The sequence below is a fragment of the Protomyctophum bolini genome, assembly GCF_963924005.1.
Source record: "Protomyctophum bolini genome assembly, chromosome: 15".
Classification (NCBI taxonomy): domain Eukaryota; kingdom Metazoa; phylum Chordata; class Actinopteri; order Myctophiformes; family Myctophidae; genus Protomyctophum; species Protomyctophum bolini.
This window is the reverse complement of record NC_137876.1, coordinates 29,924,783-29,996,871: the sequence shown is the minus strand read 5'-3', so window position 1 is coordinate 29,996,871 and position 72,089 is coordinate 29,924,783. Positions and strand designations below refer to the sequence as shown.

Sequence of the window (72,089 nt, the reverse complement as noted above, 5' to 3'; positions counted from 1 at the left end):
CCATATCGTACGGCATACTATGGCACGCCGTTTTTCATCGTTTTTGAGTATTTGAAAAAAATGAAAAAATGAAAAAAACGATGGGTTATAGCCCATGTTTTTTGAAATGTTGAAAAAAAAAGTTAGCCTCGTTTCTCATAATTTTGGACCGTGGGCTATAGCCCATATCGTACGGCATACTATGGCACGCCGTTTTTCATCGTTTTTGAGGATTTGAAAAAAATGAAAAAATCGATGGGTTATAGCCCATGTTTTTTGAAATTTTGAAAAAAAAAGTTAGCCTCGTTTCTCATCATTTTGAACTGTGGGCTATAGCCCATATCGTACGGCATACTATGGCACGCCGTTTTTCATCGTTTTTGATGGGTTATAGCCCATGTTTTTTTAAATTTTGGAAAAAAAAGTTAGCCTCGTTTCTCATCATTTTGGACCGTGGGCTATAGCCCATATCGTACGGCATACTATAGCGCGCAGTTTTTCATCATTTTTGAAGATTTGGAAAAAATTGGGAAAAAAATCCGCAATTTCCGCAATTTCCATTTCAGCAATTACCATTTCCGCAATTACCGCAATTCCACAATTTGACAAAAACGATGGGTTATAGCCCATGTTTTTTGAAATTTTGAAAAAAAAAGTTATCCTCGTTTCTCATCATTTTGGACCATGGGCTATAGCCCATATCGTACGGCATACTATAGCGCGCCGTTTTTCATCATTTTTGAGGATTTGAAAAAAATGACGAAATGACAAAAACGATGGGTTATAGCCCATGTTTTTTGAAATTTTGAAAAAAAAAGTTAGCCTCGTTTCTCATCATTTTGGACCGTGGGCTATAGCCCATATCGTACGGCATACTATGGCACGCCGTTTTTCATCGTTTTTGAGTATTTGAAAAAAATGAAAAAATGAAAAAAACGATGGGTTATAGCCCATGTTTTTTGAAATGTTGAAAAAAAAAGTTAGCCTCGTTTCTCATCATTTTGGACCGTGGGCTATAGCCCATATCGTACGGCATACTATAGCGCGCAGTTTTTCATCATTTTTGAAGATTTGGAAAAAATTGGGAAAAAAATCCGCAATTTCCGCAATTTCCATTTCAGCAATTACCATTTCCGCAATTACCGCAATTCCACAATTTGACAAAAACGATGGGTTATAGCCCATGTTTTTTGAAATTTTGAAAAAAAAAGTTATCCTCGTTTCTCATCATTTTGGACCATGGGCTATAGCCCATATCGTACGGCATACTATAGCGCGCCGTTTTTCATCATTTTTGAGGATTTGAAAAAAATGACGAAATGACAAAAACGATGGGTTATAGCCCATGTTTTTTGAAATTTTGAAAAAAAAAGTTAGCCTCGTTTCTCATCATTTTGGACCGTGGGCTATAGCCCATATCGTACGGCATACTATGGCACGCCGTTTTTCATCGTTTTTGAGTATTTGAAAAAAATGAAAAAATGAAAAAAACGATGGGTTATAGCCCATGTTTTTTGAAATGTTGAAAAAAAAAGTTAGCCTCGTTTCTCATAATTTTGGACCGTGGGCTATAGCCCATATCGTACGGCATACTATGGCACGCCGTTTTTCATCGTTTTTGATGGGTTATAGCCCATGTTTTTTTAAATTTTGGAAAAAAAAGTTAGCCTCGTTTCTCATCATTTTGGACCGTGGGCTATAGCCCATATCGTACGGCATACTATAGCGCGCAGTTTTTCATCATTTTTGAAGATTTGGAAAAAATGGGGGAAAAAATCCGCAATTTCCGCAATTTCCATTTCAGCAATTACCATTTCCGCAATTACCGCAATTCCACAATTTGACAAAAATGATGGGTTATAGCCCATGTTTTTTGAAATTTTGAAAAAAAAAGTTATCCTCGTTTCTCATCATTTTGGACCATGGGCTATAGCCCATATCGTACGGCATACTATAGCGCGCAGTTTTTCATCATTTTTGAGGATTTGAAATAAATTTTCTGTGCTAGTTGATGTTAGTGTGGAATGCAAAGTGTCAGTAAAGATTTGAGTCTTTACTGACACTTTGCATTCCACACTAACATCAACTAGCACAGAAATTCCCCATGATTGTGTGCCTCAGTGGGCCAACGGATAAGTCAAATGATATCCGTAGTATACCTAGTAGAAGTGTGCCGGTTCGAACCCCGACATACTCAAATCTTTACTGACACTTTGCATTCCACACTAACATCAACTAGCACAGAAAATCTGTGTTGTAGTAACCAGCAGTTAGCTCAGTGTGATGAGTGGCTGTACTTGTCATCCACAGGTCCACGGTTCAAATCCCACATTATTCATGTGTCTCTGTGATGCTTTGCTTTGCACACTGACTTTCAGAAGGACAACTTTAAAGCAGCACAGAAATTCCCCATGATTGTGTGCCTCAGTGGGCCAACGGATAAGTCAAATGTTATCTGTAGTATACCTAGTAGAAGTGTGCCGGTTCGAACCCCGACATACTCAAATCTTTCCTGACACTTTGCATTCCACACTAACATCAACTAGCACAGAAAATCTGTGTTGTAGTAACCAGCAGTTAGCTCAGTGTGATGAGTGGCTGTACTTGTCATCCACAGGTCCACGGTTCAAATCCCACATTATTCATGTGTCTCTGTGATGCTTTGCTTTGCACACTGACTTTCTTGAATAAAAAATAAAAACTCAAAAGCACCAGGAGACATCTGCTGAATGCCCCAAGGTGCCTTGGCTCAATGGTGTGGAGCGCTTGACCCGTTGCCTCTGCTACAGACAGTTGGCCGGTTCAAGTCCCATGTCATGACATCAAGGTGCTGGGAAGGACCATCGGGAGACGGTGCTCTCTCTGAGGCACACAATCATGGGGAATTTCTGTGCTGCTTTAAAGTTGTCCTTCTGAAAGTCAGTGTGCAAAGCAAAGCATCACAGAGACACATGAATAATGTGGGATTTGAACCGTGGACCTGTGGATGACAAGTACAGCCACTCATCACACTGAGCTAACTGCTGGTTACTACAACACAGATTTTCTGTGCTAGTTGATGTTAGTGTGGAATGCAAAGTGTCAGTAAAGATTTTAGTATGTCAGGGTTCGAACCGGCACACTTCTACTAGGTATACTACGGATATCATTTGACTTATCCGTTGGCCCACTGAGGCACACAATCATGGGGAATTTCTGTGCTGCTTTAAAGTTGTCCTTCTGAAAGTCAGTGTGCAAAGCAAAGCATCACAGAGACACATGAATAATGTGGGATTTGAACCGTGGACCTGTGGATAGTAGAAGTACAGCCACTCATCACACTGATTCCGCAATTTCCATTTCCGCAATTTCCGCAATTTCCATTTCCACCATTTCCGCAATTTCCGCAATTACAATTTCCGCAATTTCCGCAATTTCCATTTCCAACTATTAATGGCAGCTGGGTTTCATCATTCAAATAAAATAGAATTCTGTCCGTTTAGCTATAAAATTATGTCAGGGAATAGGGATACACAGTATATGTCTTTCATTTGCATTGCATCTCCCCCCCCCCCCCCAAGCTTTTATTTTCGTTCGAGTAATAGTACAACTCTAATAGTATTACTTATAATAATGTAATTAAAGATAACTTCATTCAGATTTATTTATTTTTATTTCATTTTCCAGATTTTTTTTTTTCTTCTTTTTTTTAGATTTTCATTGGTGGGCCAGTCATAATGGTCCCGCGGGCCTGATGTGGCCCGCGGGCCTGAGGTTGAGTATCACTGCTGTAGGCCTACATTATTTCCCCTCTGTACCTGTTGAAGTTCTCTTAATAGATGTATGCACTAGAAAGCAATTGATGTTTGTATTTTATGGCTAGTTTTGTTTTGATCTGCTACTTTTAATGCTTTTAGAATACGGATAGGAGATTTCTGACCCAGGCAACAATACTGTCACTGAATATGCTAAGGCCCTGCCCAGACTGGCATCCCAAATCTGATTTGTGGGCTATCCAGATTAGAGTCGCATTGTTTTTATGCAGTCTGAACAGCAAAAACAGATTTTAATCACATTCCTCAGCCACTCCATTTCAATCCACTAAGTAGTAATTAACCAATCATTACGCCATATTTCAAATATAGTGGAAATAAGATCTACAGTACAAGCTCACAATGTGTTGCGATGCATTTGTGAGCTTGTAGATCAGAAATATTTTAAGTCAAAATTGTAAAACAGCAATGTATTGATAATAAACTAAAATTTTACTTTGTAATTTGTGCTGTTAAATTCTTACTGTTTAAGCAAGTGCTTAAACAGCACTTCCAGATGCTCCATGTCCAGCTCCAACCCAGGTCTGCTGACTGCACAGCTCTCACCTCCTAGTTCTGGAAGGAACATGTCAGCTAAAAACAAAGGACTCCACAATTGTACTTTGAAGTGCAATACTTATCGACCTACTGTAATCTTTCTATTAATTTACCAATCTGTGTGTGTGTGTGTGTGTGTGTGTGTGTGTGTGTGTGTGTGTGTGTGTGTGTGTGTGTGTGTGTGTGTGTGTGTGAATGAGTGCGTGCGTGCGCGCACAGGCTCTAAGCCAGGGGTCTTCTAGGCAATGATACAGAAAGTAGGCAAAAGCCATACAATGGAAGAATGAGACATGGTACATGTCCTTTAATGCCAGGAACACAGGAAGACGATGGCTGCTCTAACAGAATGACACAATGTAACTTAAGTACTATTACTTGCCCTGCTCTGGAACGCTCTGGGGGCATTGTTCCTCTGGAGTGCTCTGGGGGCGTCCATGGGCGCTTCAATCAGGATGGCAAAATGTGGTTTCCTCATGGGCTCTGGAACCTTCTGTGGGAGAAAATGGAATAGTTTGTAACTTGAACTTGGAACAAATTTTCAGAAACTGAACTGCTAGAAAATCCTTGTTCTGTTCTACAGGTGCATTTTTTATGTCTTTGCTTACAGTTTTGTTGAAAGTGAAGTATGGCCAGCAAGGTGCTAAACAAGGTCTCCGGACTGACTGACTCTCGAACAGCAAGATACATGGATAGGGAGACAAAATTAGTGGTGGCCAACTCCCTTATCCTGTGCCACTTTGATTTTGCGTGTACATCGTGGTTTGAGGGCTTGATTAAGTCTTTTAAAACAAAGCTACAGTCAGCTCAAAATAGACTGATCAGGGTTATACTAGGGATGGAACCCAGAACCCATATAGGAAGGAACCAGTTCAGAGAGCTGAACTGGCTCCCAGTAGAATCAAAGGTTACAATGGCTAGACTAAACATGGTCCATAAAATTAAATACGGAGAGGTCCCAGAAGTTTTAAGAACATGTTTCAGGCAGGTAAACGAGGCACACAACCATTTCACCAGAGCCAGTATTGCAGATGTGGTGCTCCCTGCTTTTAAAAGTAAAGTGGGCAAAGGCTCATTCATTTATATAGGAGCCACACAGTGGAATAGCCTGGAATCCAGTGTTAAACTGACCTCCAATTTGAGGACATAAAACTAAGACTAAAAAATGGCTACTGGAAAAGGTTCCCCTATAAGGGGTCATCTTAGAGGGATGGATAGGGATGTACTTGTTGTGTTGTGTATGTAATGTATATGTACTGTTATGTATTTGTGATGTATTTTAAAGTATTGTTCAGTGTGAGAGGACCCCAGTGGAAATAAGTCTTTGGACTTTACTGTGTAATCCTTGAATCGCTGATTATAATGTTGTATTATGATTGCTTTTCTAAATAAATCAAATCAAATCAAATCAAAGGCCGAATGTTTAACAAAAATGAGCATGAACGAGAGGCTGTGTCAGCGTAACTAAAACTAACATTGTTCAGCCCCCTAGGCTATGCATCACAAGAAAGGTGTCAGGACAAAATCACTTAAACAAATGACTAAATTGATTGATATATATGGAAACAGATTATATTAAAAGCTTTGGACAAGAGTCAAATGTTTGGTGGAGGTATAGTGATCATTGTAAAGGCACTTTTCATTGAAAGGATGCCAGTGAGGGATATGGTGTGTGAAGCTCTTTCCAACGCGTGGTGATTGATGATGGCAGTAAATCAGGTCGTATCGTTGAGTGCAGTTAGAAATGTTTTATTTTGTTTGCAGGGGTGGATAAGGCATAACATAAACAATACCTAGTAAAGCAAAAATAAACAAAAGATAACTAAAAAATAACCCAAAATCCCTGCTGCTGTGCACCCGTGACACATACAAATAGACTGCCTGATTGGCTGAAACCCGCCTACGCCCAGGTTGTCAGTCAGTGTCAAATTCTCAGTGCATATTCATCAAATTGGCTACAACACTCCGGCCCCTAATTGTTACTGTATGAAAACATAACAATTCAACAAATACAAAACATTGTAGCCAAATAAATAGTCAGTGTTCAATCATAATGTTCATTGTTCATGTAGTTCATAATGTTCGTGTATGTATGCATGCGTGTATCCAATAGGGTTGGTAACCCCGGTAGTAGAAAATGGATTTCAGTCTTTAGTCTTCATGTGATCAGTCGCTCCAGGATGTTGTACTTGGTCCAGACTTTCACCGACCGCACAAGTCCATGTCTGTCAGGAAAGGTCTGCAGGACCTTGCCCAACAGCCAGGATCCACGAGGCGCATTTGAGTCAGCTACCATGACGACGTCTCCTGTGACGAAGTTCCCTTGTTTCAGCACTGGATCAAGTTGGTGAGTGTGACTGCTTTTCCTCGCTCCAGATGTTCCTCTTTTTAAAGCAGTGATTTCATCACAAACCTTGCCCATTAGACAGTACTGAATGATGGCACTTTCAGCGGTGTCGATATCTTCAGGACATAAGGTGTGACCACCCATTGTGGCCCTGAATCTCTTCATGTCCTCTTCCACTTTGTTCTTTTGTTGAGTTGTCTCAAATCCAATGCTGGACAGAGAAGCTTGCATTTCTTTTCGTTTTTGACTCAACTGCAATGGCTTCCTCAGCTGGATAAAACACACAAGTGAGGTCTTAAGCCTTTTCCACAAAGAATATAGAATATAGAAAATATAGAAATATAGAAAAATAGAAAATAGGCCATTCCTCTTCACTTTTGGAAAGAAACTCCGGGCCATGGATCAATCTACTGCAAGTGAGATGGTGTTCAAGTTTCACCCCGTGAGAGGCCTCGTCAGCTGGGTTCCCTTTTGTGTCAACATACCTCCCTTGTGAGATGTCTCTAGCTTCTCCTATAGCAAGGACCCTTTGCTCAGCAGGGTGGTGGTAGTTGGGCATGACAACATTGTCCTCTCTAAAAGGCAACTTCAAGCAGGAATGTTCGTTCTTGAGTTCAGCTGAAGTGTCAGCAATCTGCATGGGCTTGCAATACTGTATGGGCATTTGTTGCTTGTCCTTCATCTGCAATTCCTCTATCTGAGCCATGGATATGTGGTTGGCTGTGACTGTGGGGCAGCTAACCCCACTCTCATTGCCTCCTCTCAATGGTCCGTTGACAACCCATTCCAATAGAGTTCTAACAGCGTAAGGTCCTTTACCCCTGCTGTTTATCACTTCCCATGGCTCCATTGCTTCTGGAGAGTTAGTTCCAATTAACAGCTCCACCTCAGCATCAATAGCAGCAATTTCCACAGAGTTCAGATATGGCCAAGCATACAAGTCTTCTTGACGTGGGATGTTATTACGAGTCACAGGCATCTTTTCTTGGGTGTATACATCAGGCAGCTCAACGTAGGTGTCACCATTGAGTGCAGCGACCTCTAGTCCTGAGATGACGTGACTGTTGACAAAGCTTTCTTGATTCATCGTTTTCATTAGGAATCTAGTGTTCCTTCCTCTCACCTGTAGCTTCCTCATCAGTTGCTCCGAACAGAAGGTGGATGAACTGCCGGGATCTAGGAATGCATAAGTCTTTAAAGTTGTGCCGCCTTTCTTTGCATTGATCTTTACAGGCACAATAGACAAGACGCAATCCTGTGCTCCGGCCCCTATATGGCCACAAGTCTTGGGAGTGATGGCTTGACTTATTCCGTTTTCATCTTGTGTGTCTTGTTGTGATCTTATTTCCTTCCATTCCCTTTCATGGATATGAAGAATGGTGGGGTGTTTCAGGTTACATACCTTGCACGATAGCCTACTGTGGCACTGTGAACTTATGTGCCCGACAGACAGACACCCAAAACATGCACCGTTCCTTTTTAGAAAGTCAATTTTGTCGCAATGCTGCTTCTTCTCCATCTGGGGGCACACTTCCAATCTGTGGCCCTCTTCACACATCAGACAGGATCCTCTTGTAGGTTTATCAGGCAAGTCTCTCTCATTTTCATTTTCAGAAATCACAGATGTAGCAAAACTGCTTCCTTTCTCCTGTATGCGTCCCTGTGATGCTTTACTTCCAAAGTTGAGTTTTGACAATGAGACTGATGTGTCTTGAATGTCTCCATAAAGTGGGTCAGAAGCAATAGACACTTGTCTCTCCATAAAGTTCACAAAGTCACTGAAAACTGCTTGCCGGTGACATTTCTTCTGATGCTCAAAGGCAATGTTTCTCCATTTTTCTCTAAGTTTGTATGGTAATTTCATGATTATTGCACGTATGTTAGATGGCATATTCATTTCTGACATGTAGCTGATGTCCTCCATAGCATTACAGCAGATGCGTAGGAATAATGAAAATGCTTGTAGAGCCTCGACGTCCTCTGATTTTACAGGTTCCCATCCAAGTGCTCTCTCCATATATGCAGTGGCTATTTTCTGCTCATTTCCAAAGCGTTCATGTAAAAGCATCCTGGCCTTCGGATACCCCCTGTCAGATGGCATGTGTTGACAGCTCTTCACCAGCTCTCTAGGTTGCCCACGAGTGTACTGCTCCAGGTAGTACAAGCAGTCCACACTGCTAGCAGCTTTTCTTTCCACTCCATGTTCAAAGGCTCTAACAAAAGTGTTGTACTCGAGAGGGTTTCCATCAAAGATCGGTATATCCCTGGGGGGTAGTGATAGTGAAGATTGCTGTTGCACTAGTAATGCTGTGATGTCATTTTGCTTTTGCATGATTGTGAAAATATTGTCTTGGTTCTCACTGTGTCGGTTGGATTGCTGTGGTGGAGATACAGTGTGATGTAGATGTTGAGATATTTGTGGCATGCTGTCTTTGTCCTCCTCATTGACTTGGTTCTGTTGTTGTGGTGGATATGACTGCTGAAACCGTTGAGGCATGCTTGGTTTGTGATTTGGAGCATATAGTTTTGTTCTGGTTCCTTGTGAAGTGGTTTCCTTGGGCTGTGCTCCTGTTACAATTGGCATTGTGGCTGCAGTATTGAACAGACTGTATGGCACCTGCAGCTGCTGAGACTGTAATGGAATGGCTTGGGCAGCTCCTGTGGCTGGATTGGACTGGTTGTATGGGTTCTGATGTGATAGAGTTGGGTTTGCAGCTTTGCTGCCACCTGTTGGTGGAAGACTGTATTGACGGCTTGAGGTTTGTGGAACAAATTGCACAGCAGAGGGGTTGAGAACAGACTTTGATTTTGACAGATATGAATTCATTCCATCTGTGACTCTACTTTCAATGTCAGACCCTCTGTTCCTGAGGACAGTCACCTTGGCTGTCTGAGCAGCAATTTGACTTTGCACCTCAAGCAATTCCTTTCTTTTCCTTATTTGTTCCTCCATGGCTTCCAGCTCATGCTTTTCCTTTAAGGCAGCCTCCATAATCAGGAGTGCAGCCCTTTCAGCCTCTGCCATGATGCATGCAGAGGCAGTTGAAGACCCAGAGTGTCTAGAGCTCCCACGTGACACATTTGATTTCCCAGTATTAGAAACACTGTCATTTGGCCCAACATTATCCACATCCTCATTTCCATTTGACACAGCATTGTTATTTGAACCATTGTTAATATTCAGAACCTCATTTGCATGTGACACAGTATTGTGATTAGAACCATGGTTGAACACAACCTCATTTGCATGATTTGACACCTGATTGTCATTTGAACCAATGTTTCCCACAACCTCATTTGCATGATTTGACCCATCAGTGTTATTTGGACCATCCACAGCCTTATTTGCATTGATTGACACATCATTGATTTCATCATAGTCATGTGTGGGCGTGCATTGCTCCCTGTTCGCAAGCATCCATTTTTCCACTTTGTCCATTATTTCAGTTACATTGTGCATGTGACTCTGCAACCATTCAGTTTGTTTATACATTTCATTATCAGGCAATAAAGACTTTAATGATTCATGCAACCTTGCAGTTGTCCCCCACAATTTCCACACCATTTCGTGGTTGATTTGTATGATAGAAACATTTTCGTTTGCAGCCAACATTTGGTCCAACTCCTTGGCGGTTTTGCACAAGTGCTTCAATCCAGCATTTCTTTCCTTTTGCAATGACATGATTTTTGCCTCCAGTGCTTTATGCGTGAGTTTAGAAGTCCTTTTACCAAGCTCATTCTCCGTTTCAGTTTGACTGACAGCTGCATTCATTTCCTGATTGCCAACGTTACTCATCTTTGTTTATCAATCGGCGGAGGCTTTGTTTAGAATACTCGGGATTTGCCTGTATCCCGTTGCGCGAAGGCCACTCCTTCCGCAACTTTTATTAATTCATTTTGTTTGGAAGCTAGTTTTTCAACTTTATGTAAAGGCACTTTTCATTGAAAGGATGCCAGTGAGGGATATGGTGTGTGAAGCTCTTTCCAACGCGTGGTGATTGATGATGGCAGTAAATCAGGTCGTGAGTGCAGTTAGAAATGTTTTATTTTGTTTGCAGGGGTGGATAAGGCATAACATAAACAATACCTAGTAAAGCAAAAATAAACAAAAGATAACTCAAAATAACTGAAAACAAACAAAACACGCATGGTTGAAAAACTGTGTGGCTTCCCTGTGACGTTTCCCAAAATCCCTGCTGCTGTGTACCCGTGACACATACAAATAGACTGCCTGATTGGCTGAAACCGCCTACGCCCAGGTTGTCAGTCAGTGTCAAATTCTCAGTGCATATTCATCAAATTGGCTACAACAATCATTATACATTCATATAAAAAGGTAAAGCTTAACATAAACCAGGCTAATGCTAAATATACAAGAGGAAAATCGCTAGCATTATTAGCATTCGTTAGCTTCCATTTCCAACTAACGTAGACATTTTCATAACAGTAAAATGCAAAAGACCGATAACATTAGCAAGACAGGATCATCGCAAAGCCATAAATACCATTACCTTATAATGTACCGGTCGAAATTAAATATTGTAGCCGTAGATCAGAAGAGGTCCATAGAAACTCAATGGAGAATTAAATATTATCCCCTACAAAGTCTAAACCGGAAGAGTAACTGACGTCACGTGAATAGGGTCTATATTGTCATAGAGCAGTGGATTTCAACCAGCTAGGGGTCCTTGAGGGGGTTCCAGCCAGGTGGTCCCCATGTGGTCCGGGGACCCCCAGTGGTCCTTGAGGGGGTTCCAGGTGGTCCAGATGCAGCTACATGATGGATAGTTGGTAACCAAATGGAGCCTTATAGATTTTAACTCTTGAGAGCGTACAATGAAACCATGTTACGCTCTCAAGAGTCACATTACGGTTAAACATCTAATCTGCATTACTTCATTTTTCAGTCTACACAATTAGAGAATGTGGAAGGATTGTTAGTTTTGGGTCTGAGAGGCTAAATGTCATCAAATGGTGGTCCGTGGCTCAAAAGCCAAATAAATGATTGATTGATTGAAATATGTATTAACAGTTTGCAAAATTACAGTACATTTCAAGCACAAACTCAATACAAAGACTGTTAACTGTGAGTGGACGACACCATAAAGCATTACACTTGTTTACAAGAGGGTCCACCTTGTTCAATTCATCATAAAGGAGGTAAAAAGGGAAAATAATAGGTGCCCTTTGAGAGCGGTTTTGAAGGAGTCAAGGGATTCACATGTCTTAATGACTGTTGGTAGGGCGTTCCACATTTTGGTGGCATAGGAGTGAAAATAATTTAGTCCCTTGTTTGTGCCGAATCTGGGTTGTAGGCCTAGAAGCCCTAGATGGTTTGTGTTCGGGGGGTGAGGCCAAGTAGGAGTTTGTTTTGGGAGGCCTGGAGCCTTGTTTTAAGGGCCTTTGAGGTGCTGTGGTACCAAGAGGTGGATGCATAGTCAAAGGAACCTTGTACGAGGGCTCCTGTTAAGGTCTTCAAGGTGTTTTTGTTGACCAGTGAGGAGATCCTGTAAACGTAAAGGCTATAGCCCATATCGTACGGCATACGTTTTTCATCATTTTTGAGGATTTGAAAAAAAAACAAAAAAAAAAAAAACGATGGGTTATAGCCAGGGGGGCAGTCAGACGGATATTTTGTGAAGCCACTAAGGAAATGAAAGTTCATATAATGGCCTGTTGTGGCGCTCTCATTGGGCTCAAAAAAACCCATAGCCCCATAGAAGTCCATGTATTTGGGCCCAACTTCACCTAGACTGTATTACCTTAATAAACATGGTCATGAATACTTTTTGCTTCCAGTCACTAGTTTAAAGTCTCATTTCTAATGTCATAATATTCTTTTTGGAAAATTATGGTCCCATTTATTAAAAAAATGACCATAAAGTCGCGCATGTTCTGAGGGGCGTGGCTACCGTTACAGTCTATGAACGGGATCCCCCACCCACTCGAGTCAAAATAAAAACCAACGAAGAAGAAGGGGGAAGTCCCGCCTCGTTGTCTGGGCCAGCCAATGGGCCAGCTGGCCTGAACTGGGCCAAAACGGATCTAGAAAGATGGCGACTTCCATTGCAAGGACTGACAGGCTTCATTTTACGTTCACGTTAGACACGCGGAACGCTTTGTCCATATTTTTTACAGTCTATGGTTATAGCCCATGTTTTTAGAAATTTTGAAAAAAAAAGTTATCCTCGTTTCTCATCATTTTGGACCATGGGCTATAGCCCATATCGTACGGCATACTATAGCACACCGTTTTTCATCATTTTTGAGGATTTGAAAAAAATGAAAAAATGAAAAAAAAAACAGTATAAAGGACCTTGACCAGTAGAAATTACCTTGACCAGAATAGATGGCCTTATAAGACTAGTAAATGACCTTTCAGTGGATTTTTATGAAACAAATACTTTGCAGATAGTAAAATGATAATTCAAGCTTTTCGTACAGCTGCAATGTTGGTGAATTAAATAGGACTTCTGTTTGGATGAATGGGCTGTCTATGGGAAGTTGCACCTAGGTAGCAACCTAGGTAGAGTTGCATCTACAGTAGGTAGAGTACAAACACAGTAAAGAACGTGGGGGTTATCATCTATGAAAAGGCAACACAATGAGCAGGAAATAAAAATGAACCATGTAAATATAACAAATTGAGCAGAGCACTGCAGGGAGTTGAACCCCATTCCGGTAAAGTGCCTTAGTTTTTTTGTTGTACAGGTCCATTCATTGAAATGTAAATTTTACATTTCAACAGTAAAGTAATTTCACAATTTACATTGTAGGCAATAATTAATAACGGTATATAAAGAAGAAAAACACAGAAGCACAAAACTTGGATTATTGTCTCCACCAGAGCTAGGCGGGAAATAGCTGTTTTCAATGCATGATAGTTCAGTTGGTGATACAAGCATGAAATTTGGCACAGATGTCCTTCATATGTCCCTAATCGATAATCAACCTCGGGCCACGCAGAATTCCAATTTTTTCAAGGTGGCCCGCCAGTTTAAAAAATGGCTGCAACTGTAAATACGTTTTGGACTATTAGCTAGGCGGGAATAGAGGTGATAGTTCAGTTGGTGATACAAGCATGAAATTTGGTACAGATGACCTTTATATGACCATAATCGATAATAAACCTCGGGCCACGCAAAATTCCTCCTTTTTCCAAGATGGCCGCCAGAAATTGCATAAATGTACATCTGCTCATGGTTAATCCACAGTTGGCGATACAAGCATGACATTTGGCACAGATGACCTTTATATGACCATAATCGATAATCAACCACGGGCCACGCAAAGTTCCTCCATTTTCCAAGATGGCCGCCAGTTTGCAATTGGACAGCTAGGCCGGAATAGAGGTGATAGTTCAGTTGGTGATACAAAAATGAAATTTGGTACAGATGACCTTTATATGACCATAATCGATAATCAACCTCGGGCCACGCAAAATTCCTCCATTTTCCAAGATGGCCGCCAGAAATTGCATAAATGTACATCTGCTCATGGTTAATCCACAGTTGGCGATACAAGCATGAAATTTGGCACAGATGACCTTTATATGACCATAATCGATAATCAACCTCGGGCCACGCAAAATTCCTCCATTTTCCAAGATGGCCGCCAGTTTGCAATTGGACAGCTAGGCGGGAATAGAGGTGATAGTTCAGTTGGTGATACAAGCATGAAATTTGGTACAGATGACCTTTATACGTATGACCATAATCGATAATCAACCTCGGGCCCCGCAAAATTCCTCCATTTTCCAAGATGGCTGTTTGCAATTGGACATACGTTTTGGACTACACCAATTTGCGGGGTCTATAAAACTTAGAATTTCCCCTAATTTTGGTATAAGATATGTCCTGGAGGTATTTCTACCAAGTGAGATAAAACAATAACATTAGGTTCCAATATGGCGGCATATTTTTCAATATGGCTGCTGAGAAATTGCATAAATGTACATCTGCTCATTGTTAATCCACAGTTGGTGATACAAGCATGACATTTGGCACAGATTTCCTTCATATGTCCCTAATCGATAATCAACCTCGGGCCACGCAGAATTCCAATTTTTTCAAGGTGGCCTGCCAGTTTTAAAAATGGCTGCAACTGTAAATACGTTTTGGACTATAAGACCTTGCTGGGGCTGTAAATATTTTATTTCCCCACAATTTGATATAAGAGAATATGTTCTGGAGGTATTTCTACCAAGTACAATTAGAAATATATATATTGGGTTCCAATATGGCGGCATTTTTTCAAATATGGCTGCCTATTGCATAAATGTACTGTTCATGGTTAATGCACAGTTGGTGATAATTGATAAAATATCCCCAGTCTTTACCAAATTAGGTTCAACACCTGTTGCAGTAACCGATGAAGACATGCAAGTCCTTGAGGAGTTCGTAGTACTCATGTACGATAAAAGTAGTTCCTACAAGGAAGTGAATGAGGCACGACTGGACTTGTTTGCTAGAAAGCAGCGATTATATGATTGCATTCCACCAACAAGTGCCGCTCTAAAGGAACATGGCAAGAGAGCTGCATACCAAGCAGGACATATATGGGGCCAGTCACTCTTGTGCAGTCCTGTTTTGCCAAGTCCAATCCACTGGGGATGGCACCAGACGGACAGAACCTAGCTTCCACACTGGACAGATCTTCCAGCAGTGGCCAAATCATGCCAGGAGCTGACGCGATGTGGTTGTAAAAAGGAATGTTGTGGCCGCTGCAAATGTTTTAAGTCTGGGCTTATTTGCACACACCTCTGTGGTTGCAGTTGCTAGTACACTGGCCTGTCACTTGTCCAGCCATTGTCATTGTGTTTATAATGACTTGCCTGATTACGAAAAAAAAAAAAAAAAAAGAAGAAGAAAAAAAGCACTAAGCTTTATGGGACGCAAGTTTGTGTATGGTGATATAATATTTAACATATGTCACCCTATTTGAACTTAGGTCATTCAAAATCATTCAAATCACTTTAAAATGTAAAAAAAAAATGAATATACAGAAACCTCCCCGTGGTGCAGCCTGGGAAACACTGGTTGAATATACATTCAAGAGGACAGAATATGATACTGCCAGTAGGCCAATCTCTGTATACTTATTACTTATCTACTTACCTACTTTAAAATGTGCCATAAATGGATTCTGTGTATGGTAATTTACAAATGCATGTGGAATAACCATATAGGCCTATATTTCTGCAATTTCTCGGCAGCCATATTGAAAAACGTATAGATCCAATTGCAAACTGGCGGCCATCTTGAAAAATGCGTTGCCTAATGTTGATTATCAATTAGGGTGGTATAATGGTAATCTGTGCCAAATTTTATGCTTGTATCACCAACTGTGGATTAACCATGAGCAGATGTACATTTATGCAATTTATCAGCAGACATATTGAAAAATATGCCGCCATATTGGAACCTAATGTTATTGTTTTATCTCACTTGGTAGAAATACCTCCAGGACATATCTTATACCAAAATTAGGGGAAATTCTAAGTTTTATAGACCCCGCAAATTGGTGTAGTCCAAAACGTATGTCCAATTGCAAACTGGCGGCCATCTTGGGAAATGGATGAATTTTGCGTGGCCCGAGGTTGATTATCGATTATGGTCATATAAAGGTCATCTGTACCAAATGTCATGCTTGTATCACCAACTGCACTATCACCTCTATTCCGGCCTAGCTGTCCAATTGCAAACTGGCGGCCATCTTGGAAAATGGAGGAATTTTGCGTGGCCCGTGGTTGATTATCGATTATGGTCATATAAAGGTCATCTGTGCCAAATTTCATGCTTGTATCGCCAACTGTGGATTAACCATGAGCAGATGTACATTTATGCAATTTCTCAGCAGCCATATTGAAAAATATGCCGCCATATTGGAACCTAATGTTATTGTTTTATCTCACTTGGTAGAAATACCTCCAGGACATATCTTATACCAAAATTAGGGGAAATTGTAAGTTTTATAGGCCCCGCGAATTGGTGTAGTCCAAAACGTATAGGTCCAATTGCAAACTGGCGGCCATCTTGGAAAATGGAGGAATTTTGCGTGGCCCGAGGTTGATTATCGATTATGGTCATGTAAAGGTCATCTGTACCAAATTTCATGCTTGTATCACAAACTGAACTATCACCTCTATTTCCCGCCTAGCTGGGGAGAGAGTATGTTTTGCACCAGTAAAAGTGACCTTCACCAGTATAAATGACCTTGACCAGTATAGATGACCTGCACACCTGGTTGGTTATAAACACTTATATTAATAAAAGTGTTTGTCTGTGGCTGTGGCACAATCATTGGCTGTAAAAGATGTATGCTCAAAATATCAATAATATCTGTCTCCAGAAGAAGACCGAACTGATGGTGCTCAACATCCCAAACCCCCCACATTGAAGGAGTGGACTAAGGGCCGATTCATATACTCCTATTTTAGAGCCGAATAAAAGTCGGTTCGGCGGGGGGGTTGCTTACAGACCAGAACGAACGTGCATTGCGTCTAAACACGATGCAAACTAATGAAGAACATAAGCATGCAGACATCCATGTGGATTTTTACTCACCAACATCAAAGAAAAACATTGTAGCCCACAGATACTCCAGGTGTAAAATGTTACGCCTTTTGAGAAAAGCCAGTTTTTCACCAATAATTACCAGTAGGATGAAGGTAAACACTTGAAACTTTCTGGGCATGTAGAGTAGGTATGCTGTACACATACTGACGTGATGACGTCATGATGGCGTTGACCAATCAAGAGATAACGTGCATGTTACAACCATGACTCGTTACAACCATGGCGGCTCTCCCTACAATAAACAACCCCATGGGGAACATAAATAACAGAGCCCACCGGTGGTGCTGGGGTGGTGGTGGGAGCAAACATCACATAACAGGAACCATAAGCAGAAGGAAGGCAGGAAGAGCATGCAGTCTAGTGAGCTTAAGTAGCCCACCCAATTGGTCAGCTGACTGCCACATCAGCGAATGACATGTGGGTCTTGCACACACTGAATACATTAGTAATGCAGCATATTAACCCCTTGAGTATAAGAAAGCTACCTTGAGCACGGCATGAACCCACTCGAGTATATCTGACTGAACAAACTCTGCAAGCTATACGTATCATTTCAGCTTACTGTGGACACACATGCTGGAACTTTTTACTTTGAAATGTTTTGTAGTTTCTGAGTTATTTAACTTAAACTCCCAATGCATTCTAATAGCCACAGCATCTGAAACAATGTCCAAGATTAAAATCTCCTGAGATCACAGTTCTAATATATAGTTAGTGGAACAGATAGATAAAAGTTCTGATATTTCTATTAGAAATACAGCTTTGCTGCATTTTGGAGAGCGATGAATAGTAATCATTAGGCGGCAGTGGCTCAGAGACTGTGTTTAATTAACTACAATAAGCAATTTGGTTACATTAGTCTGGAGCTGTCAAATCTGACAGCAGACTTCCTGACGTCACTGTCAGGAGAGGAGTAGATGAAAAGGAAGGAAGGTACTGTACTGTATAGGTACAGAGGAAGGGAAGGAGTGGAGTAGATGAAACTGGAGCCAAGATGCAGCTGCGGTACATCTGTCTTGTACTGACACATGTGGCATTTGACTTCCAGTGTGAAGTTCAAAAGAGTTTTATAATGACGCAGCTGCTTAGGGATGTGTGTCTGTGTGCAGTGCACGTGTGGGCATGCTTGTGATGAAGGGTTGGATGGGAAGGTGGAAAGGCTGCTAGAGTGGGTTTCATAGGTGGATAGGTGAGGACTGGAATTTTCTGGGCTTTGTGAGTGACGTGTGTGTAGTGCAGGTGCTACATGCAGTCATATCAGAATGTTTCTGGCCTCCTTTATTCTTTCAACAGTGGCTACAATCTTAGAATGCATTAAGTTTTAACAGTATTAGGGCCGATTCATACTCCTATTTTACCGCTGTTTCGGCGCTGTAGTGCCGAAATGATTTCGGCTCGTCAGAAATTTTCAGTAGCACCGAAGAGAAGACTTTAGGACAGTAAAGTCCCCGAACCTCAAATTGTAGGCTCTACAGAGCCGAACCGACTTTTATTCGGCTCTAAAATAGGAGTATGAATCGGCCCTTAGTTGTGTTTGTGTTGTGTTGTTTTTGAGTGGTGCAACCACACCGAGGAACAGCAATGTCCGTGTTCACCTATCCCCGTAGGCACACTGGACGCGTCAGGAGCGTCAGAAGAAGCTGAAGCCCTTCTTCTTCGTGGGGTTTTTAGACAGCTGGTGGATGGAAAAGAAGCTCCACCTCCGCGCCCGACTGACGCGACGGACAGCTTCACGGACGCGCTCTCCTCCGCGTCCGTCGGGCGCGGAGGTGGATCTTCTTTTCCATCCACCAGCTGTCTAAAAACCCCACGAAGAAGAAGGGCTTCAGCTTCTTCTGACGCTCCTGACGCGTCCAGTGTGCCTACAGTATGTGTTCACCTATGTATGTATGAGCACCAGTATAATGAGTACCAGTAGGGGCGCTGTTTGCCAGAAAGAGAGAGAGTGAGAGATAGTATTAGTGCTGCACTGTTGCCTGCTAATGAGAGAGAGAGGAGAGGAGGGGGGGGGGGGAGAGAGGGGAGTTGCACCACTCAGTTCACACGGGTGTGATTTCTTTCTTAACACAAGAATGTTCATTGTCAACTTTTTGTTCAAACTCAGACCAAAGGTGTCTAACTGAGTACATGCATTTTGGTCATTGCCTGTTCCTTTTCTGATACACCAGAAATATTAAGCCTTTGGTCTGAATATGGTTATACTAGAGCGGTGTCCGTGGGGCCTCTACAGCGGTGCACTGGCCTACTTGGAACGACACAAGTTGGAAATGCATGGCCCATCCAGATATTATATGTTGGAGCCTCTACAGCGGTGCCCGTTGGGCACTGGCCTACTTGGAACGACGCAAGTTGGAAAATGCATCTACAACCATATAGCGCTGCGAGTTACCTGCACTGGAATTTCCTTTGATCCATCCAGGCATCCATCCATCTTCCCTGCACTACTCAAGTCTTCACCATGGCTCCCCCCAATTCAACATAAAACAGGACACACAAACAATTTCATTATTTTGTGAAATATGAATGACCATGTATCTTTTTTGTAATATTTAAAATATTTAAATACCACTCAATATCACTACCACTGTGCTTTTAAATGTAAGCAAAGTGAGTCTTTATGTTTGCTGCCACAATCTCTGTCCTTTTAGCTTTTTGTATTGGAAGGTGTCAGTATTTCAATTTGGGAAAAGGTCTTCTGTCTACAGATTGGGCACTGGATGGGAAAGTATGGCATGTTGGCATGTATGGCATGTTAGTGTCCCACAAATTACAAAACAGTCTCATTTTACAGATGTGTGACATCATTTGTGAGTGTGTGTTTGGAGAAGGGGGTACAATTATAGTTTAGTTTGTTCCCATGTGCGCATTGAAACACTTAAAACACAGATCAAACACCATTACAGGTAATTAGAGTTGGCCATTATGGCGTATGATATGGCTAAATGTTAACAGTGGGGTCTGTGTGTGTGTGTGTGTGTGTGTGTGTGTGTGTGTGTGTGTGCGTGCGTGCGTGCGTGCGTGCGTGCGTGCGTGCGTGCGTGCGTGCGCGCGCGCGCGTGCGTGCGTGGCTGCGTGCGTGCGTGCGTGCGTGTGTGGAGGGGGGGGGGGGGGGGGGTGTACAGAGGCATGCACCATTCACAGTTGTGCCTGATGCCTTCTCTGCCTAAAGCACTGGTTCTCAATGTGGGGGCCTCGATGGACCATTATCTGTAACTCTCATTAAAAAAAATTGCCATTTGTACACTCTTGGTGGGCCCCAAACCAGCCGCTGAGAAACAGTGGCCAACACCTGCCGGGCAGCCTAGCTCAGGGTCACAGGGTTGCCTGGCAGGAGGCCAGGGCTGTAGTGTCAAAGGTCATGTTCTAGACAGGCATATCTACACACTGATTGAAAACTCAGCTGGAGGAACACATGCACAATTGCACATAATGTGCAGGTGGACAATGTGTTCTTACCCACTCTTTCTCTCTGCTTTTATGGCCATGGAGTGTACTGTAAAGTGTACACTGAGTGTTCATGACAAGTAAAGGTCTATTTGGGTCCATTATAGTCCTGGTCCAGAGCGTTGGCGAGTTCTCACTCGCTAAAGTTCTCGACGGCTAGGTCCATTACACTCTTTTAGTTACAAAGGGATAAATTAACACACTGAAGCGCTGGAGGGCCGCTCCACTCCGCTTCGTCGCCGAGTGGAGGCCGCTGTCCATATCGGAGCGGACTGCTTGCGCCATCATCCCCGCTGAAGAGAAGATCACTTGGTCCCGCTGTAGACTGAATGCCGGTCACACCAAAGGCACAGGTTTCGACGACCAATCAGAATCAAGCATTCATCCAAGCCATGTAATAAATCCCTATATAGCACGAAATGTCTCTGAAAACGTATCTATAGATCTTATTAATTCAGCCTTCTCACAACCCAAGCCACCATTGAGTTTGATACAGACTTTGCCAAATAGCTTGCTCATTGTATCATTCCTAATTATCCCTCTGGTTGTACACAAACATATTCATTTGCTTTGGCATTTCAAAATAGATAAGCGATGGTCATGGCATTGGCTTGTCATGGCCTGCTGGCCCTCACGGTTCTGACACTCATCTTATAGTCTTGCGACAGCATTCTCCAGTTGTGATGCTCCATTCAACATCTCTGAAGCAGGCATGCTCTTAGGCCTACTAAAACACTTTGGTTAGGGGGAAGGTTCAGGTTCCTAATATTGTCTTGGGTTCTATTTATGATATTGAAATGTATCTTTTTGCCACTCGAATTGTAATAAGTCTATAATATAACAGACCCTCAGGTGCCCTACCAATTCGGCCTTCTCTCTTTCATGAGTGTGACCTAAGAACTGCCCTGTTCCATTTGTTGTATTTACCTTTCATAGCGTTTTGAGTGTTTTCTCTGTATAACTGATATATTCTGTCTCCCCAGCTTTTTCTAGATGAATTCTAATATTTATTAAATGTATTTAAATCTCTTAAATTAATATAAAAATGCGTTTGCAAATATTTAACCAATGACTTGGGGGAGAAGTGAGGGAGAAGAGTCTACTATGTATGTATTCCATACATAGTAGACTCTTCTCCCTCACGGCTCCCAAACTGTGGAATAAACTCCCCATTGCAGTCAGAACTGCTGTCCCGAAGGCTTGGACAGCATTCCTGTATGTGTTACAGTAGCTAATTTACTTAATACTCAGTAAGCGGGAAAGGTTGTAGGGTGGCTCATGTCTTGAAGGTATGGGGGTGCCATGCCTTTGGTTTGTAGGCCAGCATCAGTGTTTAGTACTGATACTTGTACTTTGAATACTGACTGGTGGTTGGGATCCGAAGTTATTCTGTGAGAGATTGAGATAAAGCTGGTTAGAAACAACACATTCTTGATTTTTTTTAAAGAAAGGAAAGGAGTGATACTGGTCTTATCTGTTGTGTTGGTTTGTTGAGGAGCAGCATGACTCGATCTGGCTGACTTGGAGGCAGATGGGATGCAGCCTGAGGTTACAGATGTGTTGATGATAGTGCTGCTATACTATGAAACGAAAGGAATTAGAATTATTAGATCCAGGGCCATGATCTGGGGTATTACACATTTTACATACTTCTCATCTCATATGGACGTGAGATGAGATGACAACCATGAGGCCAGTGCGCAATCTGTGGATGAGTTTGGTAGCAAAGTTGGGGATTGGGGTATATCTGTACATGCAAAACCCAATTTGGTAATGAACAATGTCGAGTTGAGTAGTGGTTTGCTCTTGTCCTATAGTTGGAGAGGTCGTGCATGGCTATAGACTTTTGGTCTTGGTGTTGGGTGGTGGGAAGTCATGTGGTGTGGCGGTTAGAATCCCTGTGACACCAGCCATTCACATGCACACATACGCATGAACTTGCGCAAGCGCTTGCATGCAAAGAAAAACGTACACACAGAACACACGCATGCTACAGCAGACCACACAGGACAATTTGCCTACAGCAGTTCACGCTTCTCTGCTGAGATATTTGCACGTTTCTCCACTTTGATCACAGCCTGGATTGGGTTAGTCTCTCCGGGGCAGTGTTGGGAGTGTGCTCCTCCTGGTCTCCACATGGAGCACTGTCAGAGGAAGACATCTTTAGGATGTATGTTTAGGATCAACACTCAAAATATACACAAACAGATAGGATGACGGATGGATGGGATGCTGGGAACATTACAGACCAATTAAAGGAGGGGAGAGGACATGAGAAGAAAGACAAAAAATTACAGAATTGAATTAACTAATATTAATGTACCACATTTCATGTGTCATGACTCCAGTCACACCACTGTGCGATGGGTGTTAATTGCCTTTAGAGACACGTACACCTTCTAATATAGACACAGTTTCCCCTTGATCAGCAAAGCAGCATTAGATCAGCTCATTATGACATTGATAGTAATGATTGTCTCCACCAGGCTGAAGGCTTGGGGAGAGAGTATGTTTTGCACTTCGTCCGTGTCCGTCCGTGTGTGACCAGCTAATCTCTGGCACCGTTGGCTTGATCCGCAGCACACACACTCTCTGAATGCCAGAGCTGAACCTCTGCCCCAAAGTTTTCACATTGGCCTGTGATAGCGCCACCAGGAGGCCGCATTGTGCAAAACAAATTCTTTGACAGTACACCTACATATTTTGTACACAGTCTCTAGTCTAGAGCCATTCAACTCTGAGTGTTCTGTTTCAAACAAAATGACACGAATCATGAACACATTGAGTGATTTCTGTGAAATTTTACACGCACATTCCCACTATGCCGAGAAAGACATGCCACCTATAACTGCACCGATCTGTGTAAAACCTTGTATGCACACTTTTTAACATCTGCTCTTTATAGTGCTACCAGGAGGCCGAAATACAGTATACAACACATTTTCTAATATTACCCCTTCAGATTTTATCCAAATTTCACATAAATCTCCATAGTCATGTGATCACGAAGGGTTTGTTTGATTTCTCATAATCCATCCTGATTGGCTACGATTGGCTTCTAAAGTTTTCAGGAGTAGCCTCCTAAACATTTTGCCAAACATCACACACACTCCTATCCACCTGTGCCCAGAAGGGCACTTTTTCTAGTTTCATGAGAATTCTTCAAAAACAATTACATATTACTTAGAAGTCTTGGAAGGTATCATTTCATTCCAAGACTTCACCTGCAGTACTTTTCTTCTTCATGACCATATAGGCATGACCATAATGCATCCGATGGCATATTGTGATCATAGCGGTTTCCATGCTGTGCATGTCAAACCTATTTCAGGGGTTCCTCAAGTCTGATGGTTGCACAGGGTTCAACCATATATGTTCACATACCGAACCGGTATGTGATACTGAACCGGTATGTTCACATACCGAACAGAGCAGATCTACAAGCTCACAATGCGTCACTGCAACATGTTGTGGTAGGCCACACCAGCACTCAACAAAGTATAAATCACCCTTCAGCTTTGTGTTTTGCGCACATGCCGGGGGCCATTCCATTATGGCTTTCACTGACAGAAAATGTATACCAACTTTGTAAAAAGAACACGCACACACGCACACACACACACAAGCACACACAAGCTCTCTCTCACACACACACACACACACACACACACACACACACACACACACACACACACACACACACACACACACACACACACACACACACACACACAGTAAACAACAGTGCTATTTGCCAAGACATACTCCAAGTTCCAGGAATTGAGTATAGACTGCATTGCCATTAAGCACTGATCTGGAAACAGTTTTCCTGTTTTCACAGTTACTGATGTTAGGACCTGGGAACAATGGGAGCTGATTCCAAATCAGAACTAAAAGGGTAGTTTCATCCCGGAGGCCTCTCTGCCTGTCCAGGGAGCCTGAGTGCTGTAGTCTCATTCTGTCAGGCCTACCACAAATTCACCAGATGGGTGCGACTTCAGCACTAGACCTGTGGGCCACAAGGAAACAGAGTGGTACAGTACAAGCATGTGCACGTGTGTGCACGTGTGTGTACGTGTGTGTGTGTGTGTGTGTGTGTGTGTGTGTGTGTGTGTGTGTGTGTGTGTGTGTGTGTGTGTGTGTGTGTGTGTGTGTGTGTGTGTGTGTGTGTGTGTGTGTGTAAGCATGGTCACTCAGAAAGACCCAGATCTGTATCTGCTTGCGACAAAACAGACATAATGTAAACTCATGGATGAAGACAGGACCAACACACCTCAGGAAGAGAGCGTGAGGCTTAAAACTAAATAAGACCAACTTCAATCAATAGACATTATGATTAACCAGACCGAATCCACCTATTCAAAGTATATTTTTAGTTTATAGATCTTAAGCTAATTGAAGTGTGGCGTTAACATTTTGGTTAATCTTTTTCACACAACCCTGGACAGAATTCATGCATTCGACAGCACTGTGTTGTGCAGGTAAGCTGGACGTTCTACCAAAAGAGTCTTTTGTGATTGATGGACATTTTACATGGCTTATCTATCGTCAAAACTGATTGTGTAAATGTGTATTGCATATCTCTGCTGTCAGGGAGAAACCACCTAATGTTCATTTATCAGGAAATGATTAAAGTTGGTATTGTGACATTATATATTATCAATTACTTGCATGAGAGGTGGTGGAGTTAGCTTTAGCAGACAGTCTGAGGGTCCAATGGAATTAAGAGGTTTTTCATTGGTTCAATATTCTTTTTAACCAACACACAGATGTAAAAAGTGTTCAATAGCATTGATTTATGAAACAAACAAAAAATTAAAAACAAAAAAAAGGAAGTTAGGTGGTGTCCTCCTGAGAGCAACGATATATTCTTTATGCCATTATTTAATTGCTGTCACCATTTGTGATATTTTGATACTAATACATTAAGTAAACTTTTATTTTATTTTAGAAATTAATATAAATGAAAATTGACATTCAAAAATTGCATGATTTCCTTGTGATGAACTTTGAACACTTACAAAAACATTTAGAGAGATTAAGGATAGGGTTAGAGAAGTAGGGATAATGATTTTCTTTTTATAGTCAACTCAATCTTTTAATCTCTCTCTCCAGCTGGAGTATAATTGCTTATAACCACACATACAGTAAGACATGTCTACTCAACAGTATTTGTACTGTACTGTATTGTACTACAATGCCACTCTACACATTTGTTAACAGTACTTTTAGTTTTTTATGGTCAACAATTCAATCATTTATCTCTCCAACAATAAATAACACAAAAGTGTGTAATCGATTATAGCCTACAGTACATAACATAAGTCTAGTCTAGTCTAGTATAGTTGTATACTATAACGCTACTCTACAACCTATAGTTTACAATACATTATTAAGTGAAACTGAATGTGACATGATTCACATAATGTCACATTAGTTACCATTATCTTACCTAACATATACTATCTATGTATCAATATAAACTGTATCTATAACCTGTACAAGTTTTAGTGAATTCTCTAATCATGGGCTTTGACAGCAGATGAAAGCAGACAGTAAATCCACAGTATCTTCAGGGAGTGATACCTCTTCTTACTCAACTAGATGGCTTTCAAGGAGGTTAGTTTCCTTTTTTCCTTTTCCTTTTTTCCTTTAATATCATATTGTCTATGTCCCTCAAACGTATTTCTAATGGTTTGAGCCTCAATCACCACTCTGATATAACCAGTCCATGGCATTTCTTTTTTGCTTCTGAAGCTCTCTAGCTGCAGTACGACAATGTCCTGAGGTGGTGGGGGTGCTGATATGCAACTTGTTTAATAGTTGAGTCATTATAATACTGATGCTAGATAAACATAGGCTTGTTTCCAATCCATGCCAGCTTGGAAAATCAACAATGGCGGACATTGTAAACAAAGTAGAAATGCAAATTTGGAACTGAAGACTGAAGAGAGGGAGGAATTATACAAAGTAGGGTGACATCGATGATCACAAATACGACCAAATCAGTTGAGCTGTTCCTGAGAGCAATTTCCATAAAAGCCCCTATATGATGAGAAATCCTCATTGTTCAAAATTGCATATTTGTGGGAATAGAAAATACACAGGGGAGCTCAAAAAAGAAAGAAAGAAAAAGTTGAATTTTATGTTATAGGTCCTTTAATTGAATGACCACTGTGTTGATGTGGGCCAACACCTCCATCTGCTTATGTTACTTCAAATGCAAGCATCTTGTGGTAAAGGTGGGAGTGCAGTTCAGCCATCATGCCTTTCCTAGCCCTGTGCCGAGCGGTCATGAGGGTTTCTCAGGAGGAGCGAGTCACAAAAGTTCAAGGGTCAAATGATCTGCCTGACCTTAAGATCACAAAATATGTTGTGTGATGCAACCCCTTGTTTTACCTCCCTCCCTGCATGGTTCGCTATAGAGCCGTTTGACAGCCACACTCCTGACCTCCATACTGGCAGCAGTGTTAGGCTCTCTGCAGATTGGCTACCACACAGGCAATGTCAACGCCCCAGCTAAGGTGAGAAGGAGAGAGAACGTACATGCATTGTATCAAGATTGCATTGCTGAATGCATGCATGTTTTCATTGCAACCAACCACTAAACCCAGTGACTGATAATGAGGTGCCCCATATATCATTGAAATATTATACTATGTACAGTATATACCACAGTAGCTACTGTACTGTATATTATGATTCTCATATTTGATGTCCAAAAACAGTTGAAAGTTATGTACAATGCTGACGCCACACACACACACACACACACACACACACACACACAATGCTGATGACACACACACACACACACACACACACACACACACACACACACACACACACACACACACACACACACACACACACACACACACACACACACACACACACACACACACACACACACTCTCTCTTGTCTTGTTGTAGATCATTGAGCAGTTCTTCAACAACACCTGGAGATCCAGGCATAACCAATCCATGCCAGACCACAGCCTGACTTTCCTGTGGTCACTCTCTGTCAGCATCAAGGACTTTGGAGCCCTGCTGGGGTCCCTGGGGGTCAAATACCTGGCAGACTCATGCGGACGGTACTGACACAATTATGGGTGTGACAGATAACCGATTAGGCCTACAAATAAAGTGTGTCAGCTGCTACAGTATATGTATAAATTGTAAATATACAATAGTAGGCTACAGTAAAGTATATGTCTATGTTCCCATTTCTCCTGACAGACGGAACTCCATACTCATTGTGAACGCTATATCTGTGGTGGGAGCCAGTCTGATGTTTGCCTCCAAGTCCAGCGAGTCCTTTGAGGTTCTAATCATGGGGCGCCTGGTGTTCGGCCTTTTCTGTGGCCTTGTGATGAGTCTCAACCCCCTCTATATACAGGAGGTGTCCCCCACTAACCTGAGAGGGGCCTTCGCCACCCTCAACCAAGTCTCCTTTGCTACTGGCATCCTCATCGGAATGGTGAAGATGTGTTAAACTTGCTTTTGTTACTGATGAGGTATTGATGAGATTGTTTTTTTATAAAGGGGGAATATACTTTTTTACTGAAGTCTGAATACTGTAAGACTACACTACACGTCTTGCTACTTTACAAGTGAGTGAGCACTGAGCAATACAGAATATCATTAAACCTTCTAAATTATTTTTTTGTGAAAATCGTTATGATTTTGTAATAGAAAAATACATCTCTAAGATCACACAAGTAAAGATAAAAGCACTAATAGTATTATATTAGAAAGATTTTGAGGTATAATGAATGAATGAATCTAGTTGTGTCGTTTATAATGCTTTTCCTTTGGGAAATGTAATAAAACTCTACAGCATAACCGTGGTTCCTCAAATTACAATTACAAAGGCATTTAGCAGAACGGTCTTAATCCAGAGCGATTTACAGTAAGCAAGGGCAACACACAGTAATACATGAATGAATAGATTTCTCTGTGTCTTTGCTGTATAGGTGGTGGGCCTGGAGACTGTGTTGGGTACAGAGCATTACTGGGCCATGATGCTGTTTCTATCGGTCGTCCCAGCTCTCCTGCAATACCTCACCCTGCCTCTCTGCCCTGAGAGTCCCCGCTATCTGCTCATCAACCGGGGCAAAGAGACAGAGGCAGAGGCTGGTGGGTTCTACTGCTAGTGGCATAGATCTTTAAATGTGAAAACGGTATGGATCTACAATGCCGTCATTTACATTTTAGCCACTTATCTGTTTTTTCAGTGCATTAAACATCAAGTTACATATTAGCATTACAAGTAGACAATAACACAAAACATGGAGGAATAATTGAATGTGGAGGAATAATCAATAACAGCTAGGTCCAGCATTAATCATTTCATCATATATTTATTTGTTACTGCATTGGTAACACTCAAAATATAATGACACTTATAGATGTCATGCTACTTCTTACAGTTGGGTTAACAAAATAAGTAGAGGCCATCCTCTTGGGAGCGAGATGGTGCACAGAAAATGCTATTGCAATCCAGCCGGGGATTGCCCATACTGTAAATCCGTTAGTTCGACCTACGTGGCCAGTTAAGACTGAGGTTAGGGTTAGCGCCCTACGTGGCCGGTTAAGACTGAGGCGTGACCAGTTAAGACTGAGGTTAGGGTTAGCGACCTACGTGGCCAGTTAAGACTGAGGTTAGGGTTAGCGACCTACGTGGCCGGTTAAGACTGAGGCGTGACCAGTTAAGACTGAGGTTAGGGTTAGCGACCTACGTGGCCAGTTAAGACTGAGGTTAGGGTTAGCGACCTACGTGGCCGGTTAAGACTGAGGCGTGACCAGTTAAGACTGAGGTTAGGGTTAGCGACCTACGTGGCCGTTTAAGACTGAGGTTAGGGTTAGGGATAGTATTAGTAATCGGTCGGACTAACGGATTTTGTACCAAAGACACATCACCTTCCTTAGAGCCCCAGCTAGTGTTGCTCAAAAAGTGTATTTGAACATATTAAAATTCTCTGTCTAATGGTTACACACTATATAACCTGTTGTTATCCCTCAGCACTACGGAGACTGCGAGGCAGCACAGACAAGATGTTTGCAGAGTTGGAGGAGATGAAAGATGAGGCGGCCCATACCCAAACTGGGGTTACTATTCATGAGTTCTTCAAAAAGCACAGCTACAGGCAGCCAATCATCATTGTTCTTGTTGTCAATCTGGGAAGTCAGCTATCTGGATTTAATGCGGTGAGTCAGTAGGTTTTTTGTGGTTCCATTAGGTTCCAAAACAGGTGTCAATAAAGAGATTAGTTGTGTAGATATACTATTTTTGGGAGAAAAAACTAACCTGAAGTTCACCTTAAATTCAGTCATCTTTTCAAATAATTGTTTGCCATCAAGAGTAGACAGCTTTTTATCAAAAAGTCTCTTTCACACCTGAATGTGAACTTTGTGTGTGAAATCTTTGTGTGTGAATACATACAGAACTCATTGAAGAACCATGCCCGAAGGTGGTCCTTGACCAAAATATTTGGACTAATGGCCATTTCCACTTCCACAGAAAAAATATCGTATAAAACATAGATGTGGTTAAAAACAATTATTGCATGGCGCTGCTCTTGGTTTGATGAATATTCACTTGCAGGGTTGTGGTATTTATCTAATGAATTATTCAGACTCTTTCTCCAGAAGCTCAGCACTTCTTCGCGGCTCCCTGTACTCCTTGTGGGCCAGATTTCTGGGATTTCTGCAACATGTCAGCACGGTTAACTCGGGTCCTAAAATCACAGTGGGAAGGCCTAGTGACCCACTGTGCTCAAAGTAACCTCTCTTCTTTCTCCTTCTAGATTATCAATTATTCCACCACAATGTTCCAGGCAAGATTTGACGAGGCCAAATACTTGACTCTGGGTGTAGGAGCTGTCAATGTGACCTTCACTTTGGTGGCAGTGAGTACAGATTCTACAAGTGAACTTTGATATTAAAAGCCTATTAATTCTGTAATTGTGGTTTCATTATGTAGTAAAAACATGCAATAATATGTGCCGTATTATGATATGTTAAACAGACTATAGGGAATAGAGGCTGAGAAACTTGGGTTTAGGGACCAGCAACAGTTTACTCTATTCAAGATGTTGCCAAATTCAACAATTTGACTGGTAAATATTAAGTCAGGGCACAGGTAGGTGAAAACTAGACTCTCTGGTAAAAGTAACAGATCCAACTATAGTATTGTCAGTTTCTTCTTCAAGTTATGTAAATACATTGTAAGGATTGGATCATTGGAATAAGGACAATAATACAGCCAATATTTCCTTGTGGGTGATATGTAACAGTTTGATAGTTTCAGAAATAACACATCTCTTATTCCCCCATCCAGTTCTTCCTCATGGAAAGGGCAGGAAGGAGGAGATTGTTACTGACTGGCTTCATTTCTATAGCAGTATGCAACCTTTTGATGACCATAGTAGATTCTGTCCTGGTAAGATCATTTTACATCCGTAATCAATGTTGGATGGGGGTCACGTTTTTGCCCAGTTTGTCTGTTTATTTATCTGTTTGTTAGCATGGTAGATTATCTCCAAAAGGTTATTAGGCCCGCCTATTGTATTGTATTGTATTGTATTGTATTGTATTGTATTGTATTGTATTGTATTGTATTGTGTAGCATTGCATTGCATGAACCTTTGTGGAAAGTTGGTCATGGAGCAAGGAAGAACTGATTAACTTTAAATTCACACCAATTGCCCAAAAGGGAGAGTGGTGGTGAGTGTGGCTCACCACAAACATCCATATACTGATTATATGCAACACCATGACATGTGTGGCCTTTCAGTAGACATAAGAGTTTACATTTCCAGCCCAACCAATCAAAATGCATACAAGAGAGCACATTTGCAGCCACTGAACAAATAGAGTGCTGAACAATCTGACATATCTTGACAATTTCATACCATGCATTTGACTGACAATCCCTCTTATTAGTATTATTTATTTTCTGTTGCATATTTAAATCCAATTAGCATTCTAAAAGTGGGATGACCACTATTTCACAAAACACATTCACATCTACTCTTAAAATATCAACAGGGCAACATTTGAATGGATTATGGTACTTTGTACAACATGCAAAAGGATGGAATTCACTGTCCAATCTTCCTTCCTCCACCAATCAGAGAAATCACACGCAAGACACCTCCATAACCATAACCTCTTCCGTGTCCAATTAATCTGAAATCTGCTATACCAAAAACCTAAGCCAACTCACAATGACTAACCAATCACCAGTTACAACTGGTATATTACTGTCTTTCCCCATACCACCTACAGCACCTGGTACCAGAACTACGCAGTGTCCAGGTCCTTGTGGTTTTCTGCCTGATTTCAGCGTACGAGCTGGGCCCAGGGCCCATTTCCTGGTTCATTGCTGCAGAGCTATTCGATCAGCCCAGCAGACCCATTGCCATGGCCTTCACCAGCATGCTCAATTGGGGAGGGAAGTTTGTATTGGCCCTGCTTTTTCCTCCATTGCTGGTAAGTTTGTGCTGCTGGTCTGTTTCCTATTCAGTTACTGTTGTTTGAGTGAAAATCAGTGCGTCAATATGGGGAAACTCTGATTCAATGTTCTATTTGCTCATATTCTTGTATACTTTGACCCTGTTATTATATATATATACCGTATATATAGTGTACATTCCTCATAGGCTACTGTATATATATCTACTATAAGTTACACTTTATCAATAAACAAAAAATATCATGTAACATACTGTAAGCCCTTGTTGGTAATTTCTTGTAATCCCTCCTATACGCCTCTCACTGTCCATTACAGAAAGTATGCGGTGCCTATGTGTACCTCCTCTTCATGTTTGTGGCTCTGTTTGCATTCACCTTCACCTGGAGACGCTTCCCGGAGACCAAGGGACGCACCTTTGATGACATTGCAGCAGAATTCAGAGGAGCCGAGGGCATCCCCTTGCACAATAAGCCAGGCTTCAACACCTTTACCTGAATGACCCTTCATCTTTTGAGACTGAACCCCCCCCTCCCCCAAGGATATAATCTGGAATAATATGCTGTATATAGTGTACTGTACGTACAAAACACTGGGGTAGGTATTTATCATGAGTGATATTATGTCTTAAATGGGGCCAAAGTGGCCTCACTTCATTTTGTCAGCATTGATGTTATGAAGATAAGAAATGTTTGACACCGATAATGTATGTTTTGACAAGGCATTGTTAGTTTTATGTGTTTGTTTTTTAAATATTATATTGAAGCAGGCATATAGTGGATGGAACAAATGACACTTGCATAACTCAAGGGAAAACATATTAACTTGTTTAAAGATGTTGAACTATCTACAATTGAACATCCAATGTGTGTCTGGGGGGGGACATTATCTGCAGCCTGGCTGCTGAAGTAGACTCACCCACCCTCTGGATTTTGGATTCCAACCAAATACTGTTTCTTTCCAAAGTATTACTTGTCTGTAAAAACTGGCATGTGTTTGATAAGACCCTTGTGAAAACCAGGAAATATGTCCAGTATGATTACATCATACTAGATGATATATGAGCTCTGTTATGAGAACCAGGAGCAGGATGGGAGTGCAACAAAGCACTAGGGGGTGTACATCAACCATAACCGTGACTACCACTAGGGGGTGTACATCAACCATAACCGTTACTAGGGGTTATAGTTTAGACTAGAGTGATGCTTTGGGTTCAAAGCACTAGGGGGTGTACATCAACCATAACCGTTACTAGGGGTTATAGTTTAGACTAGACTCAGTGATGCTTTGGGTTCAAAGCACTAGGGGGTGTACATCAACCATAACCGTTACTAGGGGTTATAGTTTAGACTAGACTCAGTGATGCTTTGGGTTCAAAGCACTAGGGGGTGTACATCAACCATAACTGTTACTAGGGGTTATAGTTTAGACTAGACTCAGTGATGCTTTGGGTTCAAAGCACTAGGGGTGTACATCATCCATAACTGTTACTAGGGGTTATAGTTTAGACTAGACTCAGTGATGCTTTGGGTTCAAAGCACTAGGGGGGTGTACATCAACCATAACAGTTACTGGAGAACCTCTATTTTTGAGAGCTAGTAGTCACTTACTGTAATAGATTAATTTTTAATCATTATCATGGGGTGTCATTGTTCGTGGTGAATATAGGCCTATTGTTGATATATTCTTAATTGTTGTTTTGATTTTCACTAAACACATTTAATTGTAGAAGGGAATTTTTTTCTGAGGGAAGTCAGGGGATAGCTAATAAGTCATTGAGCTGTGACCTCTTGAGAGAGAATTGCTTGTGTGTACAACCAAGCATTGGCAGAGTTATGAGAAAAAGTGGAAGATTTATCAGTGAAATCTCAAATGAGCAAACTGAACAAAACGCACAAAAGAGTGATTTTACGGATAGTAGAAATATCTGAATTTCAAAAAATCTTTTAACACTGTCACTGATAAAAGCTTGTACCTGTTAAATATAATTTGTGATGAGATTCCTCACAGGCTCATGACAACTGCATGCAGATACTATGTATGCTCTTGGCACGCTCTGGTAAATTGGGACAGAGGAGCACGTTCTCATGAATTATATCTGCCTCACAGGCATTGAGGCTGCAATGTAGACATACCTCACACAAACTGAACAATTAGAGACCATCTGTGAGTGCATGCACACACGTGATACAGCATGTACCCACACATAACTCAACCCCCCCCCCCCCCCCCCCCCCCCCCCCCCCACACACACACACACACACACACACACACACACAGTGCATGCACTGGATATGTACATGCACAGTAACATCCACATTCCCCTCCAAAAGCTTTAAAACACTGCCATCTACTGTACTGCGGGGAGCTTTGAGCACATCCACACAGTGAGCAGATCAATCAAGTTATACTGTATCATTAGTGGTTTGAGACACACTTATCTTGTACAATAAAAGTCACCGATTTAATCTCTGACAACAATGTCTATTAATTTGTGTTGATGTCCATGCGTACCGTCATGAATTTATGACCCCCCCCCCCAGAGTCAGCCAATCTAGCGCATTGTTGCTGCTTTACACACAATTGAGCTGCCTTCTCACCAACAATAAAACACTAATCTTTTTAGACACCATTTATTTCATTTGGATTAGCAGGGAAATTTTCTGTGGAGCTTTTTAAAAAAAATAGATAGATCCGGCCCTGTTGATACGTGATACAAATCAATGACCATCTATTATACATTGGAGAAGTTGTACCCAACATACATTGGAGAAGTTGTACCCAACAAGTTGTACCCAACACAGGAACCCAAAGCCACAAACAGCTACGTCACTACTGCAACGCCCACAACACCATCTTACACACTACACCCACACACACTCACACGGGCAGTGACGTCACACACTTACCCTTCGCAGTGTTGCAACGCTATCTCCTCCTAACGCGCCCCTCGGCAACACTGACCACCACCCGCCAAACAATGGTCGTTGCACTGCCACCCTTCACTGCCACCCGTTGCACTGCCTCCCTTCCACACTCACGCCGGCAATGCATTTGTTTACTACAAACATTATCGCCCCAATCACCCACACCCCCGAGGCTTCCCTACACGGAACACTAACCACTGCTGCCTATGCTGTTGCCCCAACAGGGCCAGAAACAAGGCCTTTAACCACGCTACTTACACAGACTACAACTCGCTTACAATTCGCAAACCTGGCAACACTGCCCTGTCTTCTAATAGGCTCACACTAGCTCTCAGAAATTCAGAATCTGTTCTCTCGGCTCTCGCAGGAGAAGACAAACAAGGAAGGGGAGGAATTGTAGCCTCACGATTTTGCTTATTCCTTCTAAATCTCTGTATTTAAAATATAATTCACTCAGCAAAAATCTTAGTTACATCAACATTGTTCTTTGTCAGTACTTGGATTGTGCCTAAATATTTCCATTACACAGATCGCTTTGGCTATTCGCCTGCCAGCCGCCTGCCGAGTACACACGCCTGCACACACACGCACACCTGTGCCGCGAAGCGGCCGCAAAATTCTAGTCAACTACATATCAGAGACTGACGTCTGTGCACAATGATACGAGATGCATGTTCTGTTCCTGTCCATTCTGTTCTTGTCCTTGTTTTCTTTTCTTTCTTTCTTTTTAAAATATTTTTGGGGCTTTTTGCCTTTTATTTATAGATTTACAGTAGTTTGACAGGAAATGGGGTTTGAGAGATGGGGGGGAAGACACGCAGCAAAGGTCGTCGGGACCAGGACTCGAACCCGCGACACGCTGTACCAGCCTAGGTACCTGAACCACTCGGTCGGCCCAGGCCCTTGTCCTTGTTTTCATATATTCTGGTCCACTGTCACAATTTCGGTGCCGTCGGGAGGAAACCACCTAACTCCACTTTTGGGTTGGATTTGGTTTTAGTTTGTTTTTTTTCATAAATCAATGCTATTGAATACCCTTTGCGTCTCAAAGAAAAGTATTAAAAAGCGCTTTGGACAAAACCTATTAATTCCATTGGGCCCTCAAACTGTCTGCGAAAGCAGCTAACTCCACCACCTCTCCCCCTCATGAAAATAATTGACAATATATAAAGTTACAAGTTAGGTGGTTTCTCCCCGACAGCAGAGATATTCTCTATGTGTACTGTGTATTAAACTTGAGAATGTGTCTTGTGATACTGCCTGGTGTCAACCTGTTCTCCTAGCACGCGACTCAACTGAACCATCACTCACCAGTCACCACACTTAGTTAGATGGAGACTCTTAAAGAACCACTCGAATGGTCAACCAAAATCACAGTACAGAAAAGAAAGGACCACCCCCACTGCATACGGACTAAACATATATAACAAATTTAACAATACATTATGCATAATTCATGTGTTGTATATTAATACAATTGTGACTTCAAAATGTAATTAATGTACCTAATTTAAAACCTTGACATTTATATTGTTATAAGTGACCACATGAATGAACAGGTGCAACACTGTTGAAACTGATTATTCTGACCATAATGGGTTAGGGACTGGGTTAAGGTACACATCTCTGATTATTTGAGCACAAATGTTTTCCTTCATCGTTATGCTTCACAACCTTATAAGAGCTCCAGAGGTGGGTAGAGTTGCCAAAAACTACTCAAATAAAAATGATTGAAGTAGTTATCCAAATAATTACTTGACTAAGACTAGTCAAGTATTGAGATACTTCATAGGATCTGATTTATTGCTTATAAATAAGAGCATTATTATACATTATAATTATGATATTGTATATAATTATATAATAATAATATTAGCCTACAATTATAAATGCTTGTCGAACAGAAATAAGCAAATTAATAGTTATAGGTCAAAGTAAAAAGTATGTTGTACCTACAGGCATATCCAGTAACCCACCCACCCACCCGCTACAGTAGCCTACATGCATTCTGATCTGACATGCTCAGCAGTTCCACATTGAAACCACCAGCAGAAAACATCATGCTTACATTGTTGATCATCTTTCTGTTCCACTGTGGTAAATACCTAATATACCTGGTGCTGTGATTACAGATAAGTTGCTTCTAACTTGATACAAACAATTATTGTTATTTATTTTGCAGTGTTTTACATTGTACATTTTAATTGACAGGACAAGGACTGGAACAGGTATGGCAGACTCCTGCAGTACTAGTGGATCTGGGCAAACCTGTGATACTTCACTGTAACCAGACAGACTCCCCTAAGAGTGTGATGTCCTGGCACCAAAATAAAGGAAGGTACAAGAAATAAGCACAAGCCAAATGTATAGCAAATCTATCTGGCCTTAGTCGTTTATTGTGATAATTGTGTTGTTTAAGAATGCTTTGCTGAAATTATGCATAGTAATTTTACTTATAGCTTCCTATTCTGACTTTGTACTGAAAACTATTTTGTACTCCTTGCCATATAGCTCTTTTCACTTGTTGGTGCATTCTTATGGAAAATCACAGACACCAACTGTAGAGCTCCCAGGCTTCAATGGAAGCAGAGTAGACCACACTCTGTATCTGAACATCAGCAAGGCTCACAAATCACACAGCGCTGTTTACTATTGCAGTGCACAGTCACACACAGTGAAAGTCCCTCATGTGGGTCCCTGACAGAAAACCACCCCTCCAGACTCATGCACTCAAAGGGGAGGAGAGACACACTTCTGAAGGGAAAGTGGTTGTGTTGATGGAAAACATTATTTTGTATGGTGGGTTGTAGTTTTTTTTGTCAAATCAGTTGTTATTAAGAACAGTTATAAATGATAATATAATTGGTTGGATGGGTTGTAGTTTAACACAGACAAGAAAATTACATTGGTGTGTTCAAAGTCACACTTCAGCCTCATAAAACCTGGCTACACACATTCTACTATTCCTTCTATCACCAGGTAAAACTAATGCATGACAGCAGACAAATACAGGGAATATTTGAAGGCCACTGCCTAAATTCTTATTATGTTGTGTGAGTCAGAATACCAGATTTGTGGTGTTGTTTACATGGTACAGTATGTTGCCTCTTCCATTGAAGAAGTCTCCTGACCTGATAGTAGTGGACCTCAATGTGAACCTGAACAATTCTCAGGACAACAGACAACATAATAAGACCTGTTTACGTACAGAGGCCTGGGGGAGCTTATTGTGACTGGATATGTAATGATATCCATGAAAAATGACTATTTGACACTTTGTGCAGAGCACCGACACTGGGGTCTACTTATGCTGAAAACAAGAATCACAATGGTTCAGAGTACAAAGCCTCAGCACAAACTACTCGCACTGCATATAGGTATTAAATATAATACAAAAATCACACCTGTGTGAAGTGAGGGGTGCTAATATATTAAAGTCTAACAGAACTCATGTTGATTAGGTGATGTAATGGTGATGTAAAACAAACAGTGCCAACACAAACATTAATAAAGAGACAATATGACGTAATGAGTTACATTATGACGTACATTAAACCTGTGTATAGGAGGGTCTAGCGCCCCTCAAAAATAAAACAGTGAAAGTATACAATGAGCATGTCTTATGTACAGTAGCATTAGGTGACAGGTGAGATCACACTATAAAGATGAAAACTATAGTCTTGTTTAACAATACTTGCAATGCAAAGTATTGAATATAAAAGAAAATTAATCACTGCAGAATAATTCATAAGACGTTAAGCATAAGCCACAATTATTTAGAACCATCAGTAACTTTAAATTAGGCCAGTAGAGGGACACAAAATCAAGGACATGAAGGGGAGGAATAAGTTGAGCTCCCATGAAGAACGCCCTTGAACTAACCTTGTGATGTAAATACACCCTGTCTAATATCGCAGTGAACTGCTCTCCCCAACAGCCACAATGTAACAGGAGCAAAAATATTTAAAGACTACCTGCCTCACTGTATAACTCAGATTAGTCATGTTGTTTATGCGCTTCATGATTTGCCTGCTGTGTCTACAATGGATCAATGGTGAGAGGAAAATTATTATCCAGATTTTAAACTTTAAGCAACAGTAATGAGTAGCCAACTTATCACAACAACATTAACTGAAATAAAATTGTAAAATAATTGAATGCCTAAAATAATCATGTACAATTGATTAGTAGCATAGACCACAGTCGAGACATAAAACAAAAATACACAAATAAACACAGGGAAACATTCAATTGATAATAATGTCATGTTCCATTTGAATTCTTCTACAGGCTCCAATAACACTCCAGTCCAAGCTCCTGCATTTATCATTAAGAAGAATGGGGAATCGGTTGACAGTGAGATTCAATGCTCACACAGCATAAAAGATAACGATCTCATTCTCTGGTACAAACAAGATGGACTGAGAGCACTGAAGTTACTTGGATTCATCAATATTAACCACGCCACCACCGAGTATGAAGTGGAAGGCAAAATCAGTTTTAATGGAAACGGACGCGAATCCTCAAATCTCACAATTATGAACCTGACGTTCAGCGACAGTGCTGTATATTTCTGCGCTGTCAGTCTGCACAGTGTTACAGACCCTGCTCCACTCACTACAAAAACCCATCCATCTCCCCAACCACAGCAGCACTAATACTAAAAGCAGGTGTTCTGGCTGTTATAAAGCAGTTGCAGTACAGGTCTGCCTATAAATGGGTGAATACCCTTCGATGTTGTGTACTGCACACAAAACAAACTGAACTAACATAATATCTTCCTGATCAACACAACCCTACTGGCTGTGGGAAAATCCACACCACTGCATTGCAGCATCTTCGAGCATCTTGGTTGGCTGAAAATATTGTAGTAGTAGTGACAAAAGTAATATGGGATCTGACTGCCTTCACACCTGCTACTAACGCCTATATCAGCTATTAATCTCACTTTGCCAGACTGTTGCCTCTCGCAATTTTCAAATGCTTCCACCATACAGTCTGGAGCACGGAGTAATGCTGCGTTCACACAAGCAGATGCAAAGATGCAGTCTACCATTCATTGTCAATGGAAGCCAGCGACATGACGATGCTTCCATTGACAATGAAAGGTAGACTATCTTTGCATCTCCCTGTGTGAACGCAGCATATGCTGCCATTTCCATTCACGAAAATATATTTTAAAATATCTTTACATTTTACTTTTCTAATATCCATTTCTGCTAAGCAGTATGCTATATATACTTAGATAGATTTATATTGGGATACATTTGCGTGACTGTAAAGACGAAACGGGGAGGAGGCTTCACTTCCGCTTTATCGCTTTTGTGCTGCTCCCACAGTGGCACAGACAGGAGGAAACTAAACACACCAAGTTTTCATGATAATTATCATATGGTATTAAAGCTTGACCTAACTTCAGATCTGAAATAGGAAACAGTAGCAGCAAACGTTATGTTTCATCACAGGGAACCCACAGCATGAGGTCCGTCTGCTGATTCAACTTGTGACGTCTGTGACTCTCTCCCCACTCCCTCTTGCTAAAGAGAGAAACCCTCACCCATCTCCAGCAGTCATCCTCACTGTACTTTAGTTTTCAGCCATTCAGGGATCATGATTAGACCACTGAAGATCTTTGGAATTTACTTTCAGACCTAGACTTTCTAGGAATTGTCAGTGCATCCAATAAGAAGAACTCACATAACCTAGACCAAACTGCATATTGTTTAAATACAGTATGGTCAACAGGTAGAGGTGTTGCAAGTTTTGGACAAAAAAAAGACAACTTCATTACAATAGTATGTGAATGTTCAATTGGAAAAATCTAATTGGCAATATATTCCCAAAAGCACCAGTAAGTGTTGAACCATTTTTGGACCTCTGTGTCTTTTGAATAACTAATTTAGCTCCAAAGGGAACAACTTAGGAACAAGATCAACTGATTATGTTTATGTATGATTATTAATTACTCAGTATTAGAGCTGCTCTCATAGGTTACACAATAACCAGATCTGATTTAGTTTATACAGTACTAGTACAATCAATGTTTGTCAATTCTGACAGCTGAAATCACAGCAATATTAGAATTTTCCCAAACAATTTCTCTGTAAAGGTGCGTTCAGATCTGACGGACCTCTCCGTCTCTACGTCATTCTCGCCAGCTCTCGCATACAAACGGGAGAGCACACACACACACACACTTTCCACTGTGCACCTACAGTACTATACAAGAAAACACAAAAAGCTTACATTTCCTCCCCTCCTCGCTCTCACTGCTTTTCTTAGGGCTCACAGAAATAGCACCAGTCACTCAGCATGGAAGCAGTTCAATCTCTTTCAGCATCCCCCCTCACTGTGCACCTGTTTCAGAGGTAGAGAGAGATGGGGGGGTGAGATATGGACAAGTCATGTGGGGTTAGGCTAGAAGAGAGAATGAGAAAGAATCAAGGTTTATGTGTAATGCTTTTTCACCGTGGGACAGGGGGCCACGGTGATACAATCCTATAGAGCTGCTGTACAAAAACTTCTTCCCATTCACTTGTATTGTGTAGAGCACTGCACTGCACCTGGTACGATTGTTACAGGGATAAATCAATATCCAAGATCACAAGAGACTAATGGAAATATATATAAGTACAGCTTAGTGGAATAACATTTAAACTTTCCAGTTTATACATTCTCTATGGCTGTTTTAACTCACTCCTACTTCACAAAAACACAACCACTGACATATTGGATATCCATGAAGAGTGCTTATTTTTTTGTCTGATTAAGGATTATGGAAATTTTAGACTTTTTGTTTAGGTTGCCATCAGTGTGACACTGGCAGTGAGGCCTACTTTGGAAATGGAACTAAACTCACTGTTTTGGGTAAGTCAGAACTCTTAACATTTGACTGCACCCTCTGTGTTAATAGCCTACTATATGAAATGGAAGAAAATGTGAGGTTGAAAATGAGGTTTATGTGAACCTTAAATATTGGACTGAACTGAGAATACTATGACCTACACTGAACCATTACCAACAGACTGACAGTTGTTATAACTGACAGTTATAGAGAGATTACATTTTGTTTTGCACCCAAATAGTAGACTGTAGTTGGAGATTAGATTAGATTATTGTGATATGTTAAAAAAGAGAACAAAAGTAAGGTAATGCTCCAAAGCTAGAGAAATATATTTATTAAGGTTCCTTACACCATAGTGGATATGACGTTTTGAGCCTCTTGGCTCTTCATCAGACCAGTACATCTTTTATTACATTCCAAAGTATGCCACAGCTTGAGGTATATTTAAGTGCTGATCGTGTGCACTGTGCTGGTGGATTTGCAGAAGCTCCGTTTGGTGGAGGAACCAAACTAACGGTCATAGGTGAGAAAAAATATATATTGGTATGTTCACTAAAATATTGTAGGCAATACTAAGAAATATGTCTCTTGAAATTAGGACATTCATCTCTAGACTCTAGTTGGCTTATCATCTGTCCCAAACTTTAATAGTTTGACTACAATGATGAGCCAATTACAGATTACACTTAAAAAGGGGAAAAAATATCCTAATACCTTTAAAGTAAGAATTTCTAGAGGTAGAGGCAGCAAACCAGGGGTTTTTGTTAAGCTCTCAACACTCTGTGTTCATACGCAGAGGTATACTTTGGAGCTGGCACTAAACTCACAGTTTTAGGTAAGAAAATGAATGTATCTAATTGACTCTTTGGCATAGAATGTGAGTGAGTGAAGCGGATGTGCAAAATGTATAATTACAGACATTGTTGATGTGTTTGTAGTTTTCTCAATGTGAATATACACATACTGTACATTGTTTCATATGTCGACTTTGCATTGTTAAAATTTAGCACCAATAAGTAGAACCATCATCTACTACAGTATGTTCTTCAGCAGTAGAGCTGTGGTAATGTGAAATTTGGCCCAATTTGGCCCCGATAATCATAAGTTCTTATCAGTGCAGTAAGGCTCTGTGAGTATGTCTGAGGCATACTTTGGAAATGGAACAAAACGTACGGTCTTAGGTAAGCTAACAAACAATACTAAATGTAATGTTATGCTTCAATGTTGATACAAAACTAGAAAGAATGTTTGGTTCAGCTCGAGTATTATACCATTATTAAGTATAGAACAGCAGATTAATAGTTTAGTCAAATAATGATAAAACAGAATGAAAGGATAGACACTGATAAAAATTGAAAATGTTGAACAAATTGTGCCACAGGGTAAAACTAAAATAAACAAGCCAACTGTTTACAATTCAGAGTGACATTTTTTTAAATGCCGTTTCTGTACAGTAAGTGTACAGCATTTGCGATGTACTCTAAAAAGACGACAGGCTGTTAAGTTTCAGTATGGGTCTAAAGTATAGGTTTTCTTTCTGTGTCATTGTGAATAATTGCAAACATGCTTACTTTGGCAGTGGCACCAAACTAACTGTTGTAGAAATTAACTTTAAACACATACAGTACATTCTCAAAATGTTCATTACATTTTTGGCATGAGACTTTTTCTGAACTTGAAATGCTTTTATATTAAGCAAATAAAAAAAAGGTTTGAGAGGATATATGCTTCAGTGGCTAGAAGCTTCTCTTTTTTTGCATCCGAATAAGTGATGCATTGGGTTTTCTCAAGTCATTAGTGAGGACCAATAATATGAAGATAAGTTGAAAAGTGGTGAAGTGGCCCTTTAACAGTTCTCTTAATTATTCTATAATAATACTTCTAGTAAATACTGTATGTATGTTGTAATTTACATGTTGATGACATGGTCCTGTGATTTAAATCTGGTGTTTCTTTCCTACACATAGAATCTAAAAAAGTACTTTATCGTAGAGCATTGTATACTTTGTAGTCCTTCACAATGCGGCATTAATTATATTACTTTCCTTTTGTATGTCCAATTCCAGAGCCTAGTGACATTGTCAATAAAACAACACCTACAGTCAAAATCCTTCCACCTTGTACAAACAACAAGAAGAAGAAGACCCTTGTATGTGTGGCCACTGGTTTCTACCCAGACCATGTCACTGTGTCCTGGAAGGTTGACGGGAACCGTCGCACTGCAGGAGTGGTGACTGATAACGCAGCCTTGCAGAATAAAGACACCAAACTGTACACCATCACCAGCCGATTGAAGGTCCCAGCTGAGGAGTGGAACCAATATCGAAAGAAATTTGACTGCATTGTTGGTTTCTATGACGGGACGACTACCAACATACACACTGACACAATTGAAGGACCAGGTATAGAAAAATAGATAATGATAACAGAACATTGCCTGTAATGCACTCACTTAAACTAATCTAATCCTGTCTGATCCTTTATGTGTTTATGTCAGGTGAAGGTACAGAACTCACAAAAGGTAAGAATTATATTTGTATTGTCCCGTATAGAACATGGCCCTGCATGGCACTGTCAGGTTTATGGGGCATCATATGCAGAGGCAACGCATGCTAAAATATACTCATGGCACACTAAGCTGCTTCAGATAACATGTACCAAATGACCTAACAGTGGGTAGTTTGACTTTTTGGATATTTAAATTTTCTACAGAAGATTATATGAGGATCATACAGACTGCCAAGATGTCCTACATCTTCTTCCTCGCCAAGAGCAGCTTCTATGGACTCTTCCTTATGGCTTTACTGTGGAGGATTCAGGTGGGTTCAAAATATGTTCCTTCAACATGAACAGTGTTCTTTTAACATGCACATCTGTACATGTGTACTTACTGTTATTGGGTGATTTGTCAATAATACTATATGTACCAATATTGTGACATGTCACCAAGATAAACTGCTCTACACTTAAAACCAGTAAGACACGCAAACGCGGGAAGCGAACGCAGCTCGTACATATTTGGGTTTTGGACGTATAGCTGCTTTGGGGACTCCTTATATGGTTATGGCTGAGTCATGGTGACGTAATCACTCAGCTCCATATATGGGCACAAAAGCGGGACAGACACACACACACACACACACACACACACAGACAGACATGATCTGCTAGGTCTCATAGTAAGTGCTCACTGCGTTCGCAATAAAGTGATTTGGATTGTAGTAAAGGCCTATTCATGCTCCAGTTTTAGGTGATAAGAAAATGGTAAGTTACCGTGAGTGAACATACCTATAGTATTCTATCCATCCATCTATGAAGTCACTAAACGTATCTTTTCTGTCTATTACACAGAGCCAATCTAAAAAGCAGAACAACTGAATGCTGACTTGTCACCATGGCAACCAAGTTCAACTCATTCCATTTGACTTCAATTAACATATATTTTCTTGTTAAGTGTCCCTTAACAAATTCTGTAAAAAAAACTAAAAACTAATTACACATTTCCCCAACAAAAGGAGAGAATACATTTTTATGATATGATGATTTTGCTTTGTGTGCAGTAAATAAAGTGTACGTTTTCTCTCTATAATACAGAGTCAATATAAGAAGCAATCACCATACATGTACATGTACATGGCAAACAAGTTTAGGGGAGAATAACATTATATATTAACTTGTGTGGGTTGGCTTTGTGGACATTTTCTATGTGAAAGAAAGAAATAGTAAACTCTGTATATTATAAATGTTAGAAATATATGTATAAAGTCTGTAAGAGGAACCATTTGACACTTTTGCCTCATCAGAAGTGCAGTACGACTTTATGATGTGCAGTGTTTGACACATGTATCATAAGTGAAAAGTATTAATACTCAAATAAACTATCAGAAAACCTAGTGATTTCTTCTTTTTGATCCAAGATACGTGACAGACATGTCAGAGATCAGTATGACATAATTATGCTTCTCAGGCTTCAAGGCTTGTGTATCAAATGTGATTAAGCATTTCTCATACAAATAAATACAATGCCAATGAGATTGTCAACTTGAATTAGACCAACAGGCAACAAGCTGAAACTAAACTTACTATTCTCCCTCTGCCTCATGCGATGTTAAATAAATAAACTCATGTCAACAAGTATAGTTTTCCCTAAAATGTAGCTAAAAATAGTGTTTATGCAAGGTTAGGGTGCCACCATTAACTTCCAAATATAGTAGGTTTTGTGTGGCCCTGGTCTTTCCCTAATGGGACTGATCGAGGGTAGCAACTGAGACGTAAGTCAGCCTGTCAGCCTGTGTCTTCCGTGAGGAGGAAGCCCAACAAACCCACGGTGAGGCCTTTAGGAGGGCCATTCAAGCCTCAAGCGGAGCCTGTAGCACCACAGCTGCCCAGGTGGAGCCTGCAGAACCATTGCGGCTCAAGAATCCACCACTCCTGCATGAAGTGTCTGGTGCTGGGAGTCTGGTGCAACACACAGATCCTGGACCTGGCGAGAGCAGGAGTGGACCTGGTGAGACGTAGGAGGGTCTCGGACAGGAGTCAACCCACAGAGCCTATAGTCCTTCCATGCGGCAGATTGATCTTCCCCCAGTCCCGGCAGAGTAGTTCCAGAGCAACGGATTGTGTGGCCCTGGTCTTTCCCTAATGGGACTGATCAAGGGTAACTACTGGGACGTAAGTCTGGACTTGGATCACACCCGAGTGAGGGGTATGATGTTGCGAGACATGAAACCCCGATGACCTTGCGATACGTCACTGAAGATATGTCCCTGCAGGTGCATCCATGCAATGTTTTTTTCTCCGTTCTAGGTGGTGTAAATGTAAAATACATTACAGTAAACTTTTTCCAGTAAACCATTTTCCCCCACACGTGAAACAAAGTTTGCATAAGCGCCAGTCTCAATCTCAACTGATTTCATTCCATCAACAAGGTTGCCCTATTCAGCACAACGTTTAGGGTAGCAGGGTGGGGTATTTTAGCAGCATGCCTATCAGTCAAATGTATGAGAATTCAACTATTTCCTCCCCACACATGAAGCAAGTTTCCATAAACATAAGATTTGAGATCAGTTGAGCTCTGATCCTGCCAAACATTTTTCCACCACTAAAAAAAGATGACTCTCAAAAGTCCTTCTTGACATTTAAACATAACAATTGACCTATAGCTAAGCCCCTCCTCTAAGCATAACATGGGTTAGAAAAACCTCTCCACCAATAGTTTTCCTATATGATAAAACATGGTTTAAAAAAAGAAATGCCACGCACATATTTTTCCAGTGCATATGGTAGGCCTTATTGATGGATTTTTCAAAAATGAACCAGTATTTAATATTTATATTGGTATGAATGAGCTCGGCTGAAAAGTGTCCAAGTGGGAGAGGCCGGGTCTTAGCTATTGGTGAAACTCACATATTCAATAATTAACTTGAAGTTCCTTAAGTTTTGAATCACAATCTTTATATTTATTTTTTCAGTTTTCCACTGCAGAAAGGCTATATAGGCTATATAGATGTTATGCAAATATATTATACATAAACCCTACACATAAACAAGTGTAAGGTTAAAACTATAGCCTGGGTTCCAGCCTGATTTGATGTTTCAGATCCGCGGAAATCAGGCTGGAAAAACACCCCAGTAGTACAGGAAATCAATGATCTGTTCATTGCAGAGGTGAGGCTTGTGCATGCTTATGGCAGATATGAAACTGCAGTTCTGTGACTTCTGTCTGCGAGAGAGTAGAGCTGCACTAGAGGAGAGGATGTGGTCACAGCGTAGGCTGTAGATCATGTTTAGTACCAAGAAATGCAGATGTTAAACCTTAAACCTAACCACAACCCTATTCCTTGCTAAGAACACCTGCCTTCCTGCAAACACCATCTCTGCAGTTCTCTGCGCAAGCAAACTGAACTGAGAGCGTGTGTACTTTCTCTACAGTATGCCATGCAGTATGAGCAAGTGTGTGAGTACTTGTGTCATATCACCAGAGCTGTTACTTATAATCTGGTGCACAAATATGTGTTTTAGTCTACTGGGTAGCATGCAATAGCACTGTATACAGATGGAAATGTAGAAGTCTATTGAAATATTACATCCATCTTTTTCTTTCTTTCTTTCTCAACTTTAATTATAGATTTTTATTAAAATTACATACATTACACACAACACCTACAAAAACCACAGACAAACAGGGTTTTTCCCGACCACCAGCCTTAGTTATTAGCTACGCAAGTTACAGTATTGTATATGATTATTGCTACATTTAAAATGACTATTAGTGGTTCATAATAATCTGCCACCAGTATACACCATATATTGTAATATCAGTCGATGCCATATATCTAGGTATGCTATGTTAAGCCTAAAATAAAGGCTCCATCAGATTATCACAATTTAAATGACATGGAAACTCATAAAGGTGCCTTGGTATTTTCTTCATGAAAGTTTGCATAATGTAGGTGTTGCGTGAGTTTCATAACCATTTGCCCTTTGATGGCTGTAACATTTCCATTGTATATGATTACATTATACATTGGAGTCTCAAACCAATCCTCAATAGAATGATAGATATGAAGTGTTTACCCAACAACAGCTGTTGTGGTGTTTGCCCTATAATCTAACAATATGGAACACTTTTCGCCGTGGTTTTTGTATAGGATCAGCACTGACATGTTATACTGTGGTACTTGCTGCACAGTACCACACTGCAGGCTCTGCTAGAGACACCTGAGCCGACTCCAGGATGAAGTTCAATGCATCTGGCCTGCTGGCATAGAAACCCTCTACACTGGATGGGTCCACAGACCCTTTGCCAAAGGACGTGAATACCAGACTAAAGCCACCTGAGGTGGTCCAACGATACCAGTACATATAAGCATGGCTGTGTCCTGAAGAAGAGCAGTCAACTTTTAGGGACGAGCCAGCTTGAACAGCAAGGTCTCGAGGTGTTTGCTGGATAGTAATGTTTCCCTCTGTGCTTAGATGAAATAAATATAGTTGAATTGAAACAGTTCAGATCTACTTTGCATAGAAATTATCATCATCGTTGTGATTTTAAACAACAGACTAAAACTTACACTGAAGCATAAAGAGACCTAGAAGAAAGTGTCTCCTCATGGTTGGTGCAAGACACGTTAGACAACTGAGTGGAATCTGCAGGTGCAGACAGTGCCAAGAAAAGCTGTCACTCCTACAGTACATACACATGCACTGTGATACTGTGACTTAGCACGACCTCTAATGGTAAAAAGTGAATTACCATGTTCTGAAGAAAAAAACAAGGAGATGCTATTCTACAGGTCTCTTGATTAATGGTCACGGTGTTCTAACTTTTGCTGACAAGATGGGAAGTTTTCCGTCAGGACATATCCGTCACTCCCTTCCCCATTTACACCATGGCCATGTATTGCTCCAAACACACATTAACTAATGTGCCGACAGTGCAGACATTAGATCTCGGGTTGCTTACTTACTACAGCAATATCACCAATAACCAACAAACCAAAGCCAGAGGACGGGACTTTATGCACACACCTACACAGGCTACTGTAGGAGTCTAGGACACATGTAAACACAAATCACGATGGACCATTATTATCCCAATGGATACAGTCAACACAGGTCCAGTGATGCAAATATAGCCCACCCCTGGGACCCAGGACCCATTAAATTGAAAACCTATTCACTGCAGGTATAACACTGAAATCCATATTGGGATAAGAGTGACATCTGCTGGACAGTTATGATACTTTAAGCTCAGCTTTTAACCTGTTCTAGAAGAGTGGCTCCCACTCGGAACCCCCCAGGCCAGGGTCTCCAAATTATTTTTGGGGGTCCCCAGATGATTTCCTGAATGTGCAACATTGTTTTCTCACTCAACTGTAAACAAAACAACATGCAGTATAAGTGTACAGCTACAATTTAATGCCTTTTAAGACCCTTTTAAAAATAAATTGGCCAAATATGTAAGAAAGAGACAAACCTTGTGAAAATCTGAACATGGTTCACTACCATACCAGGCTCCAACATGACAGCAACAGAGCAATATCGTAAACCATGTCAGCACTCGCTGTTGTAGAGTCTACAACACGAATAGCATCCAATACGAACAGCATACAACAAAAACAGCATACAACACAAACGGCAGCAGCATCGTCCAGCAAAGGAATTGGAATAATTAGGCTTGTCATAATTATTATCGCCAAAAGTATTTGAGATAATCACTGTAGGCCCTACTACATTTCTGATGTGAAATGGCACAAGGGACGGTATAGGGAAAAGACCATGGGTGAGAACTGAAGCACAGCTTGCCAGACCTTTTCTGACAGTTGAATTCTGACAGAGTTGAGATATACCGTATATATATATATACACACACACACACACACACACACACACACACACACACACACACACACACACAGTATATATTAATAATGATATTTGGTGGTGGTTTACTGTATGTTCTCTTCACACCTTGTCATGCTATTTTTTGCCACTGGAGGTCGTGCAAATACTGGTCTAGAAGGCACAGCATCAGAGGACATGTGGATCTTTCACTCAGTAACAGTTGCCTTGAACCACCATGAGGGTACACTTTCTTCTAGGTCTCTTTGCGTCTGTGTAAGTTTTACCCTGCTGATGAAAAATAATCATTATAGGCCAGGCCTACAGTTGCACAGCCCATCAGTGAAATATTTAATTCTACCATACTTCCATAGGCACAGTCCCTAAAAGTTGACAACCCGGGCACCGTGAACTCGCCGTAGCCTCATGGCTTGAGTCCTGTGGTTAGTGCTTGGAGCTGATGTTAGGTGTGTTGATATAGAAAAAGATCAAATGGTGGAAGATGAAGAAACAACAATGCTGTGTGGAGTTCAGGGAGGAGATAAGAAAGGCAGCCACAGTCATGAAGGAAGTAAGCAGGAGTAAAAGGAGATGATGGGTAAGGCAAAGAGAGGTGATGTGAGGTGGTATGGGCTAAGATAAAGTATATGGGATATAGGCCTACAGTAAGTAGGCCTACCGGTATATGAGATGTAAGGCAAAGAGAGATGGTGAGGGAGGGAGAAGATTTGTACCAATTGTCTAGACAGTAGTAACAGATTAAGGTGAGTATAGAGATGGAAATGTTCTAGCAAGCTAAGCCAGTGTATTGAGAATGTGGAACATATGTGTCAGGAGTTATTTGTGACAGAAGGGTACGGGTACCAGTGAGAGGGAAGATGAATAAGATGGTAGTGAGACCAGCTATGCTGTACGGCTTGGAAACGGTGGCACTGATGAAAAGGAGGCACAGCTGAAGGTGGCAGAATTGAGGATGCTATGGTTCTCATTAAAAGTGAAATGGAAGGACATGATCAGAAATGACTGAATTAGAGGATCAGCTCAGGTTAGAAGGTTTGGGGATAAAGCAAGAGGTGTGAGGTTGAGATGGTTTGGACATGTGAAAAGGAGGGATGAAGGGTACATGCATTGGGAGGATGCCAAAGAGGAGGTTTAAGGATGCTGTGAGAGATGACATGAAGGTGGCAGGTCACAGAGGAAGATGCAGAAAACAGAACAAAATGGGGTTTACATCACTTTTACAGCACAGCACAGTATGGTACAGTAACGTATGGTACAGTAACGTACAGTACAGTGCAGTATGGTACAGTACGGCACGGTACAGTACAGTACGGCACAGTACAGTACATCACAAAGGTATAGCCAAAGATATGCTGAAATGCAAAATCAGTCTAGTTTTGGTGGCCAGCTTGAAATTAATGGCCGCCATCTTTGAAGTGGCTCGGTTCTTTAATCGAAGAGTGACCTTCAAAAATAATTTGTACCGAATTTCACCCTTGTATCACCTTGTGGACGATTATCTCACAATATGGTTGTTAGCCACCGTACTATATCCCTGAGGTCCACCAGAGGGACTGATTTGCCGAGTGCGTTGGTTGGATTGGTGCATGAACCAGATTATAAGTAACAGCTGGTGACATTAAACCATAACTCAGACACATGCTCATACTGAATCTACAGTTGACATAGAAAACAACAGAGAGAACATATTTCTCTCTTCTGCTTCTGTTTGCACAGATACCTGCAGAGATGATGGTTGAGGAAATTAAGGCAGGTGTTCCTTGCAAGGCATAGGGGTTGTTGTGGTTAGGTTGAAGGTTTCACATCTGTCATTTCTTGGTACTAAACATGATCTACAGCCTATGGCCCTATTGTTCTCCAGTCTACTCCCCCGCAGACAGAAGTGCAGTTTCATATCTGCCACAAGCATGCACAAGCCTTACCTCTGAAGTAATCTGCTATTTGTGCAGAGGAAAAACTGAAAAAGACTTAAGGAACAAAGTGAATTCATAATTCTGTCTGCAGTATAGTACACTTGTTAATTGAGACCTTAATGTTACAATAATAAAGACTTTGTAAATCATTTTCTATTTTTCATCAGCGGAAACAAAAAATCTCATTAGGCATGTCAACTGATATCTCATATCTTATAAAGCTCATGGAAACTTGCTTCACGTGTGGGCAATAAAGGAGAATTGTCACAAACGTCAGACAGGCGTGCTGCTAAAAATATCACTCCTACAATACAGGTGTGCTAATAGGGATATGAGGGAAACCTTTTTGACAGGCACCTTACAGATGGATCCATGATGGATCTAATGGTAACAACTATAGAAAACTATTGTGGACTTGATTTGAGGGGAAATACTAATATACCTGCCCAGTGCCCATTATCTATACCAGTCAGTAGTCACATAAAGGTTCCATCTCCATGAGACATAATGGGTCATTTATTTTTTGTTCATTATATGAAATGAACATACGTTTAGCTATTGAACGTTTAACCACAGGAGAGCACTAGCTGACATGTTATGTTTTGGAATTTATATTAAAGTGATTTTCATGTTGAAACATGTTGCAGATCATTTTAACGTCTATTCAGGCTTTTGGGAGCACTTCAGACAGTATTTAAGTTGCTTGATTCAGTATTTGTGACCCTTCCCAGTATTTTCAACCACAAGTCGGCTCTAATGAAACTTCACAATAGACCGAAATACCTTTTTTTTTAAATATATAAATTTGATCAACACAGCCTTCCTATAGAAACCCACTGTAACTTCAAACTCCATTTTAACCATCTTAGATTCATTGAAAACACCCATCCTTGGTTCTGTTGACTGATATTGTGCCAATACGTGAGGGGGGTGTGTTTTTTCAATTAGCTACGTTTTACATTTATTGTATTTCATATTTTTACTTTATTTATCATCATTATCATAATCACTTGATTTTCTGAAAAGCTTTAATATACTTTTCAGTCATGATAATGTTAATAACAGCACACAAAGTTATTATCATTTAAGGAAAATCTGTATAATGATTTATTCATATGCTTTTACTTACCGGTAGTTAAGAGTAGCTACTGTATACTGTACACATGAACTCATGGTGAGAAAAAGTATCAAATAGTTCCCTCTTGTAAAATACAGACATGATCAGTTCTATTTCCATCCTTTCACATGCAAATATCTACAAAGTCAATATATGTATTGTGCTTTACATTTTTATTTACTGAATCAAAGCAAATGAGATCCTCTGAACTTGGTTGCCATGGTGGTGGCTTGGGTTGGCTCAAAATTCAGTTGTTCTGCTTTTTATATTGACCCTGTGTAATAGACAGAAAAGATGGTTTAGTCACAAAAAAACCCTCCAAAAACGATAGGCTTATTTAAAGGCATAGTATGTACTTTTGTATAATATATATCCCGACACTTTTTTCATTTCCTATCCGGATAGCACAATTTGTGTTAGCCGATACCAGAGAATATTATATATGTTAATAAAAAATGAAAATAAATCTTATTTTGAAGTCCACCGACCAGGAATAGTGTTTATTTATCTTAGCGAGCTATATACACACACACACACACACACACACACACACATAATATATATATATATATATATATATATATATATATATGGAGTGTGCAGTCCCTTCCTTGGAAGGTTTTTCTCTTTTTTGATGTCTATGCCTGCTAACTAGACTTGCACCTCCTACGGGTCTTTTTGGATGTGCAGGAGTCCCTTTTTTGTCTCATATATATATATATATATATATATATATATATACACACATTTTATTTACTTGCCATAGTGTAAACCCCTTACCCCCGTGTCGGATCGGTGGTTAGGACTGGCATATTTGCCGATATGATCAAATAAGGGCGGACGGACACACTTTTCTTTTACCCATAATATTATTTCCTTCTATACCAGCAGTCAGCCACTGGAGTATTGCGGTGGTGTTTACTTGCAAAAACAACTTCTCAATGTATTTAGATGTTTTCACTGCTTGGTTTGGTAGACAAGGATGTTTTTGGGCTACCAAAACAAACAGTGAAAACACAAACAACACCATCCTACTCCAATGGCTGATAACTGCTGTTATAGAGGGAAATGATGGGTAAAACAATTATATATTGTGTAAACACAGCTAAATTGCTAGTACTATGCATTTAAGTATACGTAAATGTTTTTATCAGTTTATCTCTGTGACATTGATGCAGGGATAAGCTGAACTAAACGTCTGTCTCTGTCAAAAAAATTAATTTACTTTTGCCAATGTGTGCGATCCAGTACCTTTGTTCTTCATGATGTTATTTTGAGTGGATAGCGCACAAGACAAGAAAAGTTTTTTTTATCAGGAAAACAATTAAGTCAGTACATGTGCTAAAGTACAAGGAACATGGTTCATGTTCAAGGATCATAAATGGAACCCACCTGAATCCACAGTAAAGCCATAAGGAAGAGTCCATAGAAGCTGCTCTTGGCAAGGAAGAAGATGTAGGACATCTTTGCCGTTTGTGTGATCTTCAAATACTCTTCTGTAGATAATTAAAACATCAATCTGAGTTATTTGCATACAAATAGTCAAACTAGAGACTATTTTGACATCTATATTCATCAGAACAAAACACTGAAAATGACTTTGGTGGATGCTTTCTATCTGAAGTACATTTTAATGTGACCATTGTGTTAACATGCATATTGTCTCTTCAAGAATGATGCACCAATACTCTGACAATAGATAAGTATTCTTACCTTTTGTGGTGCCTGTACCTTCACATGATAGAAACACAGAAATTATAAGACAAGGTTAGTTTAGATGGGTGCTTGCCGTTTTTACATAAAAAGGAAATGTTTTGGTATTTTCCACTATCTATTTAACTTACCTGCATGTACTCCGTAAATTGTGGCAGGGTGAATGGTGGAATTCTTCCCATCATAGAAGCCGACAATGCAAACAAATTCCTTGGTGGGTTGGTTCCAGTCCTCAGCCGGGACCTTCAATCGGCTGGTGATGGTGTACAGTTTGGTGTCTTTATTCTGCAAGGCTGTGTTATCAGTCACCACTCCTGCAGTGTGAAGGTTCCCGTCAACCTTCCAGGACACAGTGACATGGTCTGGGTAGAAGCCAGTGGCCACACATACAAGGGTCTTCTTCTTGTCTGTACACTCGTTTGGAGAAGGTGGAAGGATTCTGACTGTAGGTGGTGTGATATTGACACCAGGCTCTGGTATTGGACAGACAAAAACAAACCGGTAATATTATTAAAGCCGTATTTTGAAGGTCTTCAAAGTATACAGTGCTCCTCCATACAGTACAAATACATACAGTAGGCCCAATTGTAAATAAGGTTCATGTTGACTTCCATATTCCATTTAGAATTCTATACATTAGAAATAAATTAAGAATTGTAATTGTGGGATCTCTAAGGCGATCACACTAATGTTATCTTAGCACTATTGTGTCCCACCCTGTGTTTTGGGGTACCCAACTAGGTATCCTTCATACTTTAGATAAATTAGCTATAAACGTCGTTCCAACTCTACAACCTTCAGCCTACTTGGGACATATCGGCTACCATTTGAAACAAATTAAACTTTTAGAGATGTTTCACTTTGAATTTCCCTATTCATTTCAAATGAAGGAATTTGGAGGAGTCAAGTTTTCCGCCCAACTAGTCTTTCATACGTTCATCCCACTTTAAGAAGAATTTGTACTTTCTAGTCATTATTCTTCTAACATAAAAAGAAAACACTTGTGAAGTGAGGGGTGCACATATTTTAGAGGCATGTTTATGTTCTCATGTCTGTGAAAAATGAAAATTGTAATAAATGTATTACAAGATGTATTTGTATCAGCGAGATGACGTCTTACGCTGTCAATTACTGCCCTAAACAAACATTAAAGTCTATAGTCAAGTAAATGTCTTACCAAGAACAGTTAGTTTGGTGCCACTGTCAAAGTAAGCTGGTTAGTAATTGTTCACACTGACTGACCCAAGGCTACAGAAAAACTCATTTTAAAGACGCTTATAATCCAGAGCGATTTACAGTAAGCAATAAATTGTGCCAAATGTCACATTGCCACAGCTCTACTGCTGAACATAGATTAAAGTTTCTTCGTGTTAAACGTACACAAGGCAAACTCTGAACAGATGTGAAATCACACAATGACAATAGAACATCAAGAATCAGAACATTAAAAAAGTATATAGAACAACATTAACCTTTCATGTCAGATCATTAGTTTGTTTATAGAGGATTCATTTTCTTACCTAAAACAGTGAGTTTAGTTCCAGCTCCAAAGTAAGCCTCAGAGTATAAACACAGTGTGTTAAGAGGTTAACAAAACCCCCTTGTTTACCGACTCTCTCCCCAACCCAACACTTTAGAAATGATTGCACTCACACTATTTTGAAAGGCTTAAAAACCAATGCACTCCTTTCTCCCTCAATGGAGTAAAGTCAAACCTGATTTAAGTCAACCATTTAAACACTAATATTATGAATGTTTCGTTAGGATCACCGGAGTGTTTTTTATTTTACAGTAGGTAATCTGAATCCTACGGACAGATCTTTATTTCAGATTGTAGTCAAAGATGTGCAGGTCTGTTATGTTTCACATAATTACTACCTAACTCTCAACAGTCTGACTTGCTACTAGTTGGGTGCAAAACAAATATGAACTAACCTGTCAGCCTACATACACTGTCTTACCCAATTAACAGTCAACTTTGTTCCATTTCCAAAGTATGCATGAATCATTCCTTACCAGAATTATTTCAGAACAAAGTATTGCTTATATGTCCCTCTTTCTGCTAAGGAAACATGACGTGCAACAACAACAATATATTCACCTAAAACTGTTTTTACCATTTTGTGTTTATTGCAGTGCATTCATTCAAATTGTAAAAGTTCTGACTTACCCAAAACTGTGAGTTTAATTCCATGTCCAAAGTAGACCTCGATACCAGTGTCACACTGATTGCATCCTCTACAGAAAAGTGAAAACGTTCCATAATCCTCAGTTGGACAAATAATCAAACATAAATATCCATTGGAAGTTTACAATTCCATTAGATAAGCAACATCTCAGCAATTGTGTTTTTGATAGTACTAGTCAAACAGCCAGATAAAAGCATGTATGAATTGGTCAATTTACCGTATATTATATTCCACTCAGCTGTTGATCAATCAATTTTAGATCCCCAAGGATACATTGGAGTCCCTCATGGTCATGGTGTTGGAAATAGTTTTTGTTCCCTGTAACAATGATACCAGGTAGTGTACAGTGCTATACATCTACAATACAAGTGAATGGGAAGAGGTTTTTGTATGGCAGCTCTATAGGATTGCATCACCGTGGACCCCTGTCCCACGGTGATAAAGTATTACACAAAAACCTTGATTCTTTCTCGTTGTCCATCTCACCCCTCCATCTCGCTCTATCAGCCCCAGAGCAGGTGCAGACTGCAGAGTGAGGGGGGATGATGAATGAGATTGAACTGCTTCCATGCTGACTGGTGCCATTTCTGTGAACTCTAAGAAAAGAGAGTGAGGGGGGAGGAAAGGTAAGCTTTTTGATTTTTGTGTTTCCTTGGTGCGACCGTACTTACTGTAGGTCGCATTTACTATGAGAACCTGCATCTCCCATCCGTTAGTCACCCACGCCAATTATGGTCATGCCTCGTGACATCACGCCTCCATATACGGTCACGCCTCGTGACATCACGCCTCCATATAGGGTCACACCGTGTGACATCATGCCTCCATATATGGCGATGCCATGTGACATCACGCCTCGTGACATGTCTTGCCACCATTTATGGCACCATTATGCAATTTGTCCTTGCAGTTGTGGGGACTGTGGGCATAAAGCTTTCCCATAAACAATGAGGATAATATACTTATTGGCATGTCCCAGTACAAGAGCATCACTTCACAGCTACTTGAAAGCAGTTGTTCTAAACCTCAATCCCCTACTTTTCTGTTCATGTGTCAGTTTTAGAAAAAAGCCTTTACTGTGTATGAGAGATGGGGGCTCCAATTGTGCGTGTGTTGCAGGTCCCAGGTGGCTGAGACGAGCAATCAGTATTAATGTCCTGATGAACAGGAGAAAGAAGCACACAATCGTTTTTGTTGTTTACAGACTGCTTGCTCTCGATAGAATTTATTCTCAAAATCACAAATCCACTTTGTTTCCCATTTCTTTTGTTTCCTGGTATTATTATGTCAATGTATTTTACTTTAACTTCAACTCAGTTTTCATTCAAATACATCATAAACCATTACTGTACCTCTGGAGTTATCGACATTACAATTCTGCATGTTCTTCCCATATTATTTTACATAGCAAACCTGGTACACTTCATTACCCAAAAACATACAAGAAAGTACCATAATAGACCCTCATTCATTGTCTTGTTTGTCTCATGAATATTCACCTTTTTTAACTCTGTGCACTTTAATAATGCTCATTCCAGTAACTATATTCTTATATACTTGGTTATTGCAATAACACCTTTGGAGTTACTGTACCTACTGTACATAATTAATCACTAATCCTGAGAGCGGAACTTATTCATAACCATGTCCAAATACAATAAAATAGCTGGTCACACTTCTTACAAAACACACATAGTTTACCAAAATGATATAGCAAAAACGGGAGGTCTACTTTGGGAGTGTACACTTGTAAAACCTTGCACATGGACGTCGCCATTTTGTATTGATTGCCACAGCCAAACTAGTGTGTTCTGCCCTGAATTCACTCACAAACAATAATCACATCTTGCAAACACTTCAGAGTTAGGCTCCACCATCAGAACGTGTACTTAATGTTATCATAATCACATAGGTATCATTCAGTGAGTTTATGCACCAAAACCAACCTGATGAACAGGAGAAAGAAGCACACAATCGTTTTTGTTGTTTACAGACTGCTTGCTCTCGATAGAATGACGGTGAGCTTCCGGTCTGTAGGTAATACCAGCCCATGAGAAAGAGAAGGTAAGACGCTCCTATACTGCCCCCTACTGTCCAAGGTGAACTCAATACATTGACTCAGATACATTGACAAGTGACAGCTCTCAAAACTATTTCAAATCACAAAATAAAATAAATAAAACAAACAATAATAATGTGACTACCTTCTAGGTGGGTCACACGCTCCCCGACAAAGAAAATGACTCCCGGCATTCAAAATACAAAATACTCTTTTCAAAATGTACACTTTTTCTTTTCAAATCAAACCTTGTATGTACATGTCTGTGTGTAAGTCAGTATGCAAAGGAAGGAACAGTGTATGGCATCATGACAGTGTACGGCAGTGTTGGGTAGTGTGTGTGATATGGTGGGAAGTATGGTGTTTGGCCTGACTGTATTCCCCATGCTGGCAATGCTAGTGGTCCACAAAGTCCAATACTGTTGACTGACCCCATTGGCTGGTAGGATGGCTGACCAAGAGACTCATATGTCAGCGTCCTGGGTGGTCTCCTGTCTCGCACTGGTCTCCTGACTGAATCACACTGAGGGGATACAGGACTGTCATGGTTAATGTCATACCTGGCCTGGTCAGGTTCATGTTCATGTGCTACATCCTGTCCATCATAGTCTGCTGTCTGTTCAAATTCATGTTCACTTTGTTCATCATCTTCAATCTGTTCTTGCTCCATCAGTTCATGTTCCTCTTCTGTGAACCTGGAATGCTGTCTGTGCTCTACTGCTGGTGTAGTCAACCTTGCTTGTTCCTGTAAGGATGGAGAAGTCACAGGGTTCCTTTGAGGCACGTGTGTGGTTGTAACATCCGGCCTCACTCTAAGCCAGTACTGGGCCCTGGGAACATCATCGTCCGAGTCAGATGAAGCACTGCTTTGTAATGCCTCTCTCTGTGCATCCGTATCTACCCGATTCCCATTCCTTTGTCTCTCCTTAGTCAGTGCTTGGCTCCTCGACGGTTCAGCAACACTCACAGGCAAGTCATTTACAAGGTGAAGGAGATTCCTGTGGAGAGTTCGGACTTTTCCACCACCTGTCTCTGGAGACACTTTGTAAACAGGGCTGTCATTTATTTGTTCCTTCACAATGTTTACTCTTTGTTCCCAGTAGGACCTGAGCTTTCCCGGACCTCCTCTCTCACTCATGTTGCGGACTAAGACTCTGTCACCGGGCTGTAGCACAACTCCCTTCACATGACGATCATATCGCTTCTTGCCTCGTGCACTGGACTGTTGGCTGTTCTCAGATGCAATTCGGTAGGCCTCTTTCATTCTCACAGCCCATTTGTCTGCGTACCCTTGTGGCGTTTCACCCTCCTCTTCAGTGGACAGACCAAATAGCAGATCTACGGGAAGGCGGGGGTGGCGCCCATACATCAGGTAGTGGGGTGAGAAACCTGTGGCCTCGTGTCTAGTGCAGTTATATGCGTGCACCACCTGTGGTAAATGATCCTTCCAGTTGCTCTTTTCCTCTTCTTGCAGTGTTCTCAGCATCTGAAGCAACGTCCGATTGAATCTCTCTGCAGGGTTTCCCTGGGGATGATACGGGGTCGTTCTGGAGTGACTCACCCCAGACAGCTGTTGCAGGGTTTTAAACAGGTTGTTCTCAAATTCTTTACCCTGGTCATGGTGTAGACGGGAACAAAATCCGAACCGAGTGAAGAAGTCACCAAATATTCTCTCTGCAGCTGTTCTGCCTGACTTATTTCGTGTTGCATACACTTGGGCAAATCTGGTGAAGTGGTCTATGACTACTAAGATGTATTCGTACCCACCCTTGCTTTTCTCCAAGTGCATGTAATCAATAGACACCAGCTCAAGTGGTGCAGTGGTTGTGATGCTGCCCATCGGTGCTCTATCATGGACCACGGGTTTCTTTTGCTTGATGCAAGGGCACTGCTTTGTGACATAGGCTTCAATGTCCTTTTTCATGAATGGCCAATAGAAACGATCTCTTGCCAGCCCAATGACTCTCTCTGATCCTAGGTGAGCCATGTCATTATGGAGATACTTCAGTACGAGGGGCCGATATTCAGCAGGTAGGACGAGCTGCTGTCGCCCTCCAGCTCTCCTGTACAACAGGTCACACTCCATATACAGCTTACTCCACTCATGCATGAGTCTTTTCACAGGGCCACCTGCTTTCTTTCTGTCCTCATTTGTCAGTGCTGTTCTTGACTGTTTGAGCTTGATTATCTCACTGATGGCTGCATCCTGCCTCTGAGCTCTGATCAGTTCACTTTGGCTGATGGTGGGTAACGGGGACTTAACTTGTGACTCTGAACTTTGTGCCAGGTTGAGAGAAGCAACATAGGCAATGTCACGCCTTTTCGCAGCCTCACTTCCTTCCCAAGTAGCATGGATGGCATCTCTGTTGAGCTCCTCAGTACACTCTTCAACATAGCTGTTTATGTCTAGTGGGAGACGGGAGAGTGTGTCAGCATCCACGTTGGCTTTTCCTGGCCTGTACTTCAGGTTGAATCTGAAGTCAGCAAGCTCTCCGACCCATCTGAAGCCTGTGGCGTTCAGCTTTGCAGTACTCATCACGTATGTCAGTGGATTATTGTCTGTATACACTGTAAAGGACGGGGCATAAAACAAGTAATCCCTGAATTTTTCACATACAGACCACTTTAAGGCCAAGAACTCCAGCTTTCCAGAGTGAAGGTTGTAGTTCTTTTCAGCGGGGGTCAATGTTCTCGAGCCATAGGCGATGACTTTCAACTTTCCACTCTGTCGTTGGTACAAGACTGCACCGAGTCCCAGCTGACAGGCATCGGTGTGAAGGACAAAAGGCAGTTCAAAGTCAGGGTATGCAAGCACAGGCGGGTGTGATAGGATGTCAATGAGCTGCTCGAGGATAGTCTGGTGACAGGCGGTCCACTGTATGGGGGTCTTTGAGTGCATCTGAGCTCCTTTACCTTTCTTTGTCTTCCTCTGTGTTGCATCAGGATTTCCTTTCACTTGCAGCAGCCCATATATTGGCTTAGCGATACGGGAGAAATCTTGGATATACATCCGGTAGTAACTCAGAAAACCTAACAGCTTACGGACGTCCCCCACAGTAGTGGGTGTCTTCTCCCTCAGTGACTTTACAGCCTCGATGTCTTTTGGGTCGATTCTCACACCATTAGCCGACACCAACCTGCCGACATACCTGACCTCTGGCTTGAACAGCTCACATTTGGTGGGACGCAGCTTGACACCATGACGCTGCAGGGCTCTCAGGACTCGACGTACTGCATCAACATGATCAGCAAAGGACTTTGAATAGCATAGGATGTCATCAAGATATGGAATGCAGCAGTCGTCACGCAGAGTGACAAGCATCTCCTCCATGCTGCGCTGGAAAGCAGCAGGTGCATTGGTGAGACCAAACGGTATCCTCACCCACTCATGTAGACCCCAAGGCGATATGAAGGCTGTCATGTGGCGGGATCCTTCAGCTATGTAGCCCTGATGATAGGCTTTCCCTTGGTCAAGTATGGTGAACCAGCTGTGACCACCCAGGGTGTCCAAGAGATCCTGGATGCGAGGCAGTGGATGGCGATCTGCCACTGTTTTCTGGTTCAACTGCCTGTAATCAATACACAGTCTTAGAGATCCATCACGTTTTCTGACACAGACTACAGGTGCTGAAAAGGGTGACTTTGACTTGACAATCCAGCCTTTTGCAAGCAGCTCTTGGATGTACTGTTTGACCTCTTGATAGAGTGGCTTGGGAATGGATGCATATGTTTTTTGGACAGGAATGTCATCTTTCAGACTGATGGTCATGTGGAGGCTTGGGATGTCACCAATGTCACCATCATCACGTGCAAAAGCTCCTGATTCCTCCATCAACATTTGTTTCACCTCCTCTTGTTGCTCATCTGTCAGATGACTGACATCCACTGGGGGGTGCCACAGGTCTGCAGTGGGTGAGACCTGATTAAAACTGGGGAGAGGTGAGGAGTCAACAGTGTTTACATGAATACTCTTAGGGTCACTGCAGGGACTGTCTGTCTCTATGACTTTGTCAATGGGCTCAATGCTGCCTAGAATTGTGAAACTGGGCAACGTCACATCATGGCTGGAGTGGTTTGACACTGGCACTTTAATGAAAGATCTGTCTGTCTGGTAAATCTCCATTAAGCCTGCTCCAATGCTCAATGTCTCCAGCTGTGCACTGTCGAGGTTGGGTTCAAACAACAAAAATGTCTCTGAGGGATTAACATTGGCTGGTACCCTGCACTTAATGTGAACTACCTGACCTGAATAAATTGTGACCTCTTTGAAACCCACTTTTACAGCAGCATACTCCTCTTCTGGGGAGCTCTGAGTCTGAATAAAAGTCACTATGGCCTCCGCATCAATTTCCATGGCACCAGCGAGGAGATTGGACAGAATGGACATGAGCTTGGGTCGGCCTTCATTGCTTTTAATGAGTTCTTGGATTACATTAAAACCAACTAATGGTCTGTCTAGTTTCAGGTGACTCACTAGGAAGGGAACACGGATGGATAAATCTGGGTCATCATTTCCTTGCAGGTTTACCACCACCTCAACCCATCCGTCGTAGGGCACTTTATCACCTGTGACGGCAGTCACATTCAGCTCCCTGTCCATTAGCTCACAGAGAGGTCGAATATCTTGGCCAGGCAGGTACTTGTTCTTCCATGTGCGGTCAATTAGGCTTACATTGGCTCCTGTGTCCAGCAGGACAGTGACAGCGTAGCCACCCATCCTACACTTCAGAAGGGATTTGCGGCCAATGAGTGGGGCAACTAACTTGCATGGCTGTGTTGTATTGTCAGTTTGTATTGTGTGTGCATCACTGACCTTAGCTGGCTTTAGTTTTGGGCTTGTTTGGGGTTGGGACTTGTACTCGGGACCGATCAAAGGTTGTCCCTCTACCTTGACCGGGTCCCGTTTCCCGACGGCTTCTGTTTCTTTAAACACCCAACTGCACGATGGCCTTCTTCTCCACATACAAAGCAGTGGTTGCAATTTGGATTGGACTGTGCGACACATTGCTGGCAGCCATAAGGTCTCTGGGTCCTTCTCTCCGATCTGGGCTGGTCAGGGTTACTGTAAGGGTTTGGTACACTGCGCTGAGCTGGTGCTTGAACTAGCTGTTTCAAGGTCTCCACTGCCTGGCTCAATGCTTCAACCTGGGAACTCAGTCTCTGTATTGTCTCATCTTTAGTGACTGTGCTAACATTTGCCTCACTCTTAACTTTCTCCTCAGGTTCAGCCTGGGTGCTATGGGCCTGGGTTACCTTACGGGCAGAGCTGCTGCGGCCATGTCTGCGCTTCCTCTCACTTTCCTCTGTTGTGGTCTTTATCACCTGTCGCAGTAGAGCGTCATCAGATACTGTTGGGTCAGCAAGGAGAGGCTTGAGCTCACGCCTGACATCTTCAAACTTCTCTCCTATGCCTTGACATATAGTGTTCAAGAATATGCACTGGATTGTGGAGGCATCATACTTGACTACTGAGTTCGTCTGTTTAGCAGTGAACATAATTCTTTGTTTTAGGCCAATCATCCTATACAAGAATTGCTGTGGTGTCTCGTTTTCATGTTGCTTGGCACACATCAAGTCTTGAAAGAGCTCTGTGCCTCCTTTTTCACCTAGATGTGACTGGAGGAAGCTTTTGAGTTCTGTGACAGTCAGGTCGTCTTTGTTTGTCAACATATCTCTGAAGTTGCCAGGTTTGATTGCACGGAGCACCCCCCTAATGACCTCACCCTCAGTGTGTTTCTCTCTGAGACCTTCATCTATTTGTTTGCATAAGCTGTTGTAGCTGAGGTCAGATGTAGTGTCACTTACTTGGCCCCCATGTATCCTGAACTCTTTCCGCTGGAGATAAGCGAGATCTTGTAGGGAGACCAATCTGTCTGATACTTGGCGTGGTGTGGGGTTGATGCCATTATGGTTATGTGGCTGGCTGCCACCTTGCGCTGAGGTTGGAGTCATTACTGGGTCATTTGCATCTGGGCTGTTCATGTGTGGGTCAGTTGTGGTTGTCAGGCCAGAAGATGTGGTGGGAGTCACAGTACATTCCTGTAATTTCCTGCCTATTTTTTCATACATGGCTTGTAACTTCTCAATCTCCCCAGCTGGCGTGGTTGTGTGGGTTTGAGTGGTGGGGTTAGTGTGTGTTTGTGTAGGGTCATCTGAGTGTGTGGGTGGTGTATTTGAATCAGCTACATCATCTGAAATGACAACAGGACAAGCAAAACGAGCACGATATTCTATAACCTTTGATATTAAATCATTCAAATGCATCAAATGACCAACACCCTCATCTTCAGACTTAAGCAGATCATCAGAATGCATAAATGTAAGGATATGGTCGATGCAGCTTTCTTCATCTGTTGGCTCCAGCTGGTCATGATCAGTTCCTATGGACTTCGCAACCTCATAGGCCTCGGTGCCTGAGAGATTGTACAGTTTCTTTTTGATGCTGAATAAGACTTCTTTGCGTACGTTAGACATGGCTTTAACTGCAGTGATGACACCTTGCTGCTGTCGTCGCACTGCGGCACGTCACTTCGCCTCTGTAGTCGCACTGAGTCTCCGTAGTTGCACTGCAGTCTCTGTAGTAGCACTGAGTCTCTGTAGTAGCACTGCAGTCTCTGTAGTTGCACGGCAGTCTCTGTAGTAGCACTGCAGTCTCTGTAGTCACACTGCAGTCTCTGTAGTAGCACTGCAGTCTCTTCGGCCCTGTAGGTCGCACGTCAGCTCTGTACTGTAGTCGCACTGCAATCACGGCACCTTTGCACTGTGGTTGTACTGCAGTCACGCCACCTCTTCACTGTAGCCGCACTGTAGACACACCAACTCTGCTCTGTAGCCGCACCGCAGACACGCCACCTCACTTCAGTAACGTGCAGGACTTCACTCTGGCCTCCGGGTTCATAATATCACTGGATCAGCAACCGTCAAATCATCAATGGCGTTGCCGATCCCGGACGAGCCCCCAAATATCTGTTGCAGGTCCCAGGTGGCTGAGACGAGCAATCAGTATTAATGTCCTGATGAACAGGAGAAAGAAGCACACAATCGTTTTTGTTGTTTACAGACTGCTTGCTCTCGATAGAATTTATTCTCAAAATCACAAATCCACTTTGTTTCCCATTTCTTTTGTTTCCTGGTATTATTATGTCAATGTATTTTACTTTAACTTCAACTCAGTTTTCATTCAAATACATCATAAACCATTACTGTACCTCTGGAGTTATCGACATTACAATTCTGCATGTTCTTCCCATATTATTTTACATAGCAAACCTGGTACACTTCATTACCCAAAAACATACAAGAAAGTACCATAATAGACCCTCATTCATTGTCTTGTTTGTCTCATGAATATTCACCTTTTTTAACTCTGTGCACTTTAATAATGCTCATTCCAGTAACTATATTCTTATATACTTGGTTATTGCAATAACACCTTTGGAGTTACTGTACCTACTGTACATAATTAATCACTAATCCTGAGAGCGGAACTTATTCATAACCATGTCCAAATACAATAAAATAGCTGGTCACACTTCTTACAAAACACACATAGTTTACCAAAATGATATAGCAAAAACGGGAGGTCTACTTTGGGAGTGTACACTTGTAAAACCTTGCACATGGACGTCGCCATTTTGTATTGATTGCCACAGCCAAACTAGTGTGTTCTGCCCTGAATTCACTCACAAACAATAATCACATCTTGCAAACACTTCAGAGTTAGGCTCCACCATCAGAACGTGTACTTAATGTTATCATAATCACATAGGTATCATTCAGTGAGTTTATGCACCAAAACCAACCTGATGAACAGGAGAAAGAAGCACACAATCGTTTTTGTTGTTTACAGACTGCTTGCTCTCGATAGAATGACGGTGAGCTTCCGGTCTGTAGGTAATACCAGCCCATGAGAAAGAGAAGGTAAGACGCTCCTATACTGCCCCCTACTGTCCAAGGTGAACTCAATACATTGACTCAGATACATTGACAAGTGACAGCTCTCAAAACTATTTCAAATCACAAAATAAAATAAATAAAACAAACAATAATAATGTGACTACCTTCTAGGTGGGTCACACGTGTGTAAGTGTGTGTGGAACCATTTAAATCACTGTAAAACGTGGGGTACTACTAATATTTCTTAACTCGTTTGATGTAATGAAGTTGGAAAAGGTAATGACAAATCCACAGATTCATACCACCGTTTCTCTTTATTGAGATATAGGTGAACCTACTGCTCCTCACTACTGCTTTCTAGTGTGCTACCCTATGGCAAAGCAGCATTAGACTCAACTAAATGTTTACTACACAACAAAAAATAACCTTTCAAATATATGACGCATTAGGTTGATGAGACCCTATATAACATGTAAGACACTATGTGTATAAGCATCCAGGTCAAGCCTTGTAATAGGCTCTATCGCAGAGTTATTATGGGGATTTAAGAAAGTGGCAGTTTTTGTACGGGAAAGATAGGATCTGCTGCACCGTGCAGTCTGGCTGCACAGAAGTACACAGCGCTGTCCCCTGCTGTCAGGTTGTAGATTGACAGTGAGCTGTACTTCTCCTTTGAATTTCCTTTCAACCAGATCTTGTCTTTCCAGTCGTCCTCTGGGTTTGCCACATGATTGTACAAAAGCCCCAGCAGCCTGAGTTGTGTGTGCCGACGATCTTCCCTGTACCAGACTACGACTTCAGCGCTTCGATTAAGCTGTGGTGAGCAGTCAAATGTGGCAGATGATCCCTCTTTAACCAACAGGTTAAGAGGCGTCTGCACAACTCTGCTGGTTTGACAGAACCCTGTGAATAGAACATAATTGTACCATAATTGTTATTATACAGTTACATTTAAATAATGCCACTTGAAAGCTTAGTAGCCTTAGTGTTATGAACAGCTATGAAATAAATTGTATTATGTATGGCGATATCACTGTTTTTACCTGTCAGACAGATTACGAAAGCAGCAATGGGGATCATGATGAACACCAAAGATAAATGAATAGCGACACACAGAACTTCACTGATCTACAGTATGACAGTAGAGTTTGATGACATCACTACAGAAGATAGGCCAAACCTCCAATCACTGCCTCTTATCTTGTCGCCTCTCCTGTGCTGTCCCCGACTCTAGAGATGATTGTTCTATTTGAGAAGTAGAGTAACGTTTCTTATGATTATATTACAATTATAGAAACAGTCGCACTATAAAATATTAAATTATACAGTGAAATATTGCACTGTTGGGTCATCCTACTATACGTCTCTGTACGCGTGTGTGTATGTCTGTAATCCACGTAACTCGAGAACTATTTGTCCTGCCGACTTCCAATTTGGCACAGGCACCACCACACTGAGTGCAGTACCCGGTGTGGAGTCCATCCGATAGTGATAGATTGTCGTGTTGAGATTAGCTGAGGCTTTTGTTTTAGATTGTAGCTCTCTCTATCACTTTGTTTGCTAGATGTAGATGCCTAGAAATACGTCTTCAGGTCTCTGCAGTTTTAGGACATGAAGACATGCTTCCTTCTCTCCATCTCCACTGATATTCCAGTGGCTTTAAAAGATGTCTCAACACTTGGACGTTTGTAATACACGTGAGCAATAAGCTTGAAGGCAGTGTCTCCCACTGAGCGCTGATCATGTTGTAGTTTGGGGCGCTGTGGCTACAGGACAGGTTGACTGAACTATTCCAGCAGGTCAGCTGGTGTCTGATGAACAGTTTTTTTTCTTTACTGGGTGACAGATCTGTTGAGAGAAGAAAATTAAATAGAGTATATGATTAAACTCCAGTAAATATACTTAAGAGTTTTACATCAAATTGAAATATTAACTATTTGAAGAAAAAGAAAAGATGTACCGATACAATATGATTGACATATTGTATCAGTAATGGTAAATGCATTATAAGTTAAAAGGTATTATTCGGCATAGCAAATGTCAACATAATATTTAATAAGACTGGTATCTCAGCTTTCTAGAGGAAAACAGCTAGGCTACATTTAATTAAACGTTTTACAAATGAACAGCAGTGTGATGCTGAATTTTATTTAATGCAATTTTATTTCAATGTTCCACTATAATTATGCTGCTCTTCAATCTTTTGTATGACCGTGTAGCTTGTATATCCTATCAGCTTCAGGACTGTGTCTCCCAGGGAGCGCTGATACCAGAGAATAGTCTCATAGCTTTGGATGTTGTGGCTGCAGGTCAGATACTCAGATTAATATGATTGTTCAGTTCACCTACCACATCAGCTGGAGTCTGAAGAACTGTTTTTTCTCTGCTGAGTGATGCTCCTGTAGAGAGATGAACAGACAATGAAAATGTTACCTACTGGTCAAATAGGGCTGGTGCCATTTGACTGTCAGGATAAAATACAAGAGTGATAGACATTTACTGGAAAGACAGCCTTTAAACTGTATGGAGACAGGTAACTCACATTTAGAACAGAGACGACATTAAATGTATATCAGCACTAACAATTCAATATACAATATTTTAAGTGACATATCATCCAAGCAATGCAGCATTAATTTCAGTACAGAGATGAGAATACTAAAGTTACCATTAATCCAAAACAGTGGGAGGATCCTTATGAGAGCTCTTTCCATGTTGAGTGATGGCGCTGTAGAGTGAATGAAGCGTGAATGAACTGAGGAGGAACACACCATCCCACCCAATTATGCTCCTTGCTGAAGATGTGCGCGACCAACCTGTAGGAGTCGAGAACGCTCTCCCATGGCGTCTTTCCGCCAACTTGTTGGAGCTCCTGGCAAAGCAAGCCAGAGCGCCATGGAAGAATCAAACCCCATCTCCAGTCAGTGGTGGGCAGCCAATAATTGCATGATTAGGACGACAACAACAGAGGTCTTACTTGTTCATCTTCACTGCGCCTGTACATCCTGGTACACTAGCACTACCAAAACCCTAAAAAACAACTGCACAAAATAAATGTGTCAGATAGATTTTACCCTCGGTGGCCTTGGCTGGAAGAGAGTCAGTATCACCATCAATTGTGTAGGGTGGAGAAGATGCATAACAATTTAGCTCCTAGGTATCAATGTACCTGTAATTATTTCACCAAGGTCAGTGATGTTCACAATCACGCCACTAGACTAGAGAGAGCTCCACCAATTTGGTACCTTTTACGTTCAAAATATTCTACTGTTAAATGGTCTGTCTACCTGTAGGCTATAACTACGTTTATTAGCTCGTGTGTTATCTTTACGTCCTCCAAAAAGAGCTGTCTCAGCAGCAATAGAAGCTGGTTTTAAATAGAAGGTAACAGAGTCAATAAGCCTATTTATTATATATTTTTGGGTCCTGGGTTTTCTGTGTTTACATTTTTTTTTAAATATATTAGCCTATATGATGGGTATACGTTAGGTATTTTTGTATACATGTATATTATATTGTAGTATTCCATGATCAAAAACTCAAAAACTGATTCCTGACGATGCTATGCTACAGTAGCCAACTTGACTGAGTAGGCCATGTCTCATGATTCATGATAATCACATGTGTCTAGACCACCATGTCTCCAGTATGATGTTAGTAATCGGTAGGGTTATCATAGCAATATGAAGACAAACACAGGTGGAGTGTCCCAGCATTGCTGTGGTTTGTAATCAACTGTATTCAATCTTAACTGCAGAGTATTAATGAGACTCAGGTTGCCCCTACAGCCTACAGGACACTATGAGAGAGACTTTATTAAAAAATACCCCACTGGGGTTTTTGTTCAGCCCATCTGTTTGTCTGTATCACTGTGGTATCACTCACAGCACATAAAATACAATCCATTTTTTTATATTGTTTTAATGATGACGATAACTCCCCCCTACACCTACAGTACAGGACACTTTCAGAGAGTACTGCAGACAGAGGTACTGTGTCACCATGTTCACTTACAGCACAGAAATGCAATTCACTCTCCACCAGAATCAAATGATGTGAAACTGCCACAGAGTGCATTAAGCCTGGTTGCAGATCATTTCTCCTCACTGACATTGGAGGAGTCATCATAGAACTTTTGTAGGCGACACGAGTTGAAGTTCGAACTTAACGGTGTAGAGATGTGTCAGTTATGCTCACCACCACTATAGTATCCGACAATACACTGCCCTGCAGATACGGTAGGCAGGCTCAAGACCTAATCAGAGCACTAAGTAAATGGCAGTAAATAGAAATCACGCTGGTGGCACAAGGTTATAGGCTATGTATGAACATTAATTTATCCCACCCCAGTGAGTATATGAAAATATTACAGTCATTTGACAGCACTTCCCTTGAGCGTCCTGTAGGGGGACCTCCAGTCTCATTATACTCAAACTGCAGTTATAATCACATGGTTGAGTTGACAACAGTTTATTACAGGATCAAACCACACCATCACACAATGATGGGACACTCCCACCTGTTGTCATGTCAAATACACCATGAAGCACTATATAGGCCTACCACTGATTGATGACTACCGATTACTGACAGTCTGACAGTCATACTGGAGAGACTATGGTGCTGTATCCGTCTTCCAACACGCCAACATTATCATGATCAAACTTGGCCTATACTCAGCTTGACAGTAGCACTGTTCTGCATCACAGGTAATCTAACATATAAAATGACACTAGACTAGGTCATGAAGTCCAGAAGAAAAATGCAGATGTTTCATGGGAAGCTGTGTATAAGTTACAAATAGTTTTCAAGAATACCGGTATGCAAATGTGCAGAATTCTTTCCATGTACATTTCTCTTTACAACAAACATCATAGAAGATCATATTGATATAAGTGATT

General features: G+C 41.3%; 2 protein-coding genes and 1 gene segment (V, D, J or C); 2 read left to right on the top strand and 1 right to left on the bottom strand.

Annotated features, from left to right (window-relative positions):
* Positions 1–26,297: 26,297 nt before the first annotated feature.
* On the top strand, positions 26,298–32,667 carry slc2a1c (solute carrier family 2 member 1c; the record flags this gene model as incomplete). The annotated part of the gene is made up of 10 exons (XM_080784321.1): positions 26,298–26,312; positions 27,119–27,217; positions 27,627–27,787; positions 27,933–28,173; positions 28,670–28,832; positions 29,719–29,903; positions 30,503–30,604; positions 31,036–31,137; positions 31,986–32,189; positions 32,488–32,667. The coding sequence occupies 10 exons, from the start codon at positions 26,298–26,300 to the stop codon at positions 32,665–32,667; spliced, it is 1,452 nt and encodes a 483-aa protein (XP_080640447.1).
* Positions 32,668–42,363: 9,696 nt separating this feature from the next.
* Positions 42,364–44,896, top strand: LOC308329818 (T cell receptor beta chain MC.7.G5; the record flags this gene model as incomplete). Its single annotated transcript, XM_080784320.1, has 4 exons — positions 42,364–42,463; positions 44,007–44,342; positions 44,438–44,461; positions 44,653–44,896. The coding sequence occupies 4 exons, from the start codon at positions 42,364–42,366 to the stop codon at positions 44,787–44,789; spliced, it is 597 nt and encodes a 198-aa protein (XP_080640446.1). The 3' UTR covers positions 44,790–44,896.
* Positions 44,897–67,732: 22,836 nt separating this feature from the next.
* Positions 67,733–68,354, bottom strand: LOC308329817 (T cell receptor alpha variable 36/delta variable 7-like). The segment is given in 2 exons: positions 68,232–68,354; positions 67,733–68,091 (listed from the first exon to the last, which is right to left on the bottom strand).
* Positions 68,355–72,089: the final 3,735 nt, after the last annotated feature.